Source organism: Rutidosis leptorrhynchoides, chromosome 2 (genome assembly GCF_046630445.1).
Source record: "Rutidosis leptorrhynchoides isolate AG116_Rl617_1_P2 chromosome 2, CSIRO_AGI_Rlap_v1, whole genome shotgun sequence".
NCBI classification, from domain to species: domain Eukaryota; kingdom Viridiplantae; phylum Streptophyta; class Magnoliopsida; order Asterales; family Asteraceae; genus Rutidosis; species Rutidosis leptorrhynchoides.
The window spans coordinates 687,637,848-687,709,936 of NC_092334.1; the positions used below are offsets into that span (position 1 = coordinate 687,637,848).

Genomic DNA, 72,089 nt, shown 5'->3' on the forward strand with positions numbered 1-72,089 from the left:
ATCCCAAAAATCAATATATTTTTTTTAAAAACCACAGCGACGAATAAGTGCTGTTATACTCTTCTGTTTTTATTTTTATTTTTATTTTATTTTATATATTTTTTTTCTTCCAATTAATCTTAAGTAATTCGTTTTTAAATTAGATAATAATTTCTAAAATCAACTTTGTAATTTCTATTAAGATTAAAAGAAATATGAGAATCAAATGAGTTTGTGAGGGGGTTATAACCAATTAGAGGGGTATAATTTCAGAAAAAAACATAAATGGATTGGATGGTTAAGGTGTTTGTGTGAGAACGGGAGGTCGTGGGTTCGAACCCGACTAGTGGCATTTTTTTTAATCCGAGCATTTTAAGGTAGTTTCCTTATCAAAAATTATTATTATTATTATTATTATTATTATTATTATTATTATTATTATTATTATTATTATTATTATTATTATTATTATTATTGTTATTGTTATTATTGTTTGTGTTATTATTATTAAATATTATAGATAATATTATTATTATGATCAACATTATTATTATTGATTATTGTTAATGTTACTAATATTACAATCATTATCATTATTAGTATTATCACTAAATATTATTATTATTATTATTATCGTTATTATAAGATTACTACTAATATAAGTATTACTATTATTATTATAATAAGGATTAAAAATTGACGATATAGAAACTTTAGTCAATAGTCTAGAAATTAAACGTGAAGATTACGATTACTATGAATATGAATATAAAGATTTTAGTAATACAATTAAGATTACAGATATAGGAATTAAGATATTATTATGAAAATGATTAAAAAATTTAAGTTAAAGGAATCATTAAAATTATTATAATTATTGTTATCATGGTTATTATAATTCAACTAAGTATCATTATCATTATCCTAAATAACATTATTATTATTATTATTATTATTATTACTTTTATTATTATTATATAGTATCATTATTATTACTAATATTAGTATTATCAAAATTATTAACTTCACAAACAAATGATCTTCATATAAAAAGATATTTAATATATAACTTAGCTATATTAATATTTTTATATATAAAATGAAGTTATTTAATTAAATAATAAAATAAATAAGTATTGATATAAAAATCATATCAATAATAATAATATATATATATATAAGCTTGTTCGATTACAATTATTTTTTTTAATATATATACAAATGATATAGGTTCGTGAATCCGAGGCCAACCCTGCAATGTTCAATATTGCCATATGTATTTTTACTACAAAATACAGTATAGTGAGTTTCATTACTCCCTTTTAAATGCTTTTGCAATATATATTTTTGGGACTGAGAATACATGCGCTTTTATAAATGTTTTACGAAATAGACACAAGTAATTGAAACTACATTATATGGGCGAATGATCGAAGCCGAATATGTCCCTTTTGCTTGGTAACCTAAGAATTAGTAAACCGATCTACTAATTGACGCGAATCCTAAAGATAGATCTATTGGGCCTAACGAACCCCATCCAAAGTACCGGATGCTTTAGTACTTCGAATTCGTTTTTATCATGTTCGAAGGATTTCCCGGAATGATAGGGGATATTCTTATATGCATCTTGTTAATGTCGGTTAACAGGTGTTCACCATATAAATGATTATTTTTGTCTCTATGCATGGGACGTATGTTTATGAGAAATGGAAATATGAAATCTTGTGGTCTATTAAAAATTATGAAATGATTATTTATGATAAACTAATGAACTCACCAATCTTTTTGGTTGACACTTGAAAGCATGTTTATTCTCAGGTACGAAAGAAATCTTTCGCTGTGCATTTGTTCATCTTAGAGATATTACTCGGAGTCTTCATGGCATATTTTAAAAGACGTTGCATTCGAGTCATCGAGTTCATCAAGAATATTATCAAGTCATTTATAGTTTAGATATATTATGAAATGGTATGCATGTCTGTCAACTTTCGATGAAATGAAAGTTTGTCTTTTAAAAACGAATGCAATGTTTGTAAAGTATCATATAGAGGTCAAGTACCTCGCGATGTAACCAAATGTAATGTATTCGTCCAGATGGATTAAGACGGGTCGTTTTATTTGGAATCTTTCGGCTAATTTCCGTGTTCGACACACTCTAGGAGTGGGACCTTCAAACACAACCGAACATGATGAAAGTGAGGAGGAGGAGGAGGAGGAAGAAGAAGAAGAAGAAGGAGGAGGAGGAGGAGGAGGAGGAGGAGGCAACGATGAATGTGACCCACAGTTTTATTGTAATTCATTTATGTTTAACTTAATGTCTTTTATAGAATTTCTTATAATTTCTAAATTTATTGTAATGCGATTAAAATTAATAATAATAATAATAATAATAATAATCTCTACTATATATAATAATAAACACAAAAATAGGTCATCTAAATCTATAACTTTTAATCTTAGCCCTCTATTCATGAGTTCCTACTTAATCCAAACCATTAAAAAAGACATGGAATGATTACGACCTCATAGTCACTAAGATTAATAATAATGAGACTAAAATACCCTTATCATCGGGGGAAAAACGGGCTGGAACATGAAAAATAGGGATCTTTAAAATTCCATTCATTCACATTCAACCAAAAAACCTATTTTTCTCCCAAAAACGCACGACTAAAATCAAAATTAAGATTACACATTCCTTCACCCAAATCGAACATTTATAACAGAAGAAGATATGGCTTTTTCGATCGGATGTATTATTAAATCTCGATTGATTAAAGTTCTCAAATCAATACGTTCGAGTGTTTTAGATCGATTAGACCGAGTGAAATCAATAATCCTGCAATGAAGTCGATTCTAATCGGAACGACTGAAGAAATCAATCCAACATCAATTTTCATCTATGAATTCCTTCGCTTGAATTTAACATATGCATGAAGTTCATAAAGGTAGAAAATTTCGATTTCCAGGTTGAAGCCAATTTTCGATTTTAGTTGCTTAAATCCAATCTATTGAGTTTGTTTTTAATGGTTAGGTATTTGGTAATTATGTCTTTGATTTTTGTAATAGATGCAAAGTTTATAAAAAAAAAAAATGATGTTTTTACAATTGTTATGGTGATTTTGTACAATGGTGATTCACTTCTGATTTAAAGCCAACTATATGTAATTGAGCTAAATACCTTGATTCCTGTTTTAATTTTGCAGAGCTTTTGTTAATGAAGGTTTTCTTACGGAAGAAGAATGTGATCACTTGATTTCTCTTGTGAGTAATTATTATTTTATTTGATATGTATCTGATTAATTTCTTACGTACATATATGTGTGAACTCAATGGCGATCAGTGAGATTAAACATTACATGGCATTATACACCTTAATTGAGGTGTTGCACTCCCTAGGTTATAATATGCTAGATTATAGATGCTTTAATTTGTTTAGAAATAGTAGAAGGGTTTATAAAGGAGTGATTGATACCTTCCAAATATGATGATCACTGATATCTCAATATCTCATTAGTTTGCTTCTGGTTGTATCAAAGTTCTTTATGTTGTTCCTTTTTAAACTACCAACACAGGACCCAATTGTTGATCGCGTAGAAGATAAAAATGGCAACTTAGACCTTCCCACCAAAAGGTACGTTTCAGAATAAACTATGGATGATGCTTGAAGCGAACTCTTATCTATTAATGTTTATTACAAGTCTACTGGGCAAACGGGTCGAGTTGGGTTGAACATTAAATGGCTTTACGTCGGAACGGGTCAATACTAGGATAGCTAGCTATAACTACCACCTTCTGCGTACATATACATATGTATGTATGTATGTATGTATGTATATATATATATATATATATATATATATATATATATATATATATATATATATATATATATATATATATATATATATATATAGTGGACCAATCCATGGATAAGCACTAAATGGGGCACAAACTGGATAAGTAAAATTTCAAATTTTTTTAAAAAAAAAAAACGATCCTTTAATATGCAAATAGAAGAAAACGAAAAAATTTTAAAAAGTTTTTGAACAAAATCATTCGAAAATCGATGATGAATGGTAAACATCGATGATGAATGGTAAAAATTGATGATGAATGGTAAAATTAACCATTCATCTGGTTAATTTATCATTCATTTTTGTTCGCGATGAATGATAAAATTAATCAATGCTAAAAAAAAGCAGATGAATGGTTAATTTAACCATTCATCTGTTTATGATGAATGATAAAAAAACAGATGAATGGTTAATTTAACCATTCATCTGGTTTTTTTTAGCATTGATTAATTTTATCATTAATCGTAAATAAGATGAATGATAAATTAACCCGATGAATGGTTAATTTTACCATTCATCATCGATTTTTGAAAGATTTTGAACTTTTTTTTTATGAAAAAAATTGATTAGAGGTGCATTTTAATGCAGATTTATGAATGTAAAAAAAAAAATTCAAAAAAAAAAAAAAAAATTTATTTTGCTTATCCGGTTTGTACTCCTTTTAAGCTTATCCATGGATCGTGCCCCTATATATATATATATATATATATATATATATATATATATATATATATATATATATATATATATATATATATATATATATATGTGTGTGTGTGTGTGTGTGTGTGTGTGTGTGTGTACGCATATATATATATATATATATATATATATGTGTGTGTGTGTGTGTGTGTGTGTGTGTGCGCATATATATATATATATATATATATATATATATATACACACACATATACATACACATATACATACACATATATACATATGGGTTTGGGTTGGAACGGGTCAATACTGGGATAGCAATTCATAATTTTACCTCGGGCGCTTCTAGCTTTAAAGAGGCCATGAAAATGGGTGTTGAAGTATACCATAATTTAAAGGTGCATTGAAACAGTTTTTTTGATCTTCAATAAGATAAATGCTAATTATGTACTATGCACCTTAGTGTTTAAATACTGATTAACTTATCGTTTCTTCTGTTTGCAGTGCGTTGTTAAGAAGAAATATGGCTAGGACCCAACAAATGTTGGCGATGAAGGTGGTTTTGCTCCTAATATTCATGTATTTGTGGTTTTTAAATGTCTCGTGTATAAATAAACTTCAATTATCGTAGCAATTACTTGTTTTTAAAAAAATAATAAAAAATTAATAGCAACTCCTAACATGATAATGGGTCTTTACACTCTACGAAAACAAAGAGGGCCTTGAGTAGCTCAATACAACCATTGAACAAGCTGGTTACACAGGAAAGGTAATATAATTACACTCATTTACAGATATCTTTGTTTTGAGGTGGAAAAATGAGTGGGTATGCTATGGGTTGAATAGTTCTACTCTTCGACAATAATCACTTTTTTAAAATAAGTCATATGATTTAGGACATAATCAAACCCGTTTGACACGTTAGAGATTAAGCATAGCCCAATTGACTTATTCGTAAGTAAATAAGTCATTTATTCACTTAAAAATGACTTGTTTTATGTCCTCATTTTTTGGAAATTTTAAGTCGAGTGAATTTGTACCATCTTTAAAAAAATATAAATCATATTATATTCGTATTTAAATACTTAAGTTTGTGTTCGTGTAGATTATTATTGGAATTGATGTTGCTGTGTATGAATTTTACGCAAAGGACAAGAACTACGATCTGAACTTCAAAGAAGAGATAGATTTAATTTTATTTTGATATAAAAAAATGTTTCATACTTTTAATCAAGAACTGATATATGTCGTTGAAAATGATTTCCTAACACATGTTTATGTCGTCGTTTTGATAGATTCAAATTCTTATTTTTAAAACCTTATAAAATATAAGAGTAGGGTATATTAGAGTTAGGAATGATTTTCTAACACATGCTTATGTCGTTGATTTTCGTACACAGAACAACGACTCGCAAAAGGTTTCGGGACTACAACTTAAGGAACTATGCAAATGGTTTGGGAGCGAGTACTCTATTGTGTCTATTGAAGATCCATTTGACCAAGATGATTGGGAGCACTACGGCAACATGACAGAAGAATATGGTGACAAAGTACAGATTGTTCTAGACGTTCTTTTGGTTACTAATCCAACGGTTAGGATCGTTTATTTTTAACCTTCGGTATCTAAAATATTTCATTTAATGTTTTTGCATCTGTGACTGACAGTATTGAAGCCGTCAAAATGTTAAAGCAAACTGGGTGGGTGTGATGGCCAGTCACTGCAGGTATGATAAATCATACATTATGTATTTCGGTTGTTTTTTGCGTCATTTTTAATTATTATTTTATTTTGAAAACCAAATGGTATTAAAAATGTTTGCACCATTTTTAAATAAATTCACGTTTTGAATTGTGTTCCAGTGGTGAAACCGAAGATATCTTCAGTGCTGATCTTTTTGTGAGTTTAGCAACGGTAATTATCAATTTTAATGAACATAAATAAACTATAAGTTATAAATCATAATTTAAAAAAATATGAATGATTCTCATTATACAATGTGATTTGTCATTCTTCATGGCCAAATCAAGATTGGAGCACTTTGTCTGTTAAAACGTCTTGCTAAGCACAATTAGGTGGTTGAAAAATATGGAATAAGAAGTTATACATAATTAATTGAAGTTGAAATATAAGGTTATACAAGAAGATACTTTTAAATCAAACCATGAAATAAACTTGAAATATAAGGTTATACAAGAAGATACTTTTAAATCAAACCATGAAATAAACCCTTTAGGAGATCACGATGTTATGCCCAGTGACAAAACGTGAGAATTTTTATTAGGATGACCCAATGAAATAAAAGGCTTAGTGGTGACAAATAAGCGAGGCAAAATAATATAAAAACAATTTGGCCCATAAAAAAGTATAACAATTACACTAGAGCTCAAAAAATTCGGATGTCCAAGGCTCTCTTGGGTCTTCACTACCATCCGCCTCTGGTTATGCCCACTTATAAAAATAATATGTTTGAACAAATTGGCAAGTTATCAGGTGATTATAATACATTTGGCTTCGTCAATCCTAATGTTACATCTTTCAACATTATATAATAACTTACACATGGGAACTATTTATTTCATGTATTTTTTTTAATAAAGTTATTGGTTTTTAATTGTTTCAGATAGGTTACGTGTTGTTTACTTGAAGAAGATTCAAAGTATACTCATAATAAAGCAAACGATTTTTGCTCTCTATACAATTCATCAACATGTTAAGAGATTAGAATTTACAACTTTGTATTATTTAGTTTTTGCAATATTAATACATCATTACTTCTAATATTGTTTTGCTTTCTAATGAACCTAACAAATAATATAGAAAATCCTATAAATGGGACAAATTAAAATTTGATTTGACCTTTAAAAAAATTTCGCGAATTCGCGGGTCTTAAGCTAGTAATAATAATAATAATAATAATAATAATAACAGATGAAGCTATGTGATGGGGAGGTAATATGTCATTGATATTAGCAGTGTGTGATGGAGAGAAAACTGATGCAACGCTGATGTGACAATCTGTCATGAAAGGGAGAACGTCATGAATATCTGTCATGAAAGTCATGAATGAGAATGATATGATAATCCCATTTATTTTGCAAATATGTAACCCAGGAACGACATTACTTTGTCGAACAGGACACGTATGCAAATAAAATTATAAAAACTTTAGACGGTACAGTAAATTTGATTTATCAAGATACATTGATTTGTCACAATTTGTTTGTCGTATAATTGAAAAACATTATTCTCTACCACAACAAAAATTAAATTTGATCAAAAACTGATACAGAGTAGTAAGATTTTAAGACACTGTGATTTGACAAATACTTTACTAATAGTAGATAAAAAATTCGAATCTGGCTAAAAACTCCAATACTTGGTACCGTACCTCTTTATAATATACTTTTCGTATGGTTACCAAAAACGTCGAACAATCAAGTCGGACAAAGTTAAACAGCTCAATTAAACAAAGCTGGATTAAACTAAAGGTTCAGTTAATGCAATGGGCTATTATAAGCGGTTTTGTCCATTTGTGCCGTTTGCTTGTGAGAAATTAAAATTTAATTTGAGTTACTTTATAGCTATCACGTTTGTCATATAATGTATAAATTATGTGAAATGTGGCAGATATCAAATATAAATGTCGATAAAAAAAACCCATCATTTCTTTTAACGGCGTTAACCATAAGGGAACATTACTAGATATGATCAGAGTCTCAGATGACTCTATAACCAACTGCAAAGCAAATTATATTATGAACTCCCAAAGTAAAACTCGAACTCGAGACTTTTCGAACACTCAAAAAGGCTGTAACCATCTAGCTAAATGAAGATGCTTAAAAAAAGAGAAAAAAAACATCACTTTTAGCCATAATTAATATTTTAATATTATACATTATAACCATTGCAGGCTTGCCTCAGTGGTATCCTCAGACCTTGTGTGTGGAGCATGAGGTTTAGGTCATGTGTTCGAGTCTCGCTCTGCTCATCCTATTAATCAATCTGACTGAAAAATGAAGCTCCAGATTGACACAAATGGGGTTTTCTCCCAGATCCATTCAGGATTCAAACCCAGTCGGCCTGTCCCTCAGGATAGTTTAAGGATCGGGTTCCTATAAGGTGATTTCGGGTTTCCTCACAAAAGCGCGTGCGTGCGTGACAAATGAAAGTATTCGATGTCGACTATTTGCCTTTCAAAAAAAAAATTATAGATTATACATAAAAAAGCAAACCATTTTATATTTATACTTTTATAACTTTTAAAAGATATATATGAAATACTAGTATGAAATTATGAAATATGAATGCAAATACTTCATAGCTAATGGTAATAAATAAATCAAATACAATAGAACTGAATCCATACTAGATAACCGACTAAAAGTAAAGTTTGTTTTGTCGCATGATATCAAAACCGATGCAACCACTTTGTGAATCAGTCACAGGGGCAAAAAAGTAATTCCAATCAATCAAATTTGAATGGATTCAAAACTTGGCCCATGAACAGACCTTTACACTAAAGTTGGACTATACAGAGAGCTAAACACAGTACAACTGTTTGTTTATAACCAAACAGTATGCATCAGATTATGTACAATGGTAAACTCGGAACAAAAAAGCTATACAGCAGGCTATTGGAAAACTTTACAGCCAAGATGCCCAACCAGGAAACATTTGACACAAGCGATCAGGATCAATTGCATCTTGTATCAGTTGTTGAACCTACAGCAACAATACACATCGACACTTTGTCATTTTAGCAAATGATATTTTAGGTCACCCAATTGATTCGTTAGAGATACAATACACCCGAAATAAAACAACTAGTTATTAATTACTACCTCTAATTTAATGGTGCAATTTCAGGACCAAGTGTACATGGTAGGACTTATAATATCAACTAAAGTTTATCAAACCCTGTGTTCTAAAGAAGGGGCATTTTGGTCATATACCTGTCCATGGACACTTCTCATTTCGCCTTCTTCATATCCATCAAGTTTCTGCCTAACACGCAAAAGAGCTCGTGCAGCATCTTTATTTCCTTCATATTCATCTTCCGAGTCCTCCAAACTTGTCTCCAGATCATCATCAGTTTCCTAACAGAGAACAAAGAACATTTTTAAACAGACAATCATGTATCACATTGATTTTAAGAGGTTTTAACGTCACAGACACCACCACCACAACAACAATACAATATATATGTTCAGAAATATTTTAGTATCACCTTTTGTCGTTCCAGAGCTTTCAGAGGTGATAGAGCCCACTTATATAAAGGATCATGGATAAAAACCTGCAGTGCATTTGAATACATTATGTACATGGATAACCTGTATAGCTATCCTAGGTTGCAAAACAGGTTTGTTGGGTATCAGGTGATAACAAGTGATTTTTTACAGCTCAGGACGGGTTGATTCAGCACAGTGTCCAAAATCCAAAAACTATACACAATAATTAGTTTCGAATTTGATTAAAAAAAAACATATTACTTTAAAACACCATTATATCGATATTATAAGTGAACTTTAGCGACCTGCGACCTGCTTTAAAACGTACTTAGATGCAACCCATTGATAACTATGATAAACATTGCCACTTTCTGACTTACTGGGGAAAGATAAAGGCTATTAATCATACCTCAATAATGGTCAACAAAGCTTCTTTATTTGTTCTCATGACTGACAGATTCTCTTCACAACACCTTCTGAAAACACCTTCCACGCCGGTTACACCCATACCATCAATAATATCCCTAGTCAGCCTGAAGGGAACCTACTCCGATACATGCCAAAAAATAAACAATTAATTAAGAATAATAACAATAACTAAATATATAAAAAAGGTTCAAATGCAAGACTTAGAAATAGAGAAAAAAAATATAAGATGAGTGGAAGTACCCGCTCAGGTGTTTTCAGCATCAACCCTTGCTCAAACGCAACACCTAGATCAATGTGCACAACTTCGGCAGTTTCTTGGTCAATTAAGATGTTCATGGAATGTCGATCTCCCAGACCCACAATGTAACCGACCTATATTTAAGGTTAGGTTGAACCATTAGCACCTTTTTGTGCATTTCTTAATAAATGATGTATAAGTAGACGAAACTTAAAAGAGAAAATCACATCTATTATTAGAAACGGAAAGAATACGCTACCATTGAGCTAGCTGCAACACTTCTAGTATAAGCAAGTCGTTTTTCAAACCAGTCAGCGGGATGCAAAAATCTCTCCAGGAAAAAGTGATGCATGACTGGCCTGCAGGAAAAACCATCATATATAAAAAATAAAAAATAAAAAATAAAAAACAAAAAAAAATGGACGCTCAATAAATAAGGTGACGCATATTTTAAGAAGTTACTGACCTGAAATTGTCAGAGACTTCCTGGAACGCCTTGCGCTTGTTATTTTCCTACGAAGAACATAGAGACAGGTAAGCAGTTTGTCTGTTGGACGTAAGGGTGTTCAATAAGAATCATTTATAATATCAAAATAAATAAAAAGGACCGGACCTGAACTTAAAGCTAAAATTAATGGCACCGAGACAATATTGAAAAAGAGCCCAACAATTTTTCAAATAGACTAATAGCTGGTAATCAGGTACTAATTCTAGACTCTGATCTTATCGATCTGGATCAATTTTAACCACGCGCATACATAAAATTCATTTTATAAAAGGCAAGGGGTTTAGATCACAGATGTTTTACATTATGTTCAAAATGCTTAAAATTTTGGCTAGGTAGTTGATTCTTATGACAGTAAGCTTTTACTTCATAAGATTTTGATTATTATTATTATTATTTTATTATTTCAATGGAATAGTATATCCCATAACCATTGTTAAACCTTATAAACCAAAACAAAAAGGCAAATGATCATGACATTTTAATTAACATATCTTGGTCTCTGTCGGCTCAATTAATTGGCAACTTTGGAATTAATTACAGACTAATTCACAAAACAGAAAAGAGAATACTTGTAAGACATATTTGGATGATGTTGATTATGATCATGTGAAAGAGTATGAACAGAAACTTACTGTAGCCATGTGCTGCCTGCATTTGGGAAATGACCAATCGCCTATTCCATAACGTCCATGGGCCCCACCACTCCGCGTACTGAAAATAGCCACTTTTGATGTATGATTCTATTTATTATTGACCAGAGAAACATATACAACACAATATTTCACTGACCTTCCTGTAAGATATTCCCCTAAAGGTAATGTACCATTTACCCACTCAAGAACACCAGCACTTGGAGTAAATGGAACCACCTGTTTTATCATCAAAACAAAAACTAAAGTTCATAAGCACCAGAAACAATTTTTCGGTATTGTTATAAATAACGGAATTGTTACTATGAAAGAGACCTTGTATGTCCTAATGCCTAATCTCCTTTTCCATGTATCCCGGTGGTTCTGTAAGAAAGTATTAACCAACGCAAAGAACTGCTCCATTACCTGCAGTGTACTTGGCATAAGTTACAGACACCATAGCTAGAGCTAAAACTTAGAATGTTACAGACTAAGGTAGGAGGACGTGAAGCCAAAATGATGTCTACTAAAGGTGGCAATTTCGACCATTTATTTAGGATGGGTTGAGTCAGGTTATGTCTGATTTGTAACAAGTCAAAATGGTAGAATATAACAAATAGCTACAAAGGAAATGGGTTAAAAGAATCAGAATTTGGCCAACTGCATTTAAAAAGCATAATATATCCTGAATCAAACGAGTCAAGAATTAGATTATTAATATAACATTTGACAAAAAAATTCTGGTCAACCCAACTCAAGCTGCCACCATGTAGATAAACTTAACCCTTTGATTCAAACAAGTTTTCACCATTTAACCAAACTGCCCAAATTGCCACCTTTATTGGTCTAATGAGAAAGAAGAAATACTCTTGAGCATGTTCCTCAGTCAAATTGTTAACAAGTGAAACAGATAATTAATATAGTTAATGTAAGCATAAGATTTTATAAATTCAATCCATACAGCATCTTGTCTCAGGTCATCATTTCCAGATTTTGCTAGCTGTCGATATCTTTTACCATCTGAGCCAAGGCACTCAACAACTTTAGGAGCATTTATGCCATTCATGATTCTGTGTAAACTTGAAGTTAGTACGTTATGCTGTAAAGAAGACGAGGAAAATGAAAAGGTTCTCAATTCGTAGACATACGTGACGGAATCTGCTAAACCTTTGAAATGTGGGAAAGATCCTTCATTATACTGACAACTAGGGTCAACTGGGAAAGATGATGTCACTACCGGTACCTGCATATAAAACGCAACCATAGACAGCATGTTGTCAAAGAGAGTTCTATAATTTTCACTCATAGTATATACAAGTACCACTAACAGCAACACTCATAGTAATCAGAATGCTTCACTTACGAGCTCAAGTTCCCGAACACTGCGAATGTCTCTTGGTAAAGCAATCTTTCTATTGGTATCCTGCAAGTACAATCTAGTAAGTACAATTTGAAGTTCACTGAGAAGATCAACAGTCATCATGACAGATGACTATTTGAGAATTACAGAATTACCTCTCTTTTCGTTTCTAGTTCAGCAAGCCGAATATAAATTTCTACCATCTGTTTCATCTATAAACAACAAAACCGATATATAATATCTAGCAATGGAAACATAAGATATTATTGGAATCGGAATTGTAACATAAAGGAAGGGGGGAGGAGGATGGGATGTACTTGTCTGATAACAGCTCCATGGTGCGAAGATAGCTCTTTTAAGAGACTTTCAGCAGCATACTTTTTATCCATATCCACGACAAATGAGTTTCTACTACGTTGCTTGTCCTTCACACGATCACCATTTGCCAACGCTAAAAGCTAAAAAAGAAGAATGAAACAAAGCTTGAGCAAATTTTAGGGTACAATTCTATATTTAACATTACGTTTTGCTATGTCGACAAGATAGATAGGTCGGGATGCTTGGTTAATGGGTTAAAATGAATTCAAGTTGCAACTGGTCATTTAATAAGCACAAGATGAAATGGGCAGTATTAAGTTGGGTTGATCTGCAAACACTGTTAGACCAGTTTCCTAACTTTTAATAAATGAATTCGTTAAGATTACTGATGACAAAGACAACATATATTTTGCGAGTGGCAACTAGAAAATTTGTGCTCTATAAAACAACAAGAGTAGACTTTGGGTCTATTTGATGCCATTCAAACCACTTCACATGATCCTCGTTTGTTATATCCTTTTTACTATTTGATACATTTAAAAAAATACGGAACCCAAATTTACCCATTCATAAGTAAACTTTGGATGACTATCGCACCTCTAAGTTGAACTAGACAATTCTATTTACTTGCGTTTGTAAACAAGTACAGATGAGCATGTAAAACTACCTGAAAGATTGTGTGATACGGATGGTCAATTGACATTTTCTTTAACAGAGAAACCAAAGCGAACTGTACATAGCAATAGTAAAAACAAAAATCAGAAAGCGTAAGATAAAAATTGACAAGACATTGCAGAGACTCATTAAGCTGTAACCTGAAAAGTGTTAGGTCCCTGACTATCTTTTGAGCTGCCTAGCCTTGAAGCAATTTGATATACTAGGGGTATAAACTTGTAAGATTGTACCTGTATATATTAAAAAACTTTATTTACGAACCTTATTAAAATTCCTCTTCTCCAAACCGGTGTACATTTAGAATCAGATGTTGATATGAACAACTAATAAAATTTTCGTCATCCTTTACATACCTCTTGGATTGTACTAAGCATGCCATTTACGACAATTTGCCTTGTGCATAAACCAAACCAAAGAGATACAAGTCGAAAGACCTAAACCAAACATCAAGTAATTCATCAAGAAATCAAACAATGGACATTCTAGAACAGTAGGCAATCTTTAAAGCAACTTCCAATGTTGAAAAGACTAAAAGAATAACTTTAACTGATATAGATATGACTTGATAGAGTCAGGTTATGTTTTATTCTCTAAATTGCAACTAGTTGATTGCTTAGAAGCAAATCCTGCCAAATACATCAAAATGCCCAAAGTGTACTTTTATTGCATAAAACCAGCGTAATCAAATTATACAGAAAACTGGAACATAAAATAAGAATCGTATTTGTTGATAAAACAATGTTCTTGCAAGATCTTTAGAGCTTGAACAAAAGTCTTTCGGATTATCCTGATTCGACCTATTTCTTCCGTATTAAAATACCCAAATGACCCAATCATGTTTTGACTTGTTAACCAACCCGCCCATTGTGCGTCCTTTTAAATAAAATACTAAATTTCATGTGTCTGCAGTAGGGTCGTCATACTTAGGTGCAGCACATGTTCTTAAGAAATTGAACATGACATGTAAAAAAGGCAGCATATAGGCATTGGTATTGGAGATACACTTGTATGAAAACATACCACTCGTACATCATACTTATCACCGATGACCAGACATCGTTTATATCCTTCCAATGCTATGCTGAGGAAATTATCCCTATCTTGCTGAAACATTAAGGTGAACCATTGAAGTTAGTCTTATACAATCTGCAGGGTCTGTATAGACTATAGATAATCTGAGATAGTTTTAGTTTCAACTTCACAATGGCCCATAGGTGTTCTTCTGAACAACAGATCACAAATTATGATGTACTTTTGAAATCAATGTATACAACTTTAGATGGAGTGATTTTCTACCTGCAACTTTTCAGCTTCCTCCTGGTCCATTGCAAGTTGTTTTTGCAACTCTTGTATTTTAACTGTATAATCTGTCTTCTCACCCTATGCAAATGAAGAAAAAAGACTAGAATCAAACATCACTATAAATTAGCATTTCTTATATGCTTATATCGACCATTTAACGGCCGAGGGGCTTACCTTTGATGAATTCTTCAACCGTCTATATAATGCCTCCAACTCTTTTGTCTACAAATTTTCCCAATCATTAATCTTGTGATAATTGATTGCAAAACTTAAATTTCCTTCAATTAATTAGAATCTGAATGAAATGAAATATGTTCAAACAACCTTATGTTTTCTCAGGCGCATAGCTGCTTGCCACTCATTAGAGGTGAGTCTTTCCTCGTAACTACGAAAAAGAGCATCAGCATAATGAGCAAGATGAAAATGTGTTTGGCCTTGTCTTGCAACACACTTCTTGTCTGTCGCCCGGTGTTCATTTGCAAGGTTAACTGCATTTTTCAGATACTTGTCCAAGATAGTCCTAGAGCTACAAGATTGAATTGAAAGTCAATGCTAATGGAAATGGTGATCTACACAGTATAAACTATGAGAATTGTGTAGGCGAATGACATGTGTTTCGAAAACACAAAATAGGATATATATAATGACAAACTTAAAACAACTGGCAAGGCATGTATATTTTATAACTAACTTGCTAGAACGTGTTTCAGCCAGCCACTTCCCAACTAGTCGATTTACATCAGCTGCTTCCTCATTCAGCTTGCAATTTTCAGAGATGTATTTTGCAAGATTAATTGCCATCTCATGCTGACCTTGGGCTCGCAATAGCTTCGCTTCTTCGATCTGTCATAGTTGCAAGTAGAGATGGTAAAATGGGCAATTAGGGTAACGGGCCAGCACATGTTCAGGCCAAAACAGATAGGTAACACCTGGAACACTCTTTGTCCATTTTAAATACAAGACAAATATAATGTTACACTAACAATAAACCCATTTTTGGAAACATAATATATGCGTTAGAAATAAACTTCATTGGACATCAGCTAGTTAGAGTAAAGCAATCAATGAGGCGTACCCTTCCAAGCCAATACAATTTAGAATACTCTCCCCCCATGCCAATGTAGAGAAACTTAAACTCATGCAATGCAGCAGCAGCTTGAGAAAATCTGCATCCCTACATATTGAACGATATTATTTATAGATAAGAACTTTTCTTTTGATCATTACAATTTTAAAACATACCTTGCGAAGAATAGACGCAGATTCCAGAAGATGTTGGACTGTATAATCCTTACAGCTCAAAATCTGAAGCATCACTTTTCTAAATGCAATGAATGGTTCTAACAAGTTCATATGCAACTGTGCACGATTCATAATACAGCTCCATTCCATATTCAACAATGACAACTACATCAAATTACTTGAAACATCAGATTTCTCTCTCTCACCCCATCATGAGCCAAGTAACATTCAAACAAAATCACATCGCAGCGCTCACTAAGATCAAGTGACTTAACACATGTATAAATATGTACTGGGTTTTGCTAATGTGTGTGCCCCTATGGCACACGTTAAGACGTACGGAGTATTTAATTAAATCAAAATTGACATAAATATTAAAATTTACTTTTAATGCTCATTAATTCAATCTAATCTAATATTAACATTTATACAGGTGTCTAAATTATAGATTCTGTAATTTATAAAAATTCCGTGTTCATTAAATGCACCTTAACGTGTGCCACAACTGCACACATTAGCAAAACCATATTTACTGTCATACTAGAGAGTTCAACCTCCAATAAAAGAATATAAAACATTCAGTAAATGATTCATAAATTCAAGCATCAAGTCATGAACTATAATGCATGGACATAAGAAGCTACCTAATGTCTATAAGAGATAAACGGTATCAACGTTTAACAAATATTACCTGGTCCATGTTGGGGGTAAAAGGTCCAGATAACAATTTATGTGCTTCTGTCTGACACTCTTTCTTATCATCCAATAATGGCCATCGCGAATCCCATGCAAGCCCAAGATGACAGAAAATCTGCCAAAGTAACGACAAAAACATTATAATAATCAAGGAAAATAATTCATTTAAAATTTCTTTTTATCACTCATGTGTACAAAACATGATATCTCTCTTATTCGTATTTATAAAAAACAATGAACTCGAGTATACTAACAGTATGATACTTCCCCTCCATAAGTAGAAGTAAAATTTCACGATGTTATTACAGGTTACTTCACAAATATAATATGTGAACTTTCTAAAAAGAAAAAGTCTCATCGTTTGACAAAATTAAAGGCCCATATTCAATAACTGATAAATTATACTTCAAATTACAAGAACTGTGTTGATCATATGCTAGACAAGCATTCTCTTTCTTTAAAATAAATGAAAGAAAACCATTATATCAATTATATCAATCTCACAACAGCATGTTCCAAAGAGTCAAGCTGAATGGTTTTGCACACACTTTGAAATTAGTTGTGAGATGATTAGTTACCAACGTGATATCTCCTTTATTTTTTATTCAACATTTTTTGAATTAAAAGAAGACTAGTGTCATCATATAACATAATAAAGGCGCCTAACTGGCAGAGACTTCATGAAACCTTAGTAAAATTAAACTAGACTGTGAATCACTGAGAATCACGTACCTGAAGCTTCACAATAGTTGAATATATGTATTCCGTGCTCTCCTCACTTGCATGGTAGATAGAAGATAGTAGCTCCTAATGTAGAAAAAGAACTATAAGTTAAAATTCAGACAGCCTTACTTAGGACAATACAAGTTCACCATTACCTGCTTCGATTCTTTCAGGTTCAGGTTAAAATCATTGATATCTCCCTCTTGGAAAGCCCTCAAACAGCTAGCACCCCAGTAAACAGACGACACAAATCAGCAGAGATGAGCTCATATTAACATTAACATCAATATGATATATGTGTTTCATGATTTTAGACAATTATATATATGCAAAACAATAATGTATATATACTGTGTGTATGTATGATTAAATGATGTGAATTAGAATGTCTATAATATTCAAAGAACACAGCTGTTCTTTACCCCACAAATCCAATTAAAACAGATTTTTCTTTGTTTTTATATGAATGCAAAGGTCTAATGGCCGAAATGTGCGGCTAGTTGTTCTTTATTGAATACTTGAACCCAACTTCATGGACAATATATATACTGTTGCACAATAAACGATCAAATAGATACTGCACCACATTTAAATGAAAAAAAAAAAGATCACTACACAAAGATAGTATTGTTTTCAGATAAACCAACCCTTATGCATAGTTAACCACTATTTCAATGCCACTATACTGTCATGCCAAATATTTAATACATCACTCTTGAAAGTCGATATCAATCATAAAGTTAAAAGTTAATTGAAGGGGGATTATAGTACGAAGAAAACGTACGATGCATATATATGCATAATCATAAAGAGGTTCCACGTAAAACAAAAAATGTAGCTATAGACATTGTAATGGCCTTGCATATTAGTACCTGTGTAGCCTTTGGTTGAAATGGTCATGTCTGATCTGTTGACTTGAGTTGGGAGAATTAGAGGCCGCGTAAAGAACAGAAAAATCCCAATTTCCTGCTCGCCAAGCAGCTTCAAACTACATAAAGTATACCATACTTGTTTTTATTAAAATAATTTCAACTATGACTCTATGAGTATACTTTAATAGTGGAATCAAAAACTAGTAGTAAAAGTAATATACGTGAATAAAAGAAGATATATGTTCTTCGTAGAAAAGATAAAAATATATATATATATATATATATATATATAAAAGTCCATCATGGACCTTTTTAGGCAAACCTGTAGCTCGTTGAATTCTGAATCATCCTGAATCCGACCTTTTCGATACATTAATCCTTGTGAATACATATCCAATACATGAGTGCAACCAATTTGTTGTAAAGATTTAATCACGCCTTTGTGTGGCTTTCTTTGCCTCATTTCATCTTTTGATTTGGAAGAAGAAGAAAAAGGGGAAGATGGATGAAAATCTTCAGCTAAAACATCCCCAGAGCAATCATTCTTCTCAATCGATGCTTCGGACCGTATTTGAAGGTCATAATACTCAAGAGCTTTACCCCAGTTACCCTCATGCTCAAAGGTGATTATTTGTGATGTCAGCTGCAGCTCATCCAAATACAATTTATTAAAGCTAGACAGCAGTTACAAAATGAGTTCATATAGCATATGTAGCTGATATTCACAGTTCTGTATAGGACACCAAATTTTATTAGGCAAGAGAAACTGTAAAAGTTCAAATATTTTCGATGAAGGTAACCAAAAATCGAGCTAGGGTAATCTGAGCTGGTAAATGGTAACTGGTTAAAAGGTGACTAGATGGTTGACGTGTCAGTAACGCTGAACCATAATGAACTTTTTACTGATGTGACCTGCAGACTCTGTTATCTTAGATAATCACCTTATATCAACATCTTTGAAATTTTGATGGTTTTTCGAGCAGTTAATTACACATAATAAAAAACAGACCAATACTGGCTACCTTTTTTATACAAAAGCCCTTCTGAAGATACTTAATTATTCAAATATGCAGCATCCATCGGTCATCAAGCAATTATTAGATTATCATTCTAACATGAGAAACGTTTAACAAATGAGCGGATAAGGAATAGTGTTGATCAATATGCTGAAGTATATGAGACATGACGTACACCGCTTTGAAAACACAAGCAGAATGTGTATATGTATAAGAATGCATGGATGTGAAAATAAAGTTTACATGAGAGACATAAAGCCGAATTTACGATTTTACAGTATTAAGCCAAAGAAAGATACTGGTACCTTGTGAGACTGGATGATCCCGTACAAACTGTCCGGTTCGTTTATTTGAGTAACCGCTGATACTAGAATTTCTATGTGGTGTGGCAGCTGATTACCATTATTAAAAAATTATTAGTTATGAAATAGAGTACATAACGAGACATAATGTGACTATCATAACTCTCAGAATTTTCAATGTAATCTTTTATCTTACCACTTCTAGATGGGAAAAATCTGGACTACCTAATGTCAGGCAGTTGAAATGCTCTTGGCACCAGTGCTCCACATATAAGACGGCAGTAAAGTATGATCCACAGCCCTACCAATTAATAAGTGAAGTATGTAAATGATTAAGAAAATAAAACTACACGATGACCTGCATCAAGCTTCTTGGTAAGTTATATAGACACATACACCAATGGGAATGATAAAGGATATAATTGAATATTGAATAATAGCATAAAACTAACTCACAATAGCTGACTTGGCGACAACAAGGTAGTCAATCGGAAGCCAATAAACCTAAAAGATAGGATTGGTCACAACTCACAAATATAAAAAAATATGAAGCATAGATATCGTATGTTGCTTCAGTAACTGTTCTTTATGACAAAAATGCATAGGAAAAAAGTTGAATAATAATGTGTAGATCTTAACCTTTTCCCAAGTCAACGTAGATGGTAATGATTGAGCTGACGTTGAACTATGGTCCCTTGACTTATGTGGTGTACCGCGCGATCTGGAGCTGTAACCAGATGGCTTGGCATGCTGCAGGATCAAGCCTTAGTATATTTCATTTTAAAGTGATTATATGATAGAAAAAAAAATGGGGACAAGACAACGTAAATTTAAACAACAATGGTGAATTAATACTTAACATATAAATTATAATCCAGTATTTACCTTTGAAGCTTCGGTTTTAGATGAAAGGGATGCAGCTCTCTCCATTACATGACAGAGTCGAAGTTCATTGAGTGCATCCAAAATAACCTGAACTGATCTTATTAAGTTATTAGACTCGACAACTATCTCTTCCACCACCTGAATACAGAATTAAAGAAAACACCACCTTGTTATGATCATACATACGGCACAAAGATATGTATGCAAGAGAATCCACATACTCACAGAAAAAAATTCCATAATCAGGCTTAAATAAAACTAAATTACAAAGAAAAAATAACACAAAAATGACTCGACGCATATCTCAAAGAATTGTAAGGTAATGTAACTGATAATCAGATGAACTAACAAGAGGATGACCTTCACAGATATTAGCTTGCATAGATCAATGTCTAAATTCTTCCTCTTTGCAAGATTGACCATAACATTCGACAGAAGAAGCTCTGCAACTTCAGCCTTCAACAGCACAATGTCCTGACATAACCTATTGTGCAAGACCAGGCAGATACTTACCAAACCATAATAAAAACATGAACAGGCATAGGCAATTAGGCATTATTTGCATATAAAGATGAAAACGCACCTTAAGATAGTATCATCACAAAAATGGATAAGAGCATAAACTAGCTGACAGATCCAAGCCTCAAATGTTTTGTCACGAGTCTCCCATGTACTAGCCTTCTCAATTGAAATGGCTTGACCTAACATTAGTACTAAACAGATTAATAAATGATAACGAGATTAATACGAGAAAAACACCATACATTTACTCAATCTATAGTGAATTACAGTTCATATACACAATCATAGCTAGTCTAATATAATAGAAAATTGATGATATGGAAACTATACCATTAAATCTCCTCTCAAGATCCACTAGGGAACTCTGGACTAGCTCTGTGTTAACACCCTTGGAGTGAACCTATATGTGAAGAAGCATGACATACAACTACCACCACTTTTACATGATCTAAATGACTTGAGCATGACCAAATAAGATTAGCTAAAAGAATTCAAGTTGAAAAAAGGAAAAAGAAAAAAAAAATGACCGGGCGACTGCTTAATGATGTCTTAATTGAGGTTATGCTGACTAGACATGGGTTAATATCACCCAGACAAGAGTTACAGCTCAACAATATAGTAAAATAGCAAACTTTTGTTAATTACCTCAAGTATAGACCTCTCATAAGAATCGAGTGACAGTAAGGTTTGGTGCCCCCTTTCAGTAGAAAGTATCCCCTGCCCAATGAAAGAATAAGTAACCAAACTTATCAAAGTTAGAAAGAGTACTCAGGAATTCAACATGCAACTGAACTAATGATTATATCTCCCTATCCACATGCATGTTGGACAAAATTAGACTATTCATGATCAAATATAAGAATAACCAAGAAGAGTAAGGTAATTACAGTGCATGAACTAACAAATAACAGATATTGTACATAAATACTTCACCACAAAATTAATACGACTCGCGGGCTTCTAAATACAGTCACCAGGGTTAAAAATATAGTCCTTAGATAATATATATGTCTGGCTCAATCATCTCAGCTTACCTTCTGGAAAATACTCACATTGGATTCTCTCTTTCTAGTTCCCCAATATCAACAGTAAATCCTAGTCTTTATGCATTAATATTTAGATTAATTAAAGTTCCATAAGAGAAAAAGAAGATTGCTCATACTGGACAGGGTTAAGGTGATAATACTAAATACTCAAGTTTTCCAATTTGAATCTGATTGCAAAAACTTTGTTATAACAATACTAAATCCAATTTTGTTAACTGAAACAATTAAGGAGACTGTAGGCAATGAGATACGCTTTGGCTGACTTTCAAGTTTCAACTAGTTGACCTATAGGCTTGTTGGGACAAATAATAACCCAAATCGGCCAGTTCATTATTGAATTGATCAAACATACCACCAATACAACAGTCTCAAAACCAGTTGCAAGCAGTTACAAGCGAATAATTTTACTTACACGTAATGCTTGTGATGCCATCTCAATTATCTCAACTGATTCTTCCATTAAATACTTCTTCAAAAGCTGCATCACTGCAACTAAGAGCTCTTCAGACAAACCTGAATCCATATTAAAACTAAAGTTACCGCCATCAGAAGAAATAGGTCGGCAAACATGAATCTGTTTTAACTCCCCGGGAAGATGAAAAACAACACGATGTGGATCCCCGATACCAATCTGGAGCAGAAATGACATATTACCCTATTAATCACTTGATGCACTAACACTGGTGTAATATAATGCAGAAAATCTAAACTACTACTATAAAGCAATACCATTGATAAAAAATCAGAAACAAATGGTCCAATACTATTTGTTACGTCTGAACTGGCCATTTTAACTAGAGTCCAGACTGCGTGTACAACTTCATTGTCATCTTGCCATAATGCTTCTCCAAATAAATGTTTTGCATTGTTATCACGCTGAAGCCCCATAAACATGCTATTGTGAAGAGCTTTGAGACTGCAAGAATAAACTTATAATAGGGTTATACATTTAATTGACCCACACAATAAATACAAATATCTGACGAATACTTATTATTTTTGGACTAAACAAGTTCGCAATCAGTTGTCCATGTATATTTAATGCACTAGAAGACAAGCATCGTTTATTTTCAGATGTTTAGTTACATTTACGTTATATTACGAACAATCGTTTTTCTCCTTTTTTGAACAGAAAAGATTCACACCCCCATAATTTTTATACACATGTCGTAATTCATACTTGGACAGATAACCCCTTGGTTGATGAGCCAACCATAGCTACTAGGCCAAAGGCCCGTTGGTACAAACATCTGTACTATATATAGCCTTGTGTCGACAAATATTGGATACTAAATATTTGTGTGTACCAAGAACAGTAACCAAGTTCAAAATATAGATGACTTTGGTTGATGACTTCGGTTGTTGACTAACCATAAAGGGAGTGAATAGCCATAGCCCACAAGAAGAATGACTCGTATTTGAATTAGCAACTAAACTGTACTATCATTGACATATAGCAAGTTTATGCAACTTGACAAAAAAATGATTGGTTACATTCAAATTAGAGTTTCCATCAAATTGCAAGTATGTTCAGAGAGATTTTAAGTAGCTCTCAAGGTTTTAATGTGTGTCATTGTTCTTTTAGGGATATAAAGTGGCTCTCAGTATAGCATCTCCGGCCCTTATTAGTACTCAAGAGACAAATATAACTGCTAGTGTCCCAAAATGTGTGGCCGTATGGTTGACCAAATATGTAATGTCATCACATGTTAACTGATGCAGAATCTGGTCTAATAAATACTAACAATGAGCTTATGAGAATTGGGTCAATATTATTGGATACTTATTTTGGATATGATGTTTTTGGGCACATGTGTGAAGACTATTTTGTGGATCCAGAAGTTAGAAACAAAAAGTTAAAAAGGGGGCAAGGATGAACGAGATTTGTATTGATAAGGAATGGATTGCCATATCTTTTACTTTATTCATTTTTTACTTTATTCATTTTCCTAGTATATTTTATTTAGTTTCCTTGTTTTGGTATTTTAGTGGACTATAAATGTTAGCTTGAGATATTGGAAAACAGAGATTTTGATTAATATTATTATTTTTGTTTACGTGAAGAAAAAAAGAAAAGCCAGAGGCTTTTTGTGTGTTCTTGTTTATTCATATTATCGATCTGTTTGGCCACGATCTTTTCTCCATTATTTGGTATCAGATTTCCAGGCATGGCCAACAACAGCTACCGAGGTGACTATAGCAGATACGCCGGACGAGGCAGTTATATTGATCCGCGAGATGCTGAAATCGAGCGTTTGCAACGAAGGATAGCAAAATTAGAACTGAGCCAACATCATAAATATGATGAACGCTATGCTTCGGATCAAACGAAGGACAAGTGGGACAGTATGAAACTGCTCGCTGATGCGCCAAGAGGATTCATACGGTACCATCCTAATGATCCATTACGGACCGTTGGTATGACGGTTGAGCAAATTTTTAATTTAGAGTATGTTCCCGAACCAATTGTAGATGAAGATTCCGAACCCATCTATGATACGGATGGTGAGGATGAAGAACCCATCTATGATACAGATGGTGAGGATGAAGAACCTATGAGTGAAAAGGACGTTGCAGTAGAGACAGAAAATAGGGGTGTCTCGGTTAGGCCATATGTTCGTAGCGAGATGGCAATTGAAAATGATAAAGATTTTCTGAATTTTGATGCAGGTAATGATGTAATTGCGATGGTGATTGTTCGTGTAAAACAACGCCCGTTGATGTCCGTCATTGATGTTGAAGACTTCGAGGACAGGTATTTTCGAAGAAGGGGAGAATGATGCAGAATATGGTCTAATAAATACTAATAATGAGCTTATGAGAATTGGGTCAATATTATTGGATACTTATTTTGGATATGATGTTTTTGGGCACATGTGTGAAGACTATTTTGTGGATCCAGAAGTTAGAAACAAAAAGTTAAAAAGGGGGCAAGGATGAACGAGATTTGTATTGATAAGGAATGGATTGCCATATCTTTTACTTTATTCATTTTCCTAGTATATTTTATTTAGTTTCCTTGTTTTGGTATTTTAGTGGACTATAAATGTTAGCTTGAGATATTGGAAAACAGAGATTTTGATTAATATTATTAATATTATTATTTTTGTTTACGTGAAGAAAAAAAGAAAAGCCAGAGGCTTTTTGTGTGTGTTCTTGTTTATTCATATTATCGATTTGTTTGGCCACGATCTTTTCTCCATTATTAACTCATCTATAAAATCATATTTCCATCAAAGAAAGTCAGAGTCCAATTTCCACAACAAAATAGAGACAAAAATTGACCTGCATATAACGAATCGTGGTGGAAGATGGCTAGCTCTTCTCACAAACTGAAAAAACATAAAGGAAAATTAAGGCAAACAAAATATTCAAAGAGATGTTTTACCAATGCATTACCTGGAATGAAAAGCAAATGAAATTAAGATATCCAAACTTCATATAGAAAGATGCAAAGAAAGATGCAAATTTTACCTCTAATAAGTGGTCTCTTGCAGAGTAATCTAGGCACAGTTCGCGGTGGAACTTACTTATTCTATTAAATATCTCAAACTCGGGAAAGGGTCCAAGTTCCTGGAATACCAAACATATCAGATGCAGATGGGTGAATACGCACACGATTAAAACAGAAACAAAGATCTCATGCCAATTTTAGCAGATATGAAGTCAACAGCTTATTTGTTTCATAAGAACAAACTTTTAACTAGAGGCAATGAAATTTAAGCAACTTATTTCAAATAATCTATACACGTTTCTAACTACAATTACATACTCTGATATGTTTATGAAAAGATGGATCAGAATCCAAAACAAGCTGATGAAGCAGTGACAAAGCCTCAGATGGTTGAGTAAAGTCATCAGATTTTGAAGGATTACAGCATTCAACTAACTTAGACACCAGAAACTGCACGAAAAGAAAAAAAAAAGTTCAAAAAACGACACCAGAAACTGCACGAAAAGAAAAAAAAAGTTCAAAAAACGTGGCATATAATAAACGTTACAGAAGAGCTTGTAGGGAAACACTGGATAAACCTGAAGTTGTTCACCAAGAACACTGTCTTTAGATTGGTTATCTTTAAAACTTTTGAACAATGCAGAAATTATCTGACAACACTGGTCTTGTAATGGACCATGATCAATGAATTGCCCCACCAAATTAATAAGGTAACTGCAGAAACATGGGGAAGTCTGAGTAAATAATATGTCAAGCTTGATATGTGTCATTTGACTAACGAGGTTGGGTTCAAATGGGTTGTCTGAAGTACAGGCGGGTTCAAATGGGTTGTCTGAGGTTGGGTTCAAATGTGTCATTCACAAAGAAAAAGGATGGATCAAACTCACTTGGAAGTGCTTGGTACTGCAGCTCTATGACCAAGAACACTAACAAGCACCTCAATCCCAGACAACCTGTTACATCTGTGCCTATGGTGAATAGACGCAGTAACTTTATGATGCATTTCAAGTAATAACTGCACAAAAAGAAATCATAATGCAAAGCAATTGTCATGTGGTTGTGATAATAATTGTGCTCGAGTATATGAAAAGATCACAGAAACATAGAAGAGTATTTAAGATCTCTCCATACCATAAAAACTCTATCGGGCCGGAAAATGTTAATTTTGTCCACTACAACTATACTGGACGGAGAATCTTCCCTGCATGATAACAGAGTATAATGATTAAGCAGCAAAAAATAGAACCATGAAGGATATTATGTCAATGTTAAAAGAAGGCGGCGCACATGTTCAAAAAACCATCAACAACTGTTCGAATAGCACGTTGAATCGCAATCTTGGGAAAGAAAGGTAACGCAGGTTCCGATAAGCGGGAAGCAAGTGATAAAATGTGGCTGACAATCGAAACCTGTAATTATATAGCAGAAAGTGTTGCAATCAAAAAGGTTATACAACTAAAATACAAATATATATAGATAGATGAAAAATAGAGGGAAATATGAATCAGAAAGGTTTAAATTGGACACGATAAGTAACAGAGACAAGACAAGCAATAAATAACAGATTTTGTATGAATTGGGCTTAGATTAACAATTGTGCCCTTAGTTCCCTCCCCTCAAGAAACCTCTTCCCTCTAAATCCTTTTCCAAAAAACTATACTTCTATGTAAAATCCTAATGTTGTGGCTCTAAAACTAAAAGCCATAGAAGCATATAAAAATTTGAATTACTCTTTCATGAACAGAAAATCATTTTCATATTCACTATTAGAGATAGAGTAGCAAACCATGTGTTTCTTGATGAGAGTGTCCCGCTCATTCTCAGATATCCCAGCAATACCTAATATTGAACTCTGAAGTACTGTTGTTCCAGATTCCCATCCAGACCTTTTACTGCAATGTAATGATATGCATATTGAAAAGATGGGTACAAAGTGACTCTTAATTAGCACTGCAGAAGGTTGACCGGCAACCTGCAGGCATAAAGTAAGTGTAAAATATTTTACTGTCGAATTTGATGAAACCAATAATATGAAGATTAAATGTACAAAGTTGGATATCTAAAACAGGAATCATTCTCCCAAAAGGTATGAGAAGTTAAGGTACAAAAAAGCATATATATCATTGATGCTCCCGCAAAAAGGTATGTGTAATACGAATTCAATAAGAAATAAGCTAGTAAACCTATATAGCTAAAACTAAAGGTGGAAAGATGAGTAGTTAGGCCAGGTCGGTTTGGCTAACACAGATTCGAGTTGAACATACCATTTGTTTGGCATACAAAAAGCCAGGATCGATTGACCTGAAGATACTGTTTTAAATATATATTACTAATATAACGACATAAATCTCTTAATAAAACCATGTAGGAGGTTGTTTGCAATAAAATCAATGTAAGGAAACATTTCCCAAGTTTGACCTATCCAACTCATTCAAAATGTTCCCCTTTTGAGTTAATAAATCTAATTCAGACTCGTTTGAGAATAAACACAAGAAAAAATAACTTCTAAAGTAAATTGGTCAATTGCAACCTCTGGCTTATATAAGTTTTCAGGAGACTTTATGTTCAAGTTCAAATCTTATAAGTACTGCAACAAAATTTATATGAACCACCAAAAGAAAAGAAAAGAAAAGCTACGTTGAAAATTTCAACCTTGGCAACCCAATTCATGCTGGAAATGTCATTATGCAAAACCAAAGCAGGAAGAAGCCACTTGCAACAATATTGTATGAAATTACTAGCTTCCACATTGAGAACAAATAGTTCACGTGTCTGCAAAGACCAAAAAGAATTATCGGTCCAATTAATTATACTTTTAATAAAAATAATGTGCCGAAATTACCTCAACCAACGCAGGCAAGCTTACACCACACTGGACCCAAAAGAAAAGAATCGGTGCAATAAGCTCTCCAATGTACTGCAGAAAATTCGGAATAACATTTAATGGTCTTGAAATATATTAACCTCAAAATCCGGTATTTGCAGAAGTATATAAAAACAAATGAAATATATCTTAATTTTATTTCAGAGATATACGATCTATGAAAAGCTCAACAGCAGATAATATCAAAATTTAAGTTTGAATACTTCTAATAAGGTAACAATAACAATCAATTAATAAAGTGCAAAAATGAAAAAAAAAAAAAAAATAATATAAAAAACCTCTGATCGGAAGCTGTACTGTAGTTTTCGAGATAGATTATCAAGCACTACACCAACCAGTTCCCTGAATAACAGCAACTTTAGTGAACATATAGCCTCTAGATGATCATCATAAATGTAAAAGAACAGTACCTTTGAGAGGAATCAATTGCAGCAATAACACAGACCATAAAAACAGCCTGCAGATGCCATAACAAATCAATAATGTCAAAAAAGAGAGATCTCAACCAACCAAAAAATGTTAATTCGAGAGCTAGTTGATGGTCATGGTATCATATTTCATCGACATTTAAAACTTAAACAAGCCGATTAAGAAAAAGAGTGGTTGGTGAATATTTCCAAAGACATTCAAAAGGAATGATATGAGAATCTCCAACTTGTGCAACTGATAAGACGATAGCGCCAGAAATTGATGATATTAAGACATAAATTTATTCATTATCATGTTGCAAATCTTATTATGAACCAAGGCACCTTTAGTTAACACACTTAAAAAAACGTGTATCAATACTAAGATACAGATACCTCCAACTCAATCTTCTCACTGTGCATGGCGAGATGCGCAAGGGTGACAATGATGGTTTCCATCATTGGACGCGGTTGATGACCAGCAGCTAAAACTTCACTTGCTTTAACAAGCTTGTCCCTAAATAGCACCACTAACTTCACGCCAAAATTTGATCTGAAAAATGGAAATGAGTCAATGACAATTAAGAAACTTAATTCTTACAGCAATTTAGCAAAAAAATACACCAGTAGCTACTGACCCACTTCACATGAGCGTTAAAAAAAATAATAATAAAAAAAAAAAAAAAGTGTTATTCATCTCTAGTAGGCGAAAAACAGTATGACACAATCAATGCAAAGAATAGGAATAAAACTTGCTAAAATAATTTATGCAACAAGTATGCTCCATTTGAAATCATACAGTATATCTTGGAAGAGCTCATCATGACCGTCCCATGTTTGGAAAAGAACACCAACTCTTCTGGCCAACGAAATGCGAACTCGAAAGTCAGGATCTCGGAGCATCAGTAGCAGCTTTTCGACCATGGTCTACTTATAATATACACAATAAAAACCATGCAACAAAAAACATATCAGAATGATAGTGATGACAGTAATGGTATAGTAAAAATATACCACCAAAAATCTATACTTTCGACTTAAAAAAAGGGAATCAATGTGTATCACAGCAAGAGATACATAAGCACCTGACTGATTTGAGGATTGAGCAATACAAAGTTGTAGATGCAATCAATGAGCTTAACACGACCAAACCAATCAAATTGGTCATTATCAGCAATTTTGTTAACAAGGGCACCCAGTGGTACCAAACTTTGAGAGTCATTCTCAAAAACCAACTCCATGGAAGCTTTTGAACCACCCTAAAACATATAAATTACAACAGATGTTATGAAAGAAGCCAAAGATTTTACCACATAAGTATACAGACCACGTATAGATCAACGGCCCAAACCTGTTCAAATGATCTTAACTTATTAGAATCAGCAAGATTTTGTTCATTTGACATTCTGTTTAAGGACATCAAAGTCTGTAACAGACCACATATAGCAGCCAGTAACTTTGTCGGCTGAAGCTTTAAGTCAGTAAGATAATCTACCATTTTATCTAATATCAAAACCTGCCATACCATATAAATATAAAGAAATATGTAAAGACAACTTAAGATTGTATATATAATATTTACAAGCTGTTTAAGATCCTCGTTGTAGAACGAGTAATCAGGAGGTGGCAAAATGGGTCAAGTGGGCTGGGTGACGTTTGATACTGCTTCTGTTTGATACTTGTCAAAACGGGTTGGTTGACCCAGACACATTATTGTCCATCATTTTCACTGAAATGCATGACAGCCACTTTGGAACATAGATGTATTAAAGGTGTACAATGCATGTGATTTTGTCTTTTAGAAAGAAGAAAAAAAATCCAGTAATTATCTAAGATTTTAGAGAAAAATATGATTCAGGAGGTCTTATCTAATAAAAACCAATGGGCGACTTTAGGTTCGTTTGAAGTGTTCCCATTTATACCAATTTTTTATATGTTGCACGTTTGACCTGCTAAAAAAGTAGAAATAATAACTCAAATTGACCCATTCAAAAGCAAATGGGTCAAACTTGCCACTTGTAAGAATCAGTATCTTCTATTTAGAGAGTACCATGTCAGAAAACTTATGGCAAGACGACCAGCAAGGATGTTGACAAAGGTTGAGCAAAAGGCATTCAATCAGCTGAACATATACAAATTTGAAGATTAGATTATGATAGCATATCTTATAAAGTTAACTATTATGAATGGATGATTTACCCTTTGGTCACTTTCTGTTTGCATTAAGTTGAATAAAACATCCCATGTGGCAACTGGAAGAACCGGGAAAAAGCACGAGAATAATGATATAATGTTCAACTTCAGAGTAACAGTAGGAGACGCTCGGGAAGTCTCTCCACCTTTACTCGTACTAATATCAACATCTTTGAAATCCTGGTTTGCATCTAACTCTAAATCCATAACCACCATTTTATTGCTTTTCGATGAACGAGAATCTTGAATGGACACATCTGGATCAGACCAATCGGGCTGATCTTTCTCAGACTCTGGATCATCAGTGCCATCTAAACACTCTTCATATAAATGACTCAGAGCTTCCAACAGTTTCTTGAGCGATTGGATTACATCATTATGAAATGTAGAATCACCCTCCTGATAGCTTATGAGCGGGGAAGAAATAAAACTTTTTAAAGAAGTTAACATGGATTCCATTCCATCAATACCAGAATTGAAGCCAAACAAGCCGGAACGAATATCACTCGAACATTTCTCAATGGTAGAAACAGCATGACCCAGCAGTTCTAAGATGTATTGACCCATTCTGGTGAGGAATGAAACTTTTTCTTCTTTTAGCCTGATGGCAACAAAGGCAAGTGTTACAAGATGAAGATAACATAACAAAAATATGACTGCATACCAATGATCATTCGAATTCATGGCAATCTGCCCACAATACCCCCACCCTTTTCCTACTCTCTCCAGCCCATCCCCCACCACTATAGATGGCAAGATATACGAGTGAGATGGGTTTGATCAAGAGTCAATGAAGGTTCAGGTTGGAATGAGCAAATGTTCCTGAGGGTCAAAACGACCAAACCGAGTTTCCCTTGCAAATACCTTTCGTCTATTTTTAGAACTTTGCAAACAATAAATGTGTGACTTAAGTATGTTGATAATTAAATATTTGACTAAACAAGTTGGAAAGTTGTATGCATTAATGCTACAATTCAGGTGACATTAAACCCATTTAACCCATTCCCTTTTGACTAAAGTTTTAATGGACTCATTTGACTTAAAACCAAACCCAAGTCACCCCGGTCTTAAATAAACAGGCTTCCCACCTCTAAATGTTCGAATAATTATACTTATTCGGCATAATTTTACAAATGCATGAAAAATCAGAATAGCATGGATTGTTCCATAGTAGGTGGTGCCATATGTAAGCAGTACACATGAATGACCACATTATCTAAAACTCATGAAAGCTGGAGCATACCTTATAACATAGAAACCATATATGAAATTCGACAGAAGAGCACATAGAAAGAAAACATCTGGCAGAAGCATTGTTTTAATTTCTTTATTCCCTATGACTTCAAGGATGTTTAGCTCCAGTTCATGAAGTAACGACTCCCTCAAATGACGTGGAAGACGCACTTTCTGGTATAACTGAAATTGAGATGCCTGAAAAACAATAGAATGATAAGTGTTTAGTCCCACCAGGTAAAAGCATTTGTGTAGAAACGAGTGGACAACAACAACAACAAAAAACGAGTGGACGATTATTATAAAAAAGAAAAAGAAAGGAAAAAAAAAAAGCTGAAACCTCTAGATGATGGTCAAGGAAAATTTCAGCAAGCACTTCAACGGAGCAATCAAATAAATCATCTGAACTTTCATGCTCCAATATATCAACCTATAATAGCCAATAACTCACTCTTGCAGCTAAAATTTCAACAAACAGAATAAAAATCAATAGTCAACATACCTCCATGTTATCATCATTGGTTACAGGAATGTCAAGAAGATGATGGGCCAAGGAGAACCCTTTATCACAATATGCAAAACAAGAAGAACCAGCACATAGGGAGAATACAGCTGCTGGTAACAGTACAACAAATTGCTCATTCAACACCAGTCGTTCCTGAATAATAGAAGAAGAAAAAAAGGCTTCACTTTCCAAGTTCGCACGTTACAGATCATTAAGGACACACCCAAACTAGTAAAAATATACACCAAAAAATTGAACTGTGATACCACATTAACTAATAAGTTCACATTTATCTGAGAAAAAACGATTCAACCAAAAACTCTATAAAACTGATTTTTTGCGTTAATTGATAAAAAAAAAAAAAAAAAAACAGTTGCAGCTTCTTGCCAGCCTGAAAATAATGTTGAACATATAACAGGAGGAACAAGTAGACAGCCCTTTATTATACACAAACCTTCCAGTTAAGTAAGCCCATAACCGTCCTTAAGAGATCCTTTCTTAGATGCAAAACATCCCGCAGGTCACCCTACACAGGTAGTAAAAAGTAATAAGATTAGTTATGGTATGCATAATCAGCCGATTAACTAACCTTCTAGCACAATCGGATGACATTAACATAAAAAGACTTATTTATTCATAAGAAACCGATGAAATTGGTCACTCTCGCAAATGACTTTTTTGCCACATGTATACAAGTAAGCATTCCAATAAATCAGATAAAATAAATGTTGCTTACAAAATCCTGATTTTTATTTTTAATGTGATTAAGAATTTAGGGCAATTTTGAGCTAGCATAGAACCATTCCTACTACACTTACATTGGTCTGATGCTAGTTGATTTTAACTTTGCCTAAAGCAATTGTGTGACAAGCCGAACATTTATGAAGCTGTGTAAGTTAGTAAAAGGACTAATACAGTAAACCCAACTAATCTTGTCCTAGCCTGATTAACCCATCTTGATCAATTACAAACATAATTTGGCAATTATGTCAATCAAAACACCAAATGCCACTTTATGCTTAGTGTGCCGATAAAACAAGCATGAGACGCCATTGTGATAACACTAAGTATGTAGATTTAAGGTTAAATTGGATCATATGTTTAATGCTTCTAATAATGTACTCATAAGGAATGGCAGCAGCCAGGGGTTATAAAGTGCCAATATATAAAATAGATTAGTGTGGGGGATATGTAGGTGAATTTTTGATGGTGCAAATAACAGATGTATCTGAAAACATCAGATTTACCAGTATATATACATTTATAAATTAAATTACAGGTCAGGGTCATGTGAATATAAGGAGAGGTAATAATGACACAAAATGGAATTTACTAAGTCTCAACTTCGACTCCTACAGGTATTATTAATTCCTTTTAGGCATCACGCCTACTAGCGAATAGACATAAAAAGTTTGTCTAGAGAACGTAGAAAGGCTTCATTATTATTATTACTTTATCTAACATACAAAAGCATGAATAGATGATAACACCTCCTCTTGCAACTGACGTTAATCATCTTTGTTGTAGGGTTAAATTCGTATGAGATATATTAACTTAAATAAACAATGTAAAAATGTCAAAATACTAGAAATATCTCAACCCGAACCACTTACGTGGGATCCTTTCTTCGAAAAATAGCTTGATATGAAGCGTAAAAGAGACCTGCTCATAGTATAAAAACAAATATATAAATAAATGAAGATGAAAAATAAAGGGAGTGGTAAATAAAGGAACCAAAAACAATGGCTAAACTTAAATTTCAGAAAGCATATATAAATTGAAACTGGTTAATAAAACAATAGTCTCCCACAAGACATAAGGACTGAACCATATACCTAGGCTAACCAAGAATCATTAATTAACAAAAAAAAACTTTCCAATTAGCTAACACTTCAGGGGAGTGAAATACAGATGTGATTTATTCTCTAAAATATAAAGCTAATGCCCTTGTAATGACTTTCTTTTTGTATATATACTTGCTGCTCAACCTAATGCTGTCATTGATAGGAAAAATACTTTAAACTGTAGATTATGCTCTCTTTTTGTGTACATATTTATAAAGTAATAAAGTTCTAGCTAGATTTGTAAGTGAAAAACTTACACAGATGGGGAACTTTTAAACAAGCGGAGATCCCACACGTCATGAGCTACAATGAAATTGTTCACCGGGTGCTGAAAGCAAATCCAAATCAGAAGTCTCCAAAATAACTGAATTAATTCTGTGTAGGGGAAAGGAGAATATATATATATATATATGTATATATGTATATATATATATATATATATATGTGTATATATATATATATATGTATATATATATATATGTATATATATATATATGTATATATATATATAGAGAGAGAGATTTAATCAAGAGGGAAGCACTTTTTTGGGGGGAAGTAATTTTTTTTCGTTTTTGAAAAAACTTTGTTCACGAACATTATAGATTAGATGAAAATATGAACATTTAAAAAAGACACTTTGTGATGAATGTCATTATTTTGGCGGGAAAACGCTCGAAGAAAAAAATAAAAACATTCAATGCATAGAATGTTTTGCTGCTGAGTTTTTTTAAAGGGGTTAGAAATTAGGGTTTAGAAATTAGGGTTTAGAAATTAGGGGGTTATAAATTAGGGTTTAGCTATTAGGGTTTAGAAATTAGGGTTTTGGGTTTAGAAATTAGGGTTTAGGGTTTAGAAATTAGGTTTTAGATTGAATATTTTAACACGAACGGTTTAGAGTTTAGGGTTTAGGGTTTTGGGTTGAGGGTTTATGGTGTAAACCCGAAAACCCAAAACCCTAAACACTAAACACTAAACTCTAAATCGGGCTAAATTCGAAAAAAGCACTTCACACAAGATGAAAACAAAATGATGCAAATAAACTCAGCAGCAAAACATTCAATGCATTGAATGTTTTTATTTTTTTCTTCGAGCGTTTTCCGCCAAAATAATGACATTCATCACAAAGTGTCTTTTTTAAATGTTCATAATTATACCTATATCTAAATGGTATAGTCGAAATGAATAGTCCTATTCATTTCCCCACTTTCAACAAACTTAAGCCCTTAACTTTTAATTAAAATACAAATCGAACTACCCACTTTATACGTTTATTTTTCCCCAAATTTCACAAGCTTAACCCCCCACCTTTTATTAAAATACAAATCGAACCCCCACTTTACTAACTTTTTTTTTTTTACTAATATTCAATTTTCACAAACTTAACCCCCTAACTTTTATTAAAATACAAATCGAACCCCCACTTTATACGTAAAGTTTTTTCAAATTTCACAAACTTAACCCACTAACTTTTATTAAAATACAAATCGAACCCCCACTTTACTAACTTTTTCTTTTTAAAATAAAACCCGAACGCTAAAAGAAGCAACTTTCACAAAAGGAACAACCCTTCAATGTTATGTCGAAAAAAATTCTTTTTTACAAAATAGATCAAGACTTTTTTTTAACTCGCATTCAAAACGGAGCCCCCGGCGCGAAGCGAGGGCTCCACAACTAGTTTTATCTAATCTATAATGTTCGTGAACAAAGTTTTTTCAAAAATAAAAAAAAATAATTTGCTTCCCCCTTCCCCAAAAAAGTGCTTCCCTCTTGATTATGTATATAACAAATATTAAAATTAAAATTAAAATTAATATTAATATTACTAATTAATGACAATAACAAAACAATAATAATAATTTTTATCATAACACAACTAATATACTAGATGCTTACACTGATATTAACATTTCCAAGAAGTATAAGAGCAGCATCTGCCTGAATAAACCAGAGAGGAAGGTATAAAGGCATTATAGTATAATGTATTAGCATCAATGTAAGAACTATATTTATTTCAATGACATGAAATATTTAATTCGAGTTAGTAGGGGAGGTAGAGTATTGAACATACAACAAAATCCCATTTCCCAACATATAATGATACAAACCTTACAAAATCAGCTGGAGAAATCACTATGAAGTTATATAGTATTGGAACCATTACTCTATAAGGCCCAACATATATATGGACATTGCTCTTATGATTCATGAGGACGCGTATTAATTCTTATATAGGTAGCACCAAAATAATGTTATCAGGAAGGATCTCCCATATTGCATATCCCTTAAAATTATTTGATAACTAAGAGGACCAACACGAAGCGAACTGTGCTTCGAGGACTCGCAACCACATATCATTAGCATGTACATGTATATAAAACATGTATAACTACATATTATATAGAGAATGCCACATAATAGTGCTTTTAATATATTAGTCAGCACGATTCAAGCTTATGTGATTCTTAGATTCAAAAAAAAACATTACTTACAACTGATACAATATTATTGAACATTGGTAAACCGCGTAGTAGAGTGTTCCATATTGTATGCCATCCGTTGTATAACTGAGAATATTGCAAAATAAAGTTGAAAGTCAATGATTTAAATAAGAAGAAAAGCCTTAACGTTATGTTTTCCGTTCAAATCTACAATAATACACACCATTAGCTTTTATATTCATATTAACAAAAAAATATAAATAAGAATTCCACTTTTCCAGACAGCTAAAGAAACTACAACACACCTGATTGTTGTTGAATTCCACTTTTGCTGCAATATTCGTTCCATTAGTAGGGCACAGAAGTACTGATGAGAGTCCTTGAAGACTCCTAGGAATGCACATACACAAATATCAAGAGTTTATGCAAACAATAAGAGCCTAAACATGATATACAACATCGTAGAGTCAAAATGTCGTGATGCACTCGGTATTAAATTGTGTTTTGTGATGTGTGTATGATTCAATCTGTTTATTCATCTAAAGGTAGCAACAAAAGAATTTGAAAGAACAACATACCGTAGAGTCCAAAGAAGACCATCATAAGTATGTTCCATGATGGCAGCATTCATTATTCTGTAATGACCCATAAAGTTAAAATGTCATATGTATAAACTAAATTAGCTTCACAACTGCTTCAAAACACGTGTCAAATCTAAATACGCACACATCTACTTATTAAGACATTCCTAACTGCTTTAGGTCTAATAACCACACCTGCCCAGAACAATATTCCTTACCAGTAATAACATGCAACCTTAGAACCACATGATATGTTAAATTTACAGCATGGGAAATATAATAATGTGCATTATATTAGTTGTTCTGTTTGCTATATCGGTATATTTATCTTTCTTCTCCTTGAATTTTTACGGTATCAAGAATTCGTATCATCCTCTCCATATGTGCTAATTCCGCATTATCCTTAATATGCTGTTTCCTTTTGTAAAATTTAAGACACCAAATATAGTCTTTCATTATGCAGGCCCTTCACACAATTACAAAGCCCTATTCTTAAGCCACATATGAGAATAACAACCTACAAAAGGCGTCTAGATTGTACTGTGCATGAAATTTGCATCCCTAATTTTATTTACGCTTGTCTAACATATCAAGATAGTAAAAGGAATGGACCCAATCATAGCTGTTGATAACCACTAGCTTTATATTAGTTTCCTAGTTTATCTTGTTTCTTTTACAACTTTGTCTACGCGTTTTCTGTACAAATAGAGGTATCAACCTCCAAATCTAAGATGGACATATTTCACAAGAATCTGATTACGATACTATAACCTTCGATAACTTCTAAGTGAACATCCGATAGTGATTCTCGATGTTAAATACCTTTAGCACTAACAAGTACCAACATATACAGAAGCAACTAACTGAATCAAGATATGTAATACTCCTAACTGAATATTCTTAGATGGTAACCAAGTTTCTTATTTACCACCACGGCGATAAGAGAGGGATATAAGGTGCAAGATAAGAAAAAAATATTGGATAGAATATATATTTAAGCACATTTACCTCTCAAAGTTGGTGGATAATCCTTCAAACCAATAGATGAAATGATCACGCTTGATGCGACTAGTGTAGTTGCGAACAAGAAAGCAAAATGCTGCATTCCTGTTATAAAAGTAACGCCCTCAAATTGTTATTAATCAACTTATACATAAGCCCACAACAGAGAATAAAAACCAAACATTTTATGTCACTCTGCACAGTTCTCATAAATCCATAAAATATTAAGCACACTGATTAACAAGTTCTAATTACAGTGAGAAACACATCAGCGAAGTGGGACATAAGACGATAACACTAACACATAAACAAACTTCAAGTATACAGACTGAAAACACATAACTGTTTATCATGAAACAGCACCACAATGTGAAGTACAAAGGACCAGAGTATGTTAGTTCTTTGATGCGCAGAAGAATATAAAAAGCAGTAGAGATGGGGAACCAAAATAAGCCAACTCTAACTGACCGTTAGTCTTCAGATTAGTCCCTAGGAATAATCCCTTAAGGTTTAAACCTAACTTTTCAAGTTCGAAGGATGTATTGACATGAGAACATAAAGGTGAAAGCATACAAGTCATAGATATCTAGGTGTGAGATGAGATTACATCAATTCAGAACATACCAGGACCACTTTCCTTTAATGATTTGTTCCTTTAAATAGACAACAATGTGCTCCCTCCTGGCTCGTTTATCAGCTACACGTGCTTTACATGAAATAAGACATCCCTGAAAAAGTTTCATCACTTGTCACTTCTATTCAATCTTTACTGATGCAAACACGTTTGGAACAGTAAGTAATAAGTTTAAATTGAACTTGTTAGACTTCATCACATCGAATGCCTAAGCATACAGAGATTAAGAACCGCTAAAATAATATTATTCAAATAAGACCAATAATCTGGCAAGAATATAAATGAAATCATGAACCAGAATCAAAAACCTCGTAAACAAAGCCCTATATCTGCATATCTGAATCGGGAATAACATAAGTAACTTCTAAAGACTTTAAGTTTCAGATAATCATAGATTACTGACCCGACAAAAGACAATTGCTGCAAGCTCCAGCAAACTAGATTGTGAGTTTGTCAAGTTACCACGCTTATCATCCCTGGTTGTGTCGCTCCTAGAATGATTCCATCAAGATTATTATAAATACAACCACAATACAAATAAAAGTGCACAATGACATCCACAATACAAATAAATGTGCACAACTTTATACTTAATTTGTACTAAAAAACAGAACCTACCATGGCAGACTGGCAGTAGATGTACTAACTTGATCTAGTTCCTTTGCTACTATATCCAAAAGTTGTTCCAATAAAACACTGCCATCTGTAGCACCTCTTACTAACTTTAACTGTAACCTGGCATATAAAACCAATGCGTCCTGTCGAAGAGAAGAGTATGGCCTTATTTTAAGAGCCGTGCATGATACCATTAAAAAAGAAGTACAGAATGATTAAGCAACCTTCAGACCACGATCATGGGTCGTTGCCCAAACACGAAATAGAAATTGATGTACAGCATCGTGAATTTCTAGAGATCGACTACCCATATTCGGACCATCCCTTATCAGATATGTATTAATACACTCGACCAATTTGCGCAAAACCTTCCCCTCATCCCTAAAGATGACACAAAATAAACACTGTAGTCTCAAATATTGTTGAGACATATATGTCAATCTCCAAAGGACATACCAAACAAAAAAAGAAATCAAAGAACACTTTGTTATTATTTCAATTACCTTAAATAAGAGAAAATGTCAACAAAACCTTTTGTTATTCCTTCCCGAAGATCATCTGGAAAATCTCCAGGAGGACTATCAAGAAGTGAATGAAGTGTGAGGATACACCGAAAAACCTCCTCCTTGGGATTTGATTGTCCACCAATGCGCTCGTTTATACTAGTCTCAACCTTTCCAATGTACATAAGCACCAAACCTTGACACACCATCATGATATGAATAATTGATAAATTCAAGCAAAATAATTATTTCAGAAATTGTGATGGACCTTTAAAACCCTTCAGGTGCTAGCTAAAGAGATACTCACTAGAGTACACACGCTTCCGCAAGTGGAACTGAAGATGTTTAACTGCCAAAAGATGGCGTAGAATGATTCCATATTCTGACTGGAAGCTTGGAACTTCCTTTAAAATATCCCATATATGATTGAACAGTAACTTTGCCACGGACAGAAGATGCAAATTCTTGCCTATCAACAGATCATGCAAACCAATTAGGTGAATTTGTAATATGCAACTTACTTGACTCTGTACATATAAACTCATAGACCATTAGTGTAAAGACAAAATAAACAAAAATCAACAGGTGAACACTTAACAAATGATAGCTTTAAAAAACTCAGAATGCGAATAAAAATCGACACCAAAGCTAAAGTGGTAATACATCAGGCCAAATGGTGGTATAATGTAACATAGCAGTCAATTTCTATACAACATAACAGAAACACGTACCATCTTCTGCACGTTGTACCACGACTCTAAGAGTCTTTGCAAATGTCAACTTCGGCGCACGCTTCTTACTTGCATACACCTCTAACGATATAGTTTTAGTAAGCAATTTCACAAGAAAAGGCCATGTCTCAGCTGCAACAACAACAATCAAACACAAATCAACATTCTGTTCGTATTGCAACGTTTTACATACTTATATCATGTGTGCATTCAAAATTACATATCTAACATTAGATGATACCAAACTTCTACTAAACCGAACTCAACCGACACATGTGTTCTACATAGATCATTAGCAAATATCATATTAGATTAGACTCCTAACTTCTTTTATCAATTTTGATCAAAAGATGCAGTTCACAAATAATAAGTTTCATAAAAACTACTCCGTACAATCTAGTAGCGTCTCTCCAATTTATCAAATTAAAATTGCACATGTTTGATTCATCTTACCGTGTGGCACCTCATGAGGTTTAAGCAATGATGTATTTCGCCCTAAATATCTACAAAATTCGATCAACCGTTCACCTTCTAACCACGTATTCAACACTTTAATCCCTTCCTGTATTAAAAAAAAAATCAAATTAAACTTGTATAATATCAATCGAGAACAAAAAGAAGAATCAGAACGAAGAAAAAAAAGGAAAATGTAAATTTACTTCACGAGATTTCGCTTTATCGGAAGAAAGCTTTGAGACGATTTCTTCGATATCTCTGGATGTAACCATCGCATTAGAACATATGAATACAGATAACTAGTGAAATTAACTGTGAATGTGAAAGTACAGATGAATTTGGGAGTATAATGATGATGACGATGAGTGAACGGATGATTTTAGTTAGGGTTTTTTAGTGTGCGTGATTGATTTTAACTTTGAAGAGGGGGTTTAAGACTGGCGGGAGAGAAGATGACTAAAGATAAAGAGAGGGGTTTTTGCCTTTTTGGAGAATAATAATGAATGAATGAAGGTCAAACTTGAAATGATTGTGGACTAGCCACCGACTAGGTATAAAATTTGAGAGGTGTCCTCCAACACCAATTTTTTTTTTTTTATCTATGTATACGTAATAGGGAATGATTCTCACACACTGTTTTTGATCCTCACACACCCTTTTACCCTATTATTAGGGAGGAGTTCAAGTAAATTGGTGTGTAAGGATCAAAAAACAGTGTGTGAGAATAATTATATTAATATTATATATATAATATATAATATAATTATATAATATAATTATATAATATATAAATTATATAATAATAATAATAATAATATAAGTTTAATTTTTTAGAAGCATCACTATCAGTTTATGAGATAAAAGTGTACATGAATAAAAAGTGGTGTGTGAGAATCACCTCCCATCAAATTTTTGTAACTATATATGTTTGGCTACAAGTTTATTGGAGCTTTTTAAAGCTTTTAACTTGTAGCTTTCATAGAAAGTCGCATATTTAATAGAAAAATTATGTTTTGTTAGAAGAGCTTAGAGCCTTTAGACAATGAGAAAAAGGCTAAAAGCTACTTGAAGTAGCGTTTAACGTTTAACTTCTAGTTTTTTATCATTTTATTCTTTATTTAACAGATTCAGCTACCCTGTCAAACACTAAAACATATTTAAAAATCTAAAAAACCATCATCTATTAGGTAAAAGCTAATAGCCAAAAGCTAGCAGCTAGCAGCTACTTTTATCAAACATACCATATACTTTTTAAATAGGAGTCATCTTTTAAAGCAATATGAGTCGTGACACTAAACACAATATCTAATTTCAATGCTTTTCAAGACACATAAATTTGATATTAAGTCAAAAGTGAAAAATGATTCAGTGTCTAAGTCATTTTTTAATAATATAATAATTTACTTTTTATACTTTTATTTATTATTTATTTTATTTTTAATAATAAAAGTAAATAAATTAAATACTAAATAAATAAATTAAACTAAAGTCAATTCGATAAGTTAAATAACATTACAATACTTAAATAAATAAAAATAGAAAAACTAAATTATAAAAAAATACAAATAAAAATTAAAAAATAAAATAAAACTACAACTTAAAAGATTGAATATTGAAATTTAGAGAAAAGAAATGAAAGTGTTGTAATAAAAATGAGGTAGATTTAGTGGGTTTAAATAAGTCAGTAATACTTATTTATAAAAATTAAAGTAACATAAAATATGAAAAGTAATCGTTCAACGGATATATCTGGGCAACGGCTATCTTATCACCAACGTTGCTCCACCAGCGTTGGCCTCTAACGCCGGCCTCAAATGCCGATTTAACGCCAGGTCGAAGTGGCCACTGTCGTCGTCCCCGACGTCGAATTTCTTTAACGACGAAAATGTTGATCGACTCCGAGTGCTCTTAACATTTAAATTAATTATAAATACTGTAATAAATGACATTCCCATAAATAATGATAATAATTAATTAATATTATTAATAATAATAATAATAATAATAATAATAATAATAATAACTAGTGAAATGACGCGTGAATTCACGACTTTGTTTAAAGAAAACAGTATAATGATATGTTTTAGATATTAAGTGAACGTACATGCTAAAGTCATTTAGTTTAATGATCCGTGGATCCACATATTCCGACTAAAAAACTTGTCGTTGTTTTTATGAACATATTGATATACTTAACTTGGTCAGAATAAATGAACTACATTTATTCCCCCACCACTTTCTTCCAATTTTCATCACAATTATTATTCTTCTTGTCATAAAAACTACATTACAATATTTTATTGAGACGTGTATACATATGTAACGTAATTAATCCCGTAAGTGAATAATAATAATATAGTAATAATCAATTTTGCTTTAAAATTGAGTATATATATTTTTAATAATAATTATTAGTAATAACAAATGTCTCTTTAATTTTTTTAAACTAAAATACAACTATTATATGAAGGTTGTACAATATGTTTCAAAGTTTGTACATGTGTTCATGTGGTGTTTTGTAAAAGATTGTACAATTTATTTTAAAGTTTGTGCATATGACCATTGAAATGTTTTATCATAAGGTTCTACATAATATTTCAAATATTGTACATATGATTATGGGGGTGTTTTATCATAATATTGTACATAATGCTTCAAATATTGTACATATGGTCATGTGTGTATTTTATCATAAGAATGTAAATAATGTTTCATATATTATATGATTACCATGTTAATATTTTAACTAAAAAAAAAATTAAAGACATCATCATGAGTGGACTTAGAAATTTTTTCTTTATTTTTGAATTTTTTGTTAAGCTTTTATAATCCTTATTTATGACATTATCATTTTAGAGATTTATATGATAATATAGATAATAATATTGTGGTGAGAGTTAAATGGTTAATAATATTGTGGTGGTTTAATTATTTAATACATAAAACATTCCGCACTTTTAAAATATATAAGGCAAAATGAACGATTGGCAAATTGAGAGCAACACACGTGAAAGATTTGGGACAATATGAACAATAAATTTTGCTTTTTCCTTTGATTACATAGTTAATTAACGTTAATTGTGTATGATAAATATACTTTGTAAATAATGATAATTATATTATGGTGAGAGTTAATATGTGGTGATAGTTTTATTATTAAATATTTAAAATATTTCATTTAAAAAAAGGTAAAATGGATGGCGGAGGTGCACACGTGAAAAATTTGGAACAATATGAGCAATAAATTTTGTTTTTTCCTCTGATTATATGGTTAATAATTTTAATAATATTGTGGTGAGAGTTAACTTAATTATATGATTATTTTAATTTTATTTGTATTAATAACAACTTGATTTTTCAAAAAAAAAAGAGTTATCTATTGATCTATCTCTATTTATACATTCATATGAATTTGTTTATGTTTGTCACATGTCACCATCATGCTAGATTTGCCACATGTTACTCTCTTTAATATTTATAATTAAAAAGTTCCAATTAAATATAATTATAAATATTATTCAAATTATAATATCCCTTAATTATAGGATAGTCAATTCAAAATTAATAACTTAATACTATCACTATAGGCTATCGATCTGTTGTAACTGCAATTTATTTAATTGGCTAAATTAAATTGATTTGCTTTAATTACACTATATATATATATATATATATATATATATATATATATATATATGTGTGTGTGTGTGTGTGTGTGTGTGTGTGTGTGTGTGTGTGTGTACTTACAACAACTCACAATTCATATATCTATCAAATAATTATAACAAGTTACTATACAATATCGTCACTTTTGTTTGAGAAAACATTAATGCTTAAAGTTTTCATAATTTATTTTTCATTGTTTTATATGTTGGCCTAAATTGAGGTGCGTTCTTAAGTCAATATATTCAAATATCACCCATCTCTTTATTATTTACTTATAGACAGTTTGATATTCTTATATTTATTGATACATATATGTAGAGTAATTTTCGTCTTAGCCCGATATGACGTGGTGAATTTTGTATAAATTTCATTTGTTTTTCATTTATCGTGTTTGTGAATAAAGTTTCTCTCGTATTGTTTATGTAGAGTGATGTGTGAAATCGCGTATATAATTTATATGTGGAAAATACCGGTTAAAAGGATTACTACACACTGACGGGCAGTGTACCCGACCGGTTAAAAGGATTACGACCAAAACCCGTGAAACGTTTCAAGTCTCTTTAGATCAAAACGAATATGATGATGAATTCATTAACAACCAACCCGAGAGATTTTACATCCCCTACCCCACACTTGATATCAAGTAATGTTGATGTGTGCAGCGGTGTATACGAAATCGATTATATTTTATTACAAAATACTATTAAATATGATACAATTTTATACAAGTTATTTATATAGATGGGATATACCTAAACCTTGCTACAACACTTATAGGTAGTGTACATAATCGTAGAGTAGTGTAGTTTTTAGTAAGTCCGGTTCGTTCCACAGGGAGCTAGCTAAGTTTAACGCTATATTTTTAACAACTATATTTATATAAAATATATATAATTATATATAGTAATATTATTATAAAATGGGGTTTTTACCGTTTAATGACCGGTTTGTCGATTTAATATTTTAAGCGTAAAGATAAATGACGATAATATAAATGACAGAATTTAAATTGTGATAAAGTAAATTACAGTAATTAAAATGACAGTAAATAAAGGTACGATGAAATATGAAATAAAAGTATTATGCTTATTTAAACTTCTGTAATCATGATGTTTGACGTTTTGATTTTAATTAATTGTTATCCGGGTTAATTGTCCTTTGTCCTGGTTTATTTGATACCTATCTGGTTTTTGTCCATAATAGTCCATTGGTCATAATTATAAAATGCTCGTCAAATTAACCTTATTCCCGAAGTCAAATATTCCAACTAATTAGGGATTCGAACTGTAACAAGGTTTTAATACTTTGTTAATAATTACACCATGTTATTGACTGCGAGTAATCCAAGGTTTTAATACTTTGTTAACAATTACACCAATTATCCTTGTATGTAATCCACCCCTGTTTTAATGAGATATGAATATTAATTTACCCACTTGATCAGAATGAATAATCAATTACCCAACCCGAATAATTAATTAAATGATTGTAAATGATGTCGTATAAACGTCACTAAATAGAACATACATAATCATTTTAATAATTATTAGATTAACTAATTTGAAGATAGGTTCGTCAGATTCTAATGAGTTGTCATTCGATTAGACAATACCCCCTATCTATTAATAGTCAATAGTCCAATGTCCACAAGTGTCGATCTTTTGTCCAAACCTTAATTATGGTACAAAATCTAATAACCCCGTATTAATATTTAGTCTAACATCACGATTACTTCGGCTCAAATAAGCATAATAATAACTTAGTTACGATACATTAATTTAAAAAGGAAGAACATAGCTTACAGTGGTGATTAATCGCGTAGCGTTGCACGGACAGAATTTCGACTTAAAACCCGTAAAACATTCTTAAAATAACCTTATTATTATTAACTTAAAATTAAAATTATATTATATATATATATATATATATATGTATGTATATATATATATGTATATATATATATATATATACGTTACATAGAAAGGAAAAGAAAAAGATGTGTTTTTGCTCGATCAGAACCCGGCTTTTTATAGGCTAAATTCGAGTTCCTGTTCACCATGCGATCGCATGGGGATATAGCACAGAAGCCATGCGATCGCATGGCCCCTCTGGCCAGCTCACAATCCTTTGTTTTTTAGTTTGCCGACGGTTTTTAATATATAATATAATATATATATATATAATTTTAAGAATTATTTATATATTATATTATATTCATGTGCATAGTTGACTTGTCATTTTAGCTCCGTTGCGTCGCACGTTGAAAGTTGGTTCATGTCCTGGTTCCGGATTTTCGAACGTCCTTTCGTACTATTTAATATCTTGTACTTTGCTTTTCGCGGCTCGTACTCTTGTAATTTTTAGACGTTTCTCATCAATAATTCGAACCACTTGGATTGTACTTTGTACTTTTTAGCTTTTTGGTCATTTGCGTCTTCAAATCGTCGTTTTCTTCTTTTATCTTCGCACTTATTTATTTAAACGATTATTGCATAAAAATAGAACAATTGTAACTAAAAGCTTTACATATTGGAAGGATATTGTGCCTAAATGTATGTTCATTTGGAGCACTATCAAATATCCCCACACTTGAGTGTTGCTTGTCCTCAAGCAATACAGAACTTAAAATAAAATCACACTTCACTCGAATCACTTTTTTTTATTCTCACACTTTATACATCAGTGATTTTGATACGGCGGTATAAACAATGATAGTAACGATATGGTTTACAGTCCCACATGACTATGAAAATTTAGATCCTTTAAGGAAATTGTATCTTTATGAAAACATTTGATCTTTTGAAAATTCATTCTAGCTTTTACCCTAGATAAGTTTTACGGAATAACCCTTCACCGGTGTTTGCAAAATGTTTGTGGGTTTTGTGGGTTTCAGATTTAAAAATTTTAGCTTAAAACTTATGGTTTTGTGTCACCCACTTGCTAACCTTGTATTAGGAAAGCACACGTCTAGTATACTTGCTCCGTATATTACCTTTCGGTAAACTACCGTTCGGTTGTAAAGGAAAGCGTTGAACAAGCAACTGTTAAGGCAATGTCTAATGACATGCAGATGTTCATGGTCCATAATGTGTCGGATGCAATTACTATCCGTTGTAGGAGCAATAGTAAAGATCACCCTATAATTTTTCGGTCTGGCACAAGGTCCTGTCTTCGACCATGCTATGCAACCACCGTTCTTACGGTTGACACCCGATTTGGTTCAGGTGACCTAATGAATTCTAGGTGAATTCCTAGGATTTTACGTTCAATGGTAATGAACGCATTGAAAGTAGGTTTTCAGAAAACAAATCGGTTTGAAATTTTGATCAAAATATTTTCTCGTTCAAGCTCGAGTTTAGATATCATTGAATTCCATGAGTTTGTAATTCTCAATCTTTAAGGTCAATCTCAAGGATTGAGTAATATCAGGCTTAAAAGCTGATTTTTAATCTTTAAGGAGATTATCCTTTCTAGGGATCTGATTCATTAGTCTTATCCGGCTAATTTGCACGGCGCCCTCCCCATTTTACGAGACAGATCCTCTCATGGTTAGGATAAGTCTGATCACTTGGCGACCATGTTTGATGCTGAGGTCCGTGGATTTCCAGCTGATTTTCGAGAAAACTTTTCAAGATTTTTCGTCAACCTACAGCTGGTCTGGACGACAACTTCCTGACCTAAATCAAGAAGCGCGTGTCTTTTTCGGAAGACTTTACTTCCTTTTAATGATGGAATTGATTCATCATGTAGATCCATCTATTCTTTCAAATATATTACAGTAAATTGGGTAAAGCTGATTAGTTTAGTCCAAAGCAAAAGTACCTCCAATAATCTTGTACAAAAATATGTGATATCTGTTTTAAATAACTTGGTAAATTCTTCCCACACTTAGCTTTTATTTATTTCTTTCTTTGCCTTTTTATTCTCCTCTATTCCATTTTAAATGAATTCTAACATTTTGGGTTGTTTCTCCATTTATGTTCTCTCCGAGGGAACAATAATTTCGGCATTAACACCTAGTTTTATCGTTCATAAATATGTATAAACATGATTTTGAATTCATTTAGTTGAAAATTTTTCAAATTTTCACAAAATTTGGCAATTAAACTAAGTGTAAACCCGAGAGAATTTATAACCCTTCCCCACACTTGAGATCATGCAATGCCCTCATTTGCATGAAATCAGACTATAATTATAAATTCATGAGGGTGATTAGTGTAGAAAAGTGATTAAAAATACCCAGTTTGTAATTACTAAGGTCGTCGAATGATAGATGGCGTGCCTCATCGTTCATTCCTTTTGTTGTAATTTCACATATGTTTTGCGTCTTATCGTCAAAATTAGTAACTTTTGCTGAACTTAATCTTTGAAAGTGCGTTATTTTACCCTGTTTTGTACATGAGATGAACTACAAACATATATATACATACTTTTATATATATATATATATATATATATATATATATATATATATATATATATATATATATATATATATATATATATATATATATATATATATATATATATATAACCTTTATTTATTAAAACAATTTAAATGAATAATTTTATTTCCTTTTACTTTAGGTAGTTTCGGTACGTTAACTAGTCCGTCCCTCAATAAAATTTAAATTTTGTCATTTTTAAAGCGATTGTTTTAAAAGCAAAAATTTTTGGGTTTTTTTAATTTTTTTGGTATACTTTAGATCAATAATATTAAAAATAATGATAATAAAATTTGTTGCCCCGCCCTCGGGTAAAGTAATTTCGGTTCCATGACCTAGTCTTCAACTTACGATGAATTTTAGAAATCATTTTTTTAAACTTAATGAAATAAAGTAAATTTTGTTTTTAAATTCACACAAAACTTAAATTTAAAAAACGTATTAATTTCATACAAAACCTATAAAAAAAATTCAGAATGAGGGGAGAAAACTAGTTCTTTAGTGTCTGCTAGTAGAAAAGACCAATCGGATTCCATTCTCGGAACTACACGAGAACAGAACAACTAACTCTATACATCGTTTTCCTTTTAGAACATTTGAATCTCCCCACCCTTAGGTAGCTGTGGTGTCGAAATTGTGATTAACTTCATCGTCAATTTCTTTTGGACCATAATCAACTTGCATATCTGTGACTTTTGCTTTAAGCCATTGGTCGAATTCCTGTGTAATATCCACAAATTCAACTAGTTTCGCCTTTTCTTTAGGTGATAGATTAGATACTAACTGGTTACATAACTTAAAGTTCCCCTTGGTTCTAGCATCGCAAATCCGTTTAATAAGTTTCTTCATTGAACTATTAATAACGGGGTCATTTAATTTCGTATCAACAATGGGGTTCTTTGTTATTAGGTCATCATTAGGTGTTACTTCATTTTCCCCACACTTAGGCGTTTTATTATTGTTAAGCACTACCGTTGGAGTTGGTAAAACAATGTGGTTCTTACCAATCGTTTTTGTTGGTTCAACGGTTTTGGTTGGTGGAGATTTAGACTTTCGACTCACAAAGGTGATCGATTTTTCACCATCACTAAGTGTCATTCTACCCTCTCTTACATTAATGAACGCCTCGGTGGACGCTAAGAATGGTCGTCCTAAAATTAGAGGAACGTTTGAGTCCTCTTCTATGTCAATGACAATAAATTCGACTAAAAAGGTTAAATTACCCACTTGAACGGGTAGGTTGTCAGCAATTCCAACTAGGTGCCTAATGGTTTAATCAAATAGTCGAACACTCATCTCTGTTGGACTTAACTCACCTACTCCTAATCTCTTATATAATGAAAGAGGCATAACACTCACACTCGCACCTAAATCTGCTAGTGCATCATACATGACTCAATCACTAAGTAGACAAGGAACAATAAATTCACCCGGATCACCCAACCTTGGTGGAGGTTTTGGCGGAACTGTCTTCACCGGGTTTATTTTTACGGTTTTTGTTTCTTGTACTTTCTTATTCTTCTTCTTCTTCTTTCCATAGGTATCACAAATTTTATTACCTATTACTTTCTCATACTCAACTCCTTTTCTTGGAAACGGGATGGGTGGTCTGTATGGTGCCACCACTGGCTTTACATACTCGGGTGGTGGTGGTGTTGTAACTTCTTCATTGTTACTCACATCAAAAACCTTCCCATCTTCTGATGCTGGTTTTTCAGAATTTGTTGAAACCATATTAACATTCTCATTCCGAGAATTTACTTCAGTATTACTCGGTAGCTTTCCTTGTTCTCTCTCACTCATCATGCTAGCAAGAGTACCTACGTGTTTTTCTAGATTTAAAATGGAAGCTTGTTAAGTTCTTAATGACTGATCAAACCTCTCATTTGTTTGGGTTTGAGATGTTATAAATTGTGTTTGAGATTCCATTAGCTTTGCCATCATTTCTTCTAGATTTGGCTTTTTCTCTTCGGTTTGTTGTGGTGGTTTATACAAGCTAGGTCTTTGTTGATTGAAAGTGTTCTTTTGAGTTGGTTGGTTATTCATACCTTGTTGGTTGTACGAGTTATTGTTGGGTCCATTTGGATTGTAAAGAATGTTTTGATTTCGATTGAAGTTTGGCCTTGGCGGTTGATAATTATTTTGATAATTATTTCCCGGCCTTTGGTTCATGTAGGAAACATTCTCACTTTGTTCCATCGTTTGCTCAATGTGACAATCTTTCGTTAAGTGTGGTCCACCGCATTGCTCACAACTGATTTGTATTGCATGAATATCTTTATTCATCTTTTCCATTCGTCTCTCGAAAGCATCTATTTTTGCGGAAACGGAATCAAAGTCATGGCTAGAATCGCCTCTAACTGCTTTAGATGATCTAACGATATCTTTTTCTTGATGCCACTCATGTGAGTGGGAAGCAGTGTTATCAATAATTTTGTAAGCTTCAGTTGCAGTTTTCTTCATAATGGAACCACCAGCTGCTATGTCGATGTCTTTTCTAGAAGTGATGCCGCATCCTTGATAGAATATTTGTACTATTTGATAAGTGTCTAAACCATGTTGCGAACATCCTCTCAATAACTTTCCAAATCTTGTCCACGCCTCATATAGAGTTTCATTTAGCTTTTGTGTGAACGTAACTATTTCTCCTTGAAGTCTCACGGCTTTAGATGCCGGAAAGAATTGTTTAAGAAATTTTTCAACTAAAACATCCCATGTATCAATCGCCCATTCAGGTAACGATTCTAACCAATCTTTGGCTTCTCCCTTTAAAGTCCAGGGAAATAACATGAGATAGATCTGTTCATCCTCAACTTCTCTGATTTTGAATAGAGTACAGATCCTATTAAAGGTTCGAATATGCTCGTTCGGATCTTCTTTTGGCATACCACTATATTGGCATTGATTAGTTACCATGTGTAGGATTTGTCCTTTGATTTCATAATCTGGCGCATTAATGTCTGGCTTAATAATGGCGTGGCCTTGGCCAGTGCGTGTAGCTCTCATTCGGTCTTCCATACTTAGAGGTTCCGTTACTTCCATAATTGAATTTGTTGAATCTGAATCACTAGAGGATTCTGATTTAATGGTTTCTTCCTCGACAATCTCTGGATGAGTAATTTGTGGTTCAGGAGGAATTATTAGTGGTTCAGGATCTCTGAATTATCCCTGAATATCCTCCGGATTCTCAATTGTGAGGTCGGGTTCAAAAAATGGATTATCGGAAATTTGAATTGGATTACTTGGTCGACTAGATGATGATTCTAAAGAAAAATCAACGGCGACAATATTGGCTAGATGTCTTGATCGAGTTACAGGTGGTGAACGTTTTGCTCGGTGCATTCACTGAATATCCTATTAGTTAAAAAGATAAAAATTATATAAGTTATCAAATTAATAGACTTTTCTGATTTTGCCCACGTTTCGAATAGCCAATAGATGCAATAGGTAGCCAGGACCCTTTAAATCGGAAGCCCACAACTCGCCACTAACACATCCAACTATTACTACGAACCAGAAAATTTTGGATGTCTATCAAATTAACCGCTTAAAATAATTTTTCGTTGAAGTTTAAAGAAGATAAAGAAAATTCTATGTCCTAAAAACTAGAGCGTCAAGAAATAAGAAAGAAAAAGAGCGCGTCGAAAAACGTCGAAAAATAAGCGTCGAAAAATAATAAAATGCAGCGTCGAAACTTAAAAGTCTAAAAATTAAAAATTAAAACTTACGTCTAAAGGTATTAAAGCTTAAAGGAATTCTATATCCAAAACGGCAATAACTTAAAAAGTACTAAAATTTTAAAATGGCGCCGCAAAATTCTAAAGCACCTAAATCTTAGTCTATAGAAAAAGCACTTAAGGAATTTTACGGCAAAGCCTAAAAATCTAGAGCTACTATGGCAAAATACTAAGTTTAAAACTAGTTACGAACGATAAATATATAAATTATGAATTAAATGATTAAAATATACAATTTATAAAAAGATATAAAAAATAATAAAATTACTTATTTTTATAAAAAAATTATTTTTATTATTTTATAAAAGTATTTATTTAATAAAACTAATTAATACTAAAAATACAAAATTAATTAAAACTTAAATTAACTAATATTAAATTAAAACCCTAATTAATATTAATTAATAATAATTATTATTAACTAAAAACCTAATTCGTACGTACTAGGATCAGGGCTGTCAAATCACCTCATGCGGTCGCATGAGGTGTTAGTTGTTTTTTCATGCGGTCGCATGGCAGTGGATACCAGGCTAAATGTTTGGGCTGCTACAGTGTTCGACCCGTATATAATTTATTTTTTCTATTTTTAATTTTTGTAAAATATTTATATAAAACTTATAAATAAGAAAAATTTATTTATTAGTTTTTATAACTTTTCACGATAAAAAGAAATATAAACTTTTTAAATTTAACTAAACTTAAAAATATAGATATATATTTTTCTTTTATATTTTTGATTGTATTATATAAAACGTATTTTTATAAAAATGAATTAAAGCTTAATAAAAATCTTTTTTTTAATAGCGTTTCGTTTTGGCGTTTAAGATGTTCCCCGGCAGCGGCGCCAAAAACTTGATGTGTGCAGCGGTGTATACGAAATAGATTATATTTTATTACAATATACTATTAAATATGATACAATTTTATACAAGTTATTTATATAGATGGGATATACCTAAACCTTGCTACAACACTTATAGGCAGTGTACCTAATCGTAGAGTAGTATAGTTTTTAGTAAGTCCGGTTCATTCCACAGGGAGGTAGCTGAGTTTAACGCTATATTTTTAACAACTATATTTATATAAAATATATATAATTATATATAGTAATATTATTATAAAAGGGGGTTTTTCCCGTTTAATGACCGGTTTATCGATTTTATATTTTAAGCGTAAAGATAAATGACGATAATATAAATGACAGAATTTAAATTGTGATAAAGTAAATTGCAGTAATTAAAATGACAGTAAATAAAGGTACGATGAAATATGAAATAAAAGTATTATGCTTATTTAAACTTCCGTAATCATGATGTTTGACTTTTTGATTTTAATTAATTGTTACCCGGGTTAATTGTCCTTTGTCCTGGTTTATTTGATACCTATCTGGTTTTTGTCCATAATAGTCCATCGGTCATAATTATAAAATGCTCGTCAAATTAACCTTATTCCCGAAGTCAGATATTCCAACTAATTAGGGATTCGAACTTAATAAGGTTTTAATACTTTGTTAATAATTACACCAGGTTATCGACTACGAGTAATCCAAGGTTTTAATACTTTGTTAACAATTACACCAATTGTCCTTGTATGTAATCCACCCCTGTTTTAATGAGATATGAATATTAATCTACCCACTTGATCAGAATGAATAATCAATTACCCAACCCGAATAATTAATTAAATGATTGTAAACGATGTCATATTGATAATGCTAAAAACGAACATATATTTCATAGCATTATCCCTCAAGAAAGACAAGCTTTTAGTTGCAATTGTTCTATTTACAAGTGATATTTGTTTAAATAATAAAAGGTGAAGACAAAAGACAGATTCGACAAATTGAAGACGCAAATGACCAAAAATCTCAAAAGTACAAAGTACAATCAAAGTAGTTCCTATTATTGATGAGAAACGTTTCAAAATTACAAGAGTACAAGATACGAAACGTAAAGTATAAGATATTAAATTTTACGCAAGGACGTTCGAAAAACCAGAACCGGGACCAGAGTCAACTCTCAACGCTCGACGCAACGGACTAAAAATTACAAGTCAACTATGCACATGAATATAATATAATATATAATTAATTCTTAAAATTAATATATATATTATATTATATATTATAAACGTCGGCAAACAAGAAAACAAACTCATGTGAGCTGATACCTACCTCCATGCGATCGCATGGCCTATAGGCTTATTTTCCATGCGATCGCATGGCCCTAAAATCCAGACGACACCCCTATAAATTCGCAGTTTGGTTGATCAAATATCCATCCCATCTCTCTATCTCATACGTAAACATATATATATATATATATATATATATATATATATATATATATGTATATATATATTTTAATTTTAATTTTAAATTCTAATAATAAGGGTATGTTAGCGAATGTTGTAAGGGTGTAAGTCGAAATTCTGTCTGTATAACGCTACGCTATTTTTAATCATTGTAAGTTATGTTCAACCTTTTTAATTTAATATCTCGTAGCTAAGTTATTATTATGCTTATTTAAGACGAAGTAATCATGATGTTGGGCTAAAAATATTAAGACGGGGTAATTGGACTTTGTACCAGAATTGGGGTTTGGACAAAAGAATGACACTTGTGAAAATTAGACTATGGGCTATTAATGGGCTTTATATTTGTTTAATTAAATGATCATTTGTTAATTTAATATAAAGACTTACAATTAGACGTACCTATAAATAACCATATATACTCGATCGGACACGATGGGCGGGATATTTATATGTACTAATAATCGTTAATTTAACCGGACACGGGAATGAATTAATAGTTAATAGACTTATTAAAACAGGGGTGAATTATGTACAAGGACACTTGGCATAATTGATAACAAAGTATTAAAACCTTGGGTTACACGCAGTCGATATCCTGGTGTAATTATTAAACAAAGTATTAAGACCTTGTTACAGTTTAAGTCCCCAATTAGTTGGAATATTTGACTTCGGATATAAGGATAATTTGACGAGGACACTCGCACTTTATATTTATGACTGATGGACTGTTATGGACAAAAACCAGACGGACATATTGAATAATCCAGGACAAAAGACAATTAACCCATGGGAATAAATTAAATCAACACGTCAAACATCATGATTACGGAAGTTTAAATAAGCATAATTCATTTATTTTCATATTTAATTGCACTTTTAATTATCGCACTTTTATTTACTGTCATTGTATTTAATTGCACTTTTAATTATCGTACTCTTTAATTATCGTCATTTTTATTTATCGCAATTTCATTATCATTATTTACTTTACGCTTAAAATTAAGTTATATTTATTTTTAATATTTTACATTAGGTTTTAACTGCGACTAAAGTTTTAAAATCGACAAACCGGTCATTAAACGGTAAAACCCCCCTTTTATAATAATAATACTACTTATATATATTTTTATATTTTTACAATTATAAGTTAAAAATATAGCGTTAAGCTTGGCTAAAGATCCCTGTGGAATAAACCGGACTTACTAAAAACTACACTACTGTAAGATTAGGTACACTGCCTATAAGTGTTGTAGCAAGGTTTAGGTATATCCACTCTATAAATAAATAAATAACTTGTGTAAAATTGTATCGTATTTAATAGTATTTCGTTGTAAAAATAATACTATTTCCTAGTACACCTCGCACACATCAAGTATTTTTGGCGCCGCTGCCGAAGAACTCTTGCTTAAACGCCGGAAGCGCAACGCTATATATAAAAAAAAGATTTTTTTTAGAGTTTTATTAAGTTTTTATTAAAAATATACGTTTTTTAAAAAAATATAAAAAATATATAAAAAGAAAAACAAAATATATATATATTTAAGAGTTTGTTACATATATATATAAAATTATAAAGTTTCTTTATCTTTATTTTTAGTTTTTAAGAATTAAGTTTTTATTTAATTTATATAAATATTTATTTATATTAAAAAATATATATAAAAACACTCGAGGCCCGGTACTGTAGCAGCCCATAACCTGGTCCGAAACCCTAGCTCATGCGATCGCATGAGTCAGAAGGCAAAAGTCCATGCGATCGCATGAACCCTTCTGACACGTTCTGTAATAATTACGGTGTATTAATTATTATTATTATTTAATTATAACCCTAATTAGGTTTTACATATTTTAATATTTAGTTTTAGTGTTATTTAATTAATTCGTATTTTTAGTTTATTTAGTTTTATAAAATTATAAAATTAATACTTTTATAAAATAAATAATATAAAAATAATATTTTTAATAAATTGTACTTTTTACAACTTTAAGTTTATTTTTATATTTTGTATCTTTTTATTCGTTTTAGCGTAATATTTATATTTTTTGCTCGTATTTAGTTTTAAGACATAGTTTTTGCCGTAGTTATTTTTATTTCTAGATTTTTAGGTTTTACCGTAAAATCCCTTAAGTGCTTTTGCTTTAGACTAAGATTTAGGTGCTTTAGAATTTTGCGACGCCGTTTTAAGTTTTTAGTACCTTTTTAAATTATTACCGTTTTGGATATAGTATTTCTCTAAGCTTTAATATTTTTAGACGCAATTTTTAATTCTTAGTTTTTAGTTCCTTTTTAAGTTTCGACGCGCTAATTTCTTATTTTTATTTTTCGACTTTTTATTTTTCGACGTTTTTCGACGCGCTCTTTTTCTTTCTTATTTTTCGCCGCTCTAGTTTTTAGGACTTAGTTTTTTTCTATTTCTTCTCTAAAATTTCTTTAAATTTTAACGAAAAATTATTTTAAGCGGTTAAATTGATAGACATCCAAATTTTCTGTTTCGTAGTAATAGTTGGATTTGTTAGTGGCTGAGTTGTGAGCTTCCGATTTAAAGGGTTCTGGCTCCCTGCTACATCTTTTGGCTATTTTAAACTTGGGCAAAAGCAGAAAAGTCTGTTAATTTGATAACTTATATAATTTTTATAACTAATAGGATATTCAGTGAATGCACCGAGCAAAACGTTCACCACCTTTTGTACGTTCACCACCTGTAACTCGATCAAGACATCTAGCAAATATTGTCGCCGTTGATTTTTCTTTAGAATCGTCATCCAGTCGACCAAGTACTCCAATTCAAATTTCCGATAATCCATTTTTTGAACCCGACCTCACAATTGAGAATCCGGAGGATCTTCAGGGACAATTCAGAGATCCTGAACCATTAATCTTTTCTCCGGAACCACCAATCATTCAAACAGAGATTGTCCAGGAACCAACCATTAAATCAGAATCCTTTAGTGATTCAGATTCAACAAATTCAATCATGGAAAATCTGGAACCTCTAAGTATGGAAGACCGAATGCGAGCTAAACGTACTGGCCAAGGTCACGCAATTACTCAACCTGACATTAATGCGCCAGATTATGAAATCAAAGGACAAATCTTACACATGGTAACTAATCAATGCCAATTTAGTGGTGCGCCGAAGGAAGATCCAAAAGAACATCTTCGTACATTTAATAGGATCTGTACTTTATTTAAAATCAGAAAAGTTGAGGATGAACAGATATATCTCATGTTATTTCCCTGGACTTTAAAGGGAGAAGCCAAAGATTGGTTAGAATCGTTACCTGAATGGGCGATTGATACATGGGACGTTTTAGTTGAAAAATTTCTTAAACAATTCTTTCCGGCATCTAAAGCCTTAAGACTTCAAGGAGAAATTGTTACGTTCACGCAAAAGCCAAATGAAACTTTATATGAAGCTTGGACCAGATTTGGAAAATTATTGAGAGGATGTCCGCAACATGGTTTAGACACCTGTCAAATAGTACAAATATTCTACCAATGATGCGACATCACTACAAGAAAAGACATCGATATAGCAGCTGGTGGTTCCATTATGAAGAAAACCGCAACTGACGCTTACAAAATTATTGATAACACTGCTTTCCACTCACATGAGTGGCATCAAGAAAAAGATATCGTTAGATCATCTAAAGCAGCTAGAGCTGATTCTAGCAATGACTTAGATTCCATTTCTGCAAAGATAGATGCTGTCGAGAGACGAATGGAAAAGATGACTAAAGATATTCACTCAATACGAATTAGTTGTGAGCAGTGTGGAGGACCACATTTGACAAAAGATTGTCTCAGTATTGAACTAACAATGGAACAAAGAGAGAATGTTTCATACATAAACCAAAGACCTGGAAATAATTATCAGAATAATTATCAACCGCCAAGACCAATCTACAATCAAAACCAGAATTATAATCGAAATGTTCCATACAACAATCAACAAGGTCCTAGTAATCAACAAGTATCCAATAATACTTACAACCAGCAAAGACCTATTTTTCAAAACAAACCACCACAAACCGATGATAAAAAGTCAAATTTAGAAGATATGATGTCGAAGCTAGTTGAATCTCAAACGCAGATTTTCACATCTCAGAAACAAACCAATGAATAAAATGCTCAAGCATTTAGAAATCAACAAGCTTCTATTCAAAATCTGGAACAAGAAGTAAGTAACCTAGCAAGATTGATAGGTGAAAGAAAACCGGGAAGTCTACCTAGTGATACAAATGCTAACCCCCGGAATGAAACAGCTAAAGCTATTACCACAAGAAGTGGTGTTACACTTAAACCACCTGAAATACCTGTAATTTCTGATGAAGCTATTCCTACTCCACAAGAACCACAATCTGAGCAAGATAAGGAAAAAGAACCTGTAGTTGAAAAGGTTAATGAAGATAACACAGTTAAGGCTAAACCTTATGTTAAACCATACCAACCACCACTTTCTTACCCGAGTAAAATGAGAAAAGAAAGACTTGAAGCTGAGCAATCCAAATTCTTGGATATGTTTAAACAAATAAATGTCAATTTTCCTTTCATTGATGTGATTTCAGGAATGCCTAGATATGCTAAATTCTTGAAAGATCTAATCACAAATAGAAAGAAAATGGAAGAACTCTCGGCTGTTACAATGAATGCTAATTGTTCTGCAGTGCTGTTGAATAAGATACCAGAAAAATTATCTGATCCAGGAAGTTTCACGATTCCATGTTTTCTGGGTAGTCTTAGTTCAATAGAAGCATTGGCAGACTTAGGTGCTAGTATAAATCTCATGCCGTATTAACTATACGCTAAACTAGACCTTGGAGAATTGAAACCAACACGAATAAGTATACAACTAGCAGATCGATCAGTAAAATATCCTAGAGGGATAATGGAGAACATGCTAGTTAAAGTTGGTACTTTAGTATTTCCAGTAGATTTTGTTATTCTGGACATGGAAGAAGATTCTCGAGTTCCTCTCATATTAGGAATACCATTTTTAAACACGACTAAAGCAATAATAGACGTGTTTGGTAAGAAACTGACCCTAAGTATAGAGGACGAGAGTGTTACCTTTTCAGTTGATAGAGCCATGCAACAACCACAATATGCAGATGATACATGTTATTATATTCAAACTATAGATTCACATGCAGAATTGTTAGAAGAATTTTCAGAATTACAAGGAACAGGAGAATGTTCTTTAGGAGAGGGAACTGAACCAGTTGATGAAACTTAAATGTTAGCTACACTCATGGCTAATGGTTACGAACCAACAACAGAAGAAATTCAAATGCTAAAAGAAGAAGATAGATATTGATATAAATCATCGATAGAAGAATCACCGATATTAGAGTTAAAGCCACTTCCAAACCATTTGGAATATGCTTATTTACATGGTGAATCTGAATTACCTGTAATAATATCGTCTTCTCTTACCAAAAATGAAAAATCACAACTCATTTCTGTGCTAAAAGCTCATAAACCAGCCATTGCATGGAAGATTCATGATATTAAAGGAATAAGTCCTTCGTATTGCACACATAAAATCCTTATGGAAGAAGGTCATAAAACGTATGTGCAACGCCAAAGAAGTCTAAATCCTAATATGTAAGATATTGTTAAAAAAGAAATTATTAAACTGCTAGATGCTGGTTTAATTTATCCAATCTCTGATAGTCCATGGGTAAGCCCAGTTCAATGCGTACCTAAGAAGGGTGGCATGACTGTTATCACAAATGAGAAAAATGAGCTTATTCCTACTAGGACTGTAACAGGATGGCGTGTTTGTATTGATTATAGAAAATTAAATGACGCAACCAGAAAAGATCACTTTCCCTTACCTTTTATTGATCAAATGTTGGAAAGATTAGCCGGAAATAGTTACTATTGTTTTCTTGATGGTTTTTCGAGGTATTTTCAAATTCCAATAGCACCCGAGGACCAAGAGAAAACCACATTCACGTGCCCTTATGGTACTTTTGCTTACAAAGGCATGCCATTTGGACTTTGCAACGCCCCTGCAACCTTTCAAAGGTGCATGAAGGCGATTTTTCACGACATGATAGAAGAATGCATGGAAGTTTTCATGGATGACTTTTCAGTCTTCGGTGATACATTTGAATCATGTCTAGTTAATCTTGAACGAATGCTTATTAGATGCGAACAATCAAATCTAGTACTTAATTGGGAGAAATGCCATTTCATGGTTAAAGAAGGCATCGTTCTTGGTCATAAAATTTCAAATGAAGGAATTGAAGTGGATAGAGCTAAAGTAGATGTAATTGCTAAACTTCCACATCCCACAAATGTTAGAGGAGTTAGGAGTTTTCTAGGGCATGCCGGTTTTTACCGACGTTTCATAAAAGATTTTTCTAAAATTGCCACTCCTATGAATAAACTCCTAGAAAAGGATGCTCCATTCATCTTTTCAGATGAATGCGTCAAATCTTTTAATATTCTTAAAGAGAAACTCACTAATGCACCGATCATGATAACTCCAAATTGGAATCTACCGTTTGAACTAATGTGCGATGCAAGTGATTTTGTAATGGAAGCAGTTTTAGGACAAATGATTGAAAAACGATTTCAACCTATTTATTATGCTAGTAAGACGTTACAAGGAGCACAAACAAATTACACAACTACTGAAAAAGAACTCCTTGCTATTGTCTTTGCTTTTAACAAATTTCGTTCATATCTCGTTCTAGCAAAAACGGTGGTCTATACTAACCATTCTGCTCTTAGATACCTATTTTCAAAACAAGATGCTAAACCACGATTAATCTGTTGGATCCTACTCTTACAAGAGTTCAATATTGAAATCCGAGATAAAAAGGGAGCGGAAAATCTCGCCGCTGATCATCTTTCTCGTCTTGAAAATCCCGAATTAGAAGTTCTAAATGAATCGGCCATACAAGACAACTTTCCTGATGAATATCTATTGAAGATATATTATAATAAAATTCCATGGTTTGCAGACTATGTAAACTATTTAGTATGTGGATTCCTTGAAAAAGGATTGTCGTACCAAAAACGAAAGAAATTCTTTAGTGATATAAAACACTATTTCTGGGAAGATCCACATTTGTTTAAAAGTTGTCCCGATGGAATAATACGCCGATGTGTATTCGGAGATGAAGCTAGTCAAATCTTAAACCATTGTCACACAGGACCAACAGGAGGGCATTATGGGCCTCAGCTAACAGCAAGAAAAGTTTACGATGCTGGATTCTATTGGCCTGCAATTTTCAAAGACGCACACCTTCTTTGCAAATCCTGTGATGCTTGTCAAAGGGCCGGAAAAATAAGTCAACGTGATGAAATGCCACAAAATGTCATTCAAGTATGTGAAGTATTTGACATTTGGGGTATTGACTTTATGGGTCCATTTCCAAAATCTCATAATAATCTCTATATTCTCGTAGCCATTGATTATGTATCTAAATGGGCGGAAGCACAAGCTCTCCCAACTAACGATGCACGAGTTGTAGTCAACTTTTTAAAACGTCTTTTTGCAAGGTTTGGAACACCGAAAGCTTTAATAAGTGATCGGGGAATTCATTTCTGTAATAATCAACTTGAGAAAGTTCTTAAATGATATGGAGTAACTCATAAAATCTCCACCGCATATCATCCACAAACAAGTGGACAAGTTGAAAATACCAACCGAGCTTTAAAACATATTCTAGAGAAAACCGTAGGATCAAATCCGAAGGAATGGTCCATGAAATTGGAGGATGCACTCTTGGCTTTTAGAACAGCCTACAAAACTCCAATTGGAACCACACCTTTTAAACTCGTTTACGGAAAATCATGTCATCTTCCAGTAGAAATTGAACACAAAGCATTTTGGGCTTTGAAGACATGTAATCTTGATTTATATGAAGCTGGACGTCTACGGTTAAGTCAACTAAACGAATTAGAAGAATTAAGACATGAAGCATACGAAAATTCGTTAATCTATAAAGAAAGAACGAAGAAATGGCATGATAGAAGAATAAGAAGTTAAAAAGAATTTAAAGAAGGAGACAGAGTTCTTCTTTTCAATTCACGATTCAAGCTATTTCCCGGAAAATTGAAATCAAGATGGTCTGGACCATTCATAGTCAAAAGAGTTTTCCCATACGGAACAGTAGAATTAATAAATTCAAATGGGATTGAATTTAAGGTTAATGGTCACAGAGTTAAACACTACATAGATAGTCCGATGGAAGTCGACAACGAAGTTAATCACAATTTCGATACCACAGCTAACTAAGTGTGGGGAGAATCAAGTCTTTAAAGGATAATATGTATTTCTGTTAGAGTTAGACTGCCTGTTTTCGTGTAGTTCTCGAAAATGGAACCCGAATGGTCTTTCCCTAGCAGACCCTAAAGAACTAGTCTTCTCCCCCCATTCTGAATTTTTATTTTTTTTTAGGTTTTACGAGATGAAGAATTCCTTTGATCTAAACCATGGTCTAATGCTACACGCTTTGATCACTAAACGTAATAATGACACACTTCCAAGTGAAATAGTATCATTAATCAGAGGTAAATTGGACGGAGTAAGAAAAGAATCCAGATGCGAAGATAATAAGTTACAATCTGGTAAAGGAAAATCAAAATCTGCAGCGAAAAGAAGAGCACGACACCTTGAAAGATGTCACAAATGCGGAAAATGGTCACATGGAGGTAAATGTTTAAATAATCAAACCTATTCAAACACCGAATTTGTTACTTTATGCAGAGACGGACCGTTCATATGTTTAGAAGAAAAAACACTGAATGCTCGAGGTTACGCCTATGTAGCCATGGAAAACCAATTAAACCGACTATCTTATGAGTGGGATAGATCATATCACTAAGAATATATTTCACAGGTAAGTCTATATAGTTTTTATTTTTATTTTTATTTTTAACCTTTTGATAATAAACGCTAATTTGTTCGCTATAAAGTATTAAATTGGTATTGAATAAAATTAGGTTTGGCGACCGAAATTATTGATATCATACAAAAATTTATTACATCACTGCAAAATCTAGTGCTCTCTGATAATAAAGAACAGCCCTAGTCTTATATACTGATTACCCAATTCTAGTAAAATTTTTCAAAATTTTCAAATAAATGAATTCAAAATCATGTTTATACATATTTATGAACGATAAAACTAGGTGTTAACACCGAAATTATTGTTACCTCTGAAAGGACATAAATTGAGAAACAACTCAAAATGTTAGAATTCATTTAAATGAGCATAAGTTTGATATAAATTGGACATGTCATTGTAATCATTGTAATTGATGATTTTGCTGACACTAATGCATATTTGGATGCACAAAAATTGTGTTTGATGTGTTTTGCAGACTGAAAGGGGTGAATCTTCATCCCAAGCTCACAATGCTCCTCCTGAGAATGCGGAACAACAATATGTTGATAACTATTACAAACAAGATATACCTCATCCAGTTATAACATTTTCAGATATGCACTTGGAAGATTTGCACCCGAACTTGAGATTTGACAGACTTTGGATAGATTATCCAAAATACCAAAGGGGCTTGCATACTCTTCATTCTAAAGCTGTTGAAGTACCTAGGGTAATAGAATGGGAACCGTTAGAAGCTGTAGAATTGGCCGGGCCAATTAGAGAATTACTTACACAGAGGTATGGTAATTCTACTTTTAATGATTGGGTACGATTATTCAACATGCGTAGACCTGTATATAAAGTATGGTGTGAAGAATTATTGTGTAGTATAGAAATAAATGATCGGGTAGCTAGTTTAACCGATCGATCTTTTATTAGATTTTTGTTAGGAGGTTCGATGCGCCACATGTCTCTACTAGACATGGCTCAGGTCTTACGTATATATACGCCTGAGGAGCTAGCATCTGCCGATTGTAGAGGGTTGATATTAAATGGTAGGAAAATTGATGAAAATTTTGATACGCATGGTGTATGGAGTCAAATGACTAGCCATCACCGATTTAAAGGAGGAAATTACTCTTATTTGGATATAGATAGAGCAGAATTAAGAGTAATTCATAGGTTTCTAGCGAATTCGATTACACAGAGAGGTAAAAATAAGGAAAAGGTAAATGAGCAAGATTTATTTTACCACATGTGTATTCGGGACCCACAAAGCGCTGTAAGTATACCTTATTGTGTGGTTTATTATTTATCAGCTATGGTTAGGGGGATGAGACCGCACAGTATAATAGGAGGTGGTATATTTATTACATTAATTGCGGAGTATCTCGATGTGGATATAAGTCGGGGGGGATTATTAGTCGAAGAACTAGAACCCCGCGATACAATAGGTTTAAATGTATATCATGGTGCGAAGGTTTTGAAGAGGCGAAATAACGCCGCAGTACAATACCATGGAAGACATCCACAGGTTGAGAGAAATCAACAGCCAGGTAATGTGGGAGGGGGAAATGAAATGACAGAAATGCAAAGGTTTATAGCTTCCCAAGAGTACGAAAATGCTAGACATCGAGCATTTGAAGATTGGCAAGTTCATCAAAACCAAATCATAGCTTATTGCCAACATATAGGTAGAAACTATATTCCTACTCCAACACCCATATTTCCTCCCTGGTCTATAGAGATGCAACCACCGTATCCTACTTATAACCCAGCTGAAGCATTTTATAACACATATGGTTATGCATGGAACCCCTTCTGGTATCAGTATCATCCCTAGTCTACTTAGTTTTATTTATTTTATTATTTGTAATGTTGATACATTTAATACTTATGTTGAAATTGTATTAGTTTTTATAATTTACTAACTTTTATTTTTAGATTTTAATAATTTTTGAATGTGGGGTAATATACCAAACTTCAAAAATATGTATATATATTTGCAGTTTATCTTATGTACACAACAGGGTAAAACAATGCATTTTCAAAGACTGGCATTAAGTTCAGCAAAAGCAACTAATTTTGACGACAAGATGCAAAATATATGTGAAATAACAACAAGACGGAATGAACAAATGATGTGCACCATTTATCATTCAGCAAACAAACACAAATATGTTTGGAAACTTTGATAAAATTTAAATATTTCTACGCTAATCACCCTCAATAATTTAAATGGTTACTGGTTTCTTGCAAATGAGGGCATTGCAAGATCTTAAGTGTGGGAAGGGGTTAAATTCTTTCGGATTTTAAAATTTTTACTTTATACACTTGGTTACCATTAAAAATACTAGTAAAGCAGTAGTTGTATTAGAATCTAGTGCTCTCTGATAATAAAGAACAGCCCTAGTCTTATATACTGACTACCCAATTCTAGTAAAATTTTTAAAAATTTTCAATTAAATGAACTCAAAATCATGTTTATACATATTTATGAACGATAAAACTAGGCGTTAACACCGAAATTATTGTTACCTCGGAAAGGACATAAATTGAGAAACAAACCAAAATGTTAGAATTCATTTAAAATGGAATAGAGGACAATAAAAAGGAAAATAAAAGCCAAGTGTGGGAAAATTTACCAAGTTATTTTAAACATATGTCACATATTAAAGATACTTTTGCTTTGGACTAAACTAAATTTTTTTTACCCGATTTACTGTAAGAAAGATGGATCTACACGATGAATCAATTCCATCATTTAAAAGGAAGTAAAGTCTTCCGAAAAAGAAACGCGCTTCTTGATTTAGGTCATGAAGTTGTCGTCCAGACCAGCTGTAGGTTGACGAAAAATCTAGAAAAGTCATCTCTAAAATCAGCAGGAAATCCACGGACCTCAACATAAAACAGGGTCGCCAAGTGGTCAGACTTATCCTAACCATGAGAGGATCTGTCTTGTAAAATGGGGAGGACGCCGTGCAAATTAGCCGGATAAGACTAATGAATCAGATCCCTAGAAAGGATAATCTCCTTAAAGATTAAAAATCAGCTTTTAAGCCTGATATTACTCAATCCTTGAGATTGACCTTAAAGATTGAGAATTACAAACTCATGGAATTCAATGATATCTAAACTCGAGCTTGAACGAGAAAATATTTTGATCAAAATTTCAAACCGATTTGTTTTCTGAAAACCTACTTTCAATGCGTTCATTACCATTGAACGTAAAATCCTAGGAATTCACCTAGAATTCATTAGGTCACCTGAACCAAATCGGGTGTCAACCGTAAGAACGGTGGTTGCATAGCATGGTCAAAGATAGGACCTTGTGCCAGACCGGAAAATTATAAGGGTGAGCTTTACTATTGCTCCTACAAAGGATAGTAATTACGTCCGACACGTTATAGACCATAATTAAAAGCATGTCAGGGGACATTGCCTTAACAGTTGCTTGTTCAACGCTTTCCTTTACAACCGGACGGTAGTTTATCGAAAGGTAATATACGGAGCAAGTATACTGGACGTGTTGCTTTCCTAATACAAGGTTAGCAAGTGGCTGACACAAAACCATAAGTTTTGAACTAAAATTGTCAAATCTAAAACCCACCAAACCCACAAAAATATTTTGCAAACACCGGTGAAGGGTTATTCCGAAAAACTTATCTAGGGTAAAAACTAGATTTAATTTTCAAAAGATCAAATGTTTTCATAAAGATCCAATTTCCTTAAAGGATCTAAATTTTATAGTCATGTGGGACTGTAAACCACATCGTTACTACCATTGTTAATACCGCCGTAAAGAAATCACTGATGTACAAAGTGTGAAGAATAAAGAAGTGATTCTAGTATTTCAAGACTATATTGCTTGAGGACAAGCAACGCTCAAGTGTGAGAATATTTGATAATGCTAAAAACGAACATATATTTCATAGCATTATTCCTCAAGAAAGACAAGCTTTTAGTTGCAATTGTCCTATTTACAAGTGATATTCGTTTAAATAATAAAAGGTGAAGACAAAAGACAGATTCGACGAATTGATGACGCAAACGACCAAAAAGCTCAAAAGTACAAAATACAATCAAAGAGGTTTCAATTATTGATAAGAAACGTCTCAAAATTACAAGAGTACAAGATTCAAAACGCAAAGTACAAGATATTAAATTGTACGCAAGTACGTTTGAAAATCCGAAACCGGGACCAGAGTCAACTCTCAAAGCTCGACGCAACGGACTAAAAATTACAAGTCAACTATGCACATAAATATAATATAATATTTAAATAATTCTTATAATTATTTATATATTATATAATATATAAAAATCTGTTGGCAAGAAAGGAGCCAAAATGTGTGAGCTGGTTTTACAAACTCTGCGAGTTGCGGAGTTTGTAGTGAAAATGGGCCGTGAGTCGCGGAGTTCCCCTGGACAAAAATCCCTATAAAAGCCAGCGCAATTCGACTATTTATATATCATATATCCATCCTCTCTATATCTATACTTAATATTTATATTTATAATTTATATTTTAATTTTAATTTTAATTTTAATTCTAATAATAAGGGTATGTTAGCAAATGTTGTAAGGGTGTAAGTCAAAATTCTGTCCGTGTAACGCTACGCTATTTTTAATCATTGTAAGTTATGTTCAACCTTTTTAATTTAATGTCTCGTAGCTAAGTTATTATTATGCTTATTTAAAACGAAGTAATCATGATGTTGGGCTAATTACTAAAATTGGGTAATTGGGCTTTGTACCATAATTGGGGTTTGGACAAAAGAACGACACTTGTGGAAATTAGACTATGGGCTATTAATGTGCTTTATATTTGTTTAACTAAATGATAGTTTGTTAATTTTAATATAAAGATTTACAATTGGACGTCCCTATAAATAACCATATACACTCAATCGGACATGATGGGCGGGATATTTATATGTACGAATAATCGTTCATTTAACCGGACACTGGAATGGATTAATAGTCACTAGAATTATTAAAACAGGGGTGAAATTATGTACAAGGACACTTGGCATAATTGATAACAAAGTATTAAAACCTTGGGTTACACGCAGTTGATATCCTGGTGTAATTATTAAACAAAGTAATAAAACCTTGTTACAGTTTAAGTCCCCAATTAGTTGAAATATTTAAGTTCGGGTATAAGGATAATTTGACGAGGACACTCGCACTTTATATTTATGACTGATGGACTGTTATGGACAAAAACCAGACGGACATATTAAATAATCCAGGACAAAGGACCATTAACCCATGGGCATAAAACTAAAATCAACACGTCAAACATCATGATTACGGAAGTTTAAATAAGCATAATTCTTTTATTTCATATTTAATTTCCTTTATTTTATATTTAATTGCACTTCTAATTATCGCACTTTTATTTATTGTTATTGTATTTAATTGCACTTTTAATTATCGTACTTTTTAATTATCGCAATTTTATTTTATCGCACTTTTATTTATCGTAATTTCATTATCATTATTTATTTTACGCTTTAAATTAAGTTGTATTTATTTTTACATTAGGTTTTAACTGCAACTAAAGTTTTAAAATCGACAAACCGGTCATTAAACGGTAAAAACCCCCCTTTATAATAATAATATTACTTATATATATATATATTTGTATTTTTGTAAAATAAAACTAATATAGCGTTAAGCTTTGTTTAAAGATTTTTCCCTGTGGAACGAACCGGACTTACTAAAAACTACACTACTGTACGATTAGGTACACTGCCTATAATTGTTGTAGCAAGGTTTAAGTATATCCATTCTCTAAATAAATAAATATCTTGTGTAAAATTGTATCGTATTTAATAATTTTTCATAGTAAAATATAAGCTATTTCATATACCCCTTAGCTTTAACATCAACCTTAAAGATTGAGAATTACAAACTCATGGAATTCGATGATATCTAAACTCGAGCTTGAACGAGAAAATATTTTGATCAAAATTACAAACCGATTTGTTTTTTGAAAACCCATTTTCAATGCGTTCATTACCATTGAACGTAAAATCCTAGGAATTCACCTGGAATTCATTAGGTCTCCTGAACCAAATCGGGTGTCAACCGTAAGAACGGTAGTTGCATAGCATGGTCAAAGACAGGACCTTGTGCCAGATCGAAAAACTAAAGGGTGAGCTTTACTATTGCTCCTACAAAGGATAGTAATTGCATCCGACACGTTATAGACCATAATTAAAAGAATGTCAGGGGACTTTGCCTTAACAATTGATTGTTCAACGCTTTCCTTTACGACCGGACGGTAGTTTACCGAAAGATAATATACGGAGCAAGTATACTGGACGTGTTGCTTTCCCAATACAAGGTTAGCAAGTGGGTGACACAAAATGAATAATCAATTGTCCTTGTATGTAATCCACCCCTGTTTTAATGAGATATGAATATTAATTTACCCACTTGATCAGAATGAATAATCAATTACCCAACCCGAATAATTAAATAAATGATTGTAAATGATGTCATATTGATAATGCTAAAAACGAACATATATTTCATAGCATTATCCCTCAAGAAAGACAAGCTTTTAGTTGCAATTGTTCTATTTACAAGTGATATTTGTTTAAATAATAAAAGGTGAAGACAAAAGACAGATTCGACAAATTGAAGACGCAAATGACCAAAAAGCTCAAAAGTACAAAGTACAATCAAAGTGGTTCCAATTATTGATGAGAAACGTCTCAAAATTACAAGAGTACAAGATACGAAACGCAAAGTACAAGATATTAAATTGTACGCAAGGACGTTCGAAAAACCGAAACCGGGACCAGAGTCAACTCTCAACGCTCGACGCAACGGACTAAAAATTAGAAGTTAACTATGCACATGAATATAATATAATATATAATTAATTCTTAAAATTAATATATATATTATATTATATATTATAAACGTCGGCAAACAAGAAAACAAACTCATGTGAGCTGATACCTACCTCCATGCGATCGCATGGCCTGTAGGCTTATTTTCCATGCGATCGCATGGCCCTGAAATCCAGGCGACACCCCTATAAATTCGCAGTTTGGTTGATCAAATATCCATCCCATCTCTCTATCTCAT

General features: G+C 32.6%; 1 protein-coding gene and 1 pseudogene across 1 annotated transcript; one reads left to right on the forward strand and one right to left on the reverse strand.

The window, feature by feature from the left end:
* Window positions 1-4,864: 4,864 nt before the first annotated feature.
* On the forward strand, window positions 4,865-7,226 carry LOC139894040 (enolase-like; annotated as a pseudogene).
* A 1,597-nt stretch (window positions 7,227-8,823) lies between these two features.
* Window positions 8,824-42,287, reverse strand: LOC139894662 (serine/threonine-protein kinase ATM). The gene is made up of 79 exons (XM_071878064.1): window positions 42,172-42,287; window positions 41,966-42,074; window positions 41,513-41,644; window positions 41,089-41,250; window positions 40,782-40,977; window positions 40,503-40,659; window positions 40,282-40,421; window positions 40,067-40,154; window positions 39,654-39,757; window positions 39,036-39,134; window positions 38,025-38,081; window positions 37,752-37,836; window positions 37,498-37,572; window positions 36,902-36,943; window positions 35,266-35,336; window positions 34,778-34,826; window positions 33,619-33,690; window positions 33,162-33,317; window positions 33,000-33,089; window positions 32,670-32,857; window positions 31,433-32,027; window positions 31,284-31,355; window positions 30,585-30,749; window positions 30,319-30,492; window positions 30,033-30,160; window positions 29,630-29,786; window positions 29,237-29,283; window positions 29,105-29,168; window positions 28,785-28,859; window positions 28,595-28,714; window positions 27,729-27,914; window positions 27,230-27,351; window positions 27,074-27,143; window positions 26,830-26,957; window positions 26,521-26,656; window positions 26,261-26,392; window positions 25,963-26,061; window positions 25,774-25,820; window positions 23,218-23,404; window positions 22,901-23,119; window positions 22,088-22,159; window positions 21,773-21,842; window positions 21,504-21,621; window positions 21,281-21,404; window positions 20,921-21,058; window positions 20,675-20,785; window positions 20,492-20,539; window positions 20,232-20,336; window positions 20,039-20,125; window positions 19,040-19,360; window positions 18,718-18,833; window positions 18,001-18,067; window positions 17,855-17,929; window positions 17,118-17,237; window positions 16,427-16,591; window positions 16,260-16,358; window positions 15,876-16,027; window positions 15,509-15,710; window positions 15,359-15,406; window positions 15,179-15,262; window positions 14,903-14,986; window positions 14,236-14,316; window positions 14,023-14,112; window positions 13,875-13,937; window positions 13,207-13,347; window positions 13,045-13,101; window positions 12,893-12,952; window positions 12,678-12,772; window positions 12,491-12,599; window positions 11,866-11,955; window positions 11,690-11,769; window positions 11,533-11,611; window positions 10,859-10,905; window positions 10,652-10,751; window positions 10,395-10,526; window positions 10,135-10,269; window positions 9,725-9,790; window positions 9,450-9,593; window positions 8,824-9,219 (listed from the first exon to the last, which is right to left on the reverse strand). Exons 1-79 carry the CDS (start codon window positions 42,238-42,240, stop codon window positions 9,142-9,144), a joined length of 9,117 nt encoding a protein of 3,038 aa, XP_071734165.1. The 5' UTR covers window positions 42,241-42,287; the 3' UTR covers window positions 8,824-9,141.
* Between the last annotated feature and the right edge of the window lie 29,802 nt (window positions 42,288-72,089).

Excerpts from the sequence above, each read along its gene's own strand:
- LOC139894662 (XM_071878064.1), bottom strand. The coding sequence starts at position 42,240 with ATGGTTACATCCAGAGATATCGAAGAAATCGTCTCAAAGCTTTCTTCC. Across the intron at positions 37,837-38,024 it reads GGTCTTCTTTGGACTCTACG|GAGTCTTCAAGGACTCTCAT; the intron begins GTATGTTGTTCT and ends GTGCATTCCTAG. Across the intron at positions 21,622-21,772 it reads TCTTGAGAGGAGATTTAATG|GTCAAGCCATTTCAATTGAG; the intron begins GTATAGTTTCCA and ends TACTAATGTTAG.